General features: G+C 44.6%; 3 protein-coding genes across 3 annotated transcripts; all 3 read right to left on the reverse strand.

Annotated features, from left to right (window-relative positions):
• Window positions 1–10,721: 10,721 nt before the first annotated feature.
• LOC136452970 (early nodulin-like protein 1) lies at window positions 10,722–11,466 on the reverse strand. The gene is made up of 2 exons (XM_066453551.1): window positions 11,277–11,466; window positions 10,722–11,161 (listed from the first exon to the last, which is right to left on the reverse strand). The coding sequence occupies exons 1-2, from the start codon at window positions 11,464–11,466 to the stop codon at window positions 10,722–10,724; spliced, it is 630 nt and encodes a 209-aa protein (XP_066309648.1).
• An 8,497-nt stretch (window positions 11,467–19,963) lies between these two features.
• On the reverse strand, window positions 19,964–21,774 carry LOC136452971 (uncharacterized). Its single transcript, XM_066453552.1, has one exon. It carries the CDS (start codon window positions 21,772–21,774, stop codon window positions 20,452–20,454), a length of 1,323 nt encoding a protein of 440 aa, XP_066309649.1. The 3' UTR covers window positions 19,964–20,451.
• A 1,250-nt stretch (window positions 21,775–23,024) lies between these two features.
• LOC136452972 (protein S40-1-like) lies at window positions 23,025–24,183 on the reverse strand. Its single transcript, XM_066453553.1, has one exon. It carries the CDS (start codon window positions 23,945–23,947, stop codon window positions 23,459–23,461), a length of 489 nt encoding a protein of 162 aa, XP_066309650.1. The 5' UTR covers window positions 23,948–24,183; the 3' UTR covers window positions 23,025–23,458.
• Window positions 24,184–72,089: the final 47,906 nt, after the last annotated feature.

The raw sequence follows: 72,089 nt of genomic DNA on the forward strand, positions 1-72,089 counted from the left end.
AAGAAATGCTCACAAAACGATGCCAATCTTGATCTTGTTTGCATACCTCTTGAAATATCACCAATGATAGTGTCCAATGGATGATATCTTGCAACATTGGTTGGTTGAAGCACTTGCACTTGATTGCTAGCATTTGATTGATCACTTAGTTGAGATGATGAACTAGCTATTTGTTGATCTTGCACATTGCCATCACTAGTGCTTGCTTGGATTTGATCATGAGAACCACTAGCTTGCACATTTAAGTTAGAGAGCACTTGATTCTTATCATCTTCAACATCAATCATCTCTCTAGACCTTAACTTACCAATGTCCATGTTCTTCATTGTATTGACCAATTGAGTGCCTCTTACATCATCTAGATTCTCATCTTTCTCTTGGAAACCATTTGTTTCATCAAACTCCACATCATGAACCTCCTCAAGAGTGCCACTAGCCAAATTCCAAACTCTATAAGCCTTGCTAGTAGTGGAGTAACCAAGCAAGAAGCCTTCATCACATTTCTTTTTCAAACTTGCTTAATCTAGTGCCTTTCTTCAATATATAGCATTTACAACCAAAGACCCAGAAGTATGCTATGCTGGGCTTTCTTACATTCAATAGCTCATAAGGTGTCTTCTCCATCATGGGGTGACAATAGAGTCGGTTGCTATAGTAGCAAGCCGTGTTGATTGCTTTGGACCAAAATGAATGACTCACATTGTACTCACTCAACATTGATCTTGCCATATCAATCAAGGTTTTATTCTTTCTTTCAACTAGCCTATTTGATTGAGGAGTATACTTGGCCGAGAATTGATGTCTAATTCCAAATTCATCACATAACTCATCAACTCTAGTATTCTTGAATTCACTACCATTGTCACTTCTAACTTTCTTGATTATTGTTTCAAACTCATTGTGAATGCCTTTGACAAATGATTTGAATGTAGCAAACACATCACTCTTATCAACAAGAAAAAACACCTAAGTGTATCTAGTGAAATCATCTACAATCATAAATCTATATTTGTTTCCACCAATGCTAGTATATGTGGTTGGTCCAAACAAGTCCATGTGCATCAACTCAAATGCCTTAGATGTGCTCATCATGCTCTTTTTAGGATGTGTATTACCAACTTGTTTTCTGGCTTGACATGCACTACATAACTTATCCTTCTCAAATGTGACATCTTTCAAGCCTCTAACTAAGTCATGCTTAATCAATTTGTTCAATTGTTTCATTCCAACATGACCAAGCCTTCTATGCCATAACCAACCCATGCTAGACTTAGTGATCAAACATGTTGACAATTGAGCTTCTCTAGCATTGAAATCAACTAAGTATAGATTCTCATATCTAAATCCTTTGAATATCAAGTTAGAGCCATCTATACTTATGATCCCTACATCATCCACACCAAATATGCATTTGAAATCAAGATCACACAATTGGGCTACCGATAATAGATTAAAGTTTAAGGTCTCTACTAGTAGCACATTGGAAATGCTCAAGTCATTGGATATTGCAATCTTACCAAGCCCTTTGACCTTGCCTTTGCCATTGTCACCAAATGTGATACTATCAATCTCATTGCTCTTGCTTTCATTGATTGAATTGAATATTCTTGGATCACCGGTCATGTATTGTGTGCACCCACTATCAAGCATCCAATGCCTTCCTCCGGCTTTATAATTTACCTACAAAAGAAGATCAATTCTTTTTAGGTACCCAAACTTGCTTGGGTCCTTGTAGGTTAGTCACCAAGGTCTTTGGTACCCAAATGACCTTCTTCTTTGGGCCCATAATTGGTGTACCAATGAACTTAGCCTTCAGACCATTGGCACCCTTATAAAGCATATAATAAGAATCAAATTTGATTGAGGATACATTAGGTAGCTTGTTCTTGTTAGTCTTGCAATTTTGCTCTATATGCTCAACTTGCTTGCATCTATTATAAAACCGATTATTGCCCTTCACAAAGCTAGCTTTGGGAGTGACAAAGGCTGCCTTGCCTTTCTTGGGGGTATAGCCTAATCCCTCTTTGTTGAGAGAAAACCTTTGGCTACCCAAGCACTTTAGCAAGCGGGCATCTCCACCATAGGCATTGCCTAAGACACGAGTGAGCTCATTCACCTCCTTCTTGAGGGTTTTATTTTCCACCATTAGTGATGTATCATTCATAGGTGGAGTGGTAATGGTTGTGCTACAAGAGGTGTTAGTGGGAGCAACAATAATGGGTTCATGAAAAGATTCATCAATAAGATCACATGTTAGTCCCACATCACATCTTACTATCATTTGCTCCTTCTTGGCTTCCTCCTTCTTGACTTGCTCAATGAGAGAGGAGTGAGCCTTTTCAAGCTTAGAGTGAGCTTTGCCAAGCTTCTCATGGGCATCCATTAGCCCCTCATGAGTGGCATTGAGCTTATCAAAGGATTGCTCAAGAAATTTTACTTTCTTGTGCAATTCTTTGCACTCCTTTCTCTTTATCTCATTGCAAGCATGCACTTGCTCACACATGTCCAAGAGCTCCTCCTTGGAGTACTCCTCCTCCTCCTCATCATCATCATCATTATCACTCCTACAAGAGTCACTTTCACATTCATCATTATCACTCTCATCATATTTTACCTTGGTAGGCTTTGCCATGAAGCATGTTGATGGAGTGTCGAAGATGGAGGGCTTATCGTTGATGGCGATGTTTGCTAGTACTTTCTTGATAGACTTCTTGCCATCATCACTAGAGTCATCACTATCCGATGAGCCATCACTATCCCAAGTGACTACATAGCCTCCACCCTTCTTCTTCTTTTGGAAGGTCATTCTCTTTTCCTTCTTCTCCTTCTTTTCTTTCTTATCCTCCTTGTGCTTATTCTTCTCATCCTCATCATTATCACTATTGTATGGATAATTTGCTACTACATGATCGAGACTCTTGCAATTGTAGCATCTTCTCACATACTCTTTCTTCTTGGTGCGATCTCTTCTCTTTCTTGCCCCATAGCCCTTCTTCTTCATGAACTTGCTCATCTTGTGCACAAAGAGGGCCATAGCATCATCATCAATATCACTTAGATCTTCATTATCACTTGATTCTTTCTTGGACTTACCCTTATTTTTGTATGATGATGAACTAGCCTTGAATGCTATGCTTTTCTTCTTCTTATCCTCTTCTTCCTTCTTGTCCTCCTTGTCATCTCCCTCCCTTTCTACATGGTATGTCTCTTGTATCATGACATCACCTAGTACTTGGTTGGGGGTAATGTCCTTCAATCCTCCTCTTATGATGAGCAATCTTAACATCTCAAATCTTGGAGGTAAGCACATCAAGAATCGATGGGAGACATCATCATCCTTGATCTTCTCTCTCAATACCTTCAAGTCGTTGACAATGACTTGCAATTGATGGAACATCTCTGGAATGCTCTCATCTTCCTTCATCTTGAAGCTTATCAATTTATCCTTGAGGATATATAACTTGGCACTCTTCACCGCCGATGTGCCTTCATATGTTTCCTCCAATCTCTTCCATACCTCATTTGCTCTATCACAATCCTTGATTTGCTCAAACACCTTGGAATCAATGGCATTGTATATGGCGTTGAGAGCCATTGTATTGCATTGCTTGTTGATCTTATCTTGATTGGTTGGATCATCGGGATTAATGATAGCAAAGTCATTCTCGGTCACTTCCCATACTTGATCATTGATTGAACCAAGATACATCCTCATCTTTCTCTTCCAATAACCATAGCATGTGCTATCAAAGAACGGTGGTTTGCCCCCCACATGGTTGAACACAACTTGAGCCATAATTTGACACTGTGGTTGTTAAGCCTTTAATCAAACGATCACCACAGCTCTGATACCACTTGAAAGGTCCTAATATGGATAAAGGGGGTGAATAGCATATTTAAAAATCTACAAATTAACTAGAGCAATTTGATTAGTATGACAAATAGCGTAATGTAAACTTGCTCTAGTTCTACAAGGGTTGCAAGCCACCTATCAAACAATTCTAGTTGCAATAATTACTTAGGCACACAAACTTGCTATGTAATTACTCACTAAGTGCTCTCAATCTTGCTACTCTAAAGAGCTCAACTAGATGAATGTAAATAATAAAGCAAGCTCTCAATTCTAACTACACTAAAGAGCTTGTATCAACTAGTTTGTAAGAAAGTAAATAAGTGAGTAGGGTGATTATACCACAGTGTAGGGAATGAACCAATCATAAGATGAATATATAGCCAATCACCGGGAGAATGCCAAAAAAAAGAGACAATCGATTTTCTCTCAAGGTTCACGTGCTTGCCAACACGCTACGTCCCCGTTATGTCGACCAACACTTGGTGGTTCGGCGGCTAAGAGGTGTTTCACAAACCTCGTCCACACGATAGGACACCGCAAGAACCGACCCACAAGTGAGGTAACTCAATGACACGAGCAATTTACTAGAGTTACCTTTCGGCACTCCACCGGGGAAGGTACAACTCCCCTTACAATCACCGAAGGTGGCCATGAACAATCACCAACTCGTGCCAATCCTTCACCGCTGCTCCAACCGTCTAGGTGGTGGCAACCACCAAGAGTAACAAGCGAAATTCGCAGCGCAACACGAATACCAAGTGCCTCTAGATGCAATCACTCAAGCAATGCACTTGGATTCTCTCTCAATCTCATAATGATGATGGATCAATGATGGAGATGAGTGGAAGTACTTTGGCTAAGCTCACAAGGTTGCTATGTCAATGAAAATGTACAAGAGTTATGGCTTGAGCCGGCCATGGGGCTATAAATAGAGCTCCCATCAAATAGAGCCGTTATGCCCCTTCACTGGGCAAAACGCGCTCTGACCGGACGCTCCGGTCATTTTGACCGGACCCTAGACTCAGCGTCCGGTCCACTGATTCATGCCACGTGTCACTAGCTTCAAACGTTGTTCGTCAGATTTTAATGGCTACGTAGTTGACCGAACGCTCCAGCTAAACTGACCGGACGCTGATGCCCCAGTGTCCGGTCATTTCCAGTAAGCTCCCCGAGGCATATTTCTTCAACCGAACATGTCCGGTCCACCTTGACCGGACACAGACCAGCATCCGGTGCAATACCCTAGGTACTGTGCCGACCGACCAGTTCGACTGGACGCACGCTACCAGTGTCCGGTGCTTTCAGACCCAGCGTCCGGTCAGTTGACCGACGCCAGCGTCTTCGCGACCAACTCGTTTTCACTTCTAACTTCTTCACCCTTGCTCTAATGTGCCAACCACCAAGTGTATTACCTTGTGCACATGTGTTAGCGTATTTTCACAAACATTTTCAAGGGTGTTCATACTTCGCTAGATCCTAAATGCATATGCAATGAATTAGAGCATCTAGTGGCACTTTGATAACCGCATTTCGATACGAGTTTCACTCCTCTTAATAGTACGACTATCTATCCAAAATATGATCACACTCACTAAGTGTCTTGATCACTAAAACAAAATGGCTCCTACATTTTATACCTTTGCCTTGAACCTTTTATTTTTCTCTTTCTTCTTTTCCAAGTTTAAGCATTTGACCATCACCATGCCATCACCATTGTCATGATCTTCACCATTGCTTCATCACTTGGAGTAGTGCTACCTATCTTAAAATTATCTTTGATAAACTAGGTTAGCACTTAGGGTTTCATCAATTAACCAAAACCAAACTAGAGTTTTCAATGGGTCCGTGTAGGCCCCTGGTGGCCGGCGTGGACACCTAGTGCCGCCGCTCGCCGTGCCGCCGTGCACGGGGTGCCCGGGGTGCGCGCGGGGAAATTTGGAAAAATCTAGAGGGTTAAGTGAATTCACTAGAGAAAGGAAGAAATAGTATTAAGACTTAGTCGTGGTTCGGGAAAAGTCCGAGGGCTCTTTTGCTAAAGTGCCAGCGCGCGGGCTCCCCGCCGTGGGCCATCTCGTGCGTGGGTCACGCCCCGCGCTGGGCCGCTGGGTTGCCGGGCCGAATTGGTTGCCGCCGACCCTTTTCCTTTTCTAAGCATTTTCCAATTTAGTTTCTAAGACAAACTTGTAAATTCAAAATAAATTTGTGTAGTTGACCAAAGATTGTGAAACTAATTTTGTTATGTTCCTAAAATCATGCTCTATCTGCCAGTGTATCTTGTTCACATAGTGTCATAGTATTTTCAGGAGCAATTTAATTAATTCAAGATGCTTAATATGGTTAAGACGTAAACTTGTAGGAATTATTTTGATAAATTGGTGATAGTGTTGGCTCTAGAACTTTCATAGAAAAATTATAACATTATTAGGTGCTCACTGTAATTTTGTAGCACCATAATAATTAGTTTGCTAAGGTAGCTAAATGAGTCCTAGCTCAAATATATATATATATATATATATATATATATATATATATATATATATATAATAAAATATCAAAATACCTTGGGATTGTAGAACTAAAACATTTTTTGAAAAACGACGTCTTAGCCTAGGGCGTTAGCGTTAGAGCTAGCTCATTAACTTGTGAGGCGTAATCGTATTTTTAAGAGTATCGATTGCCGTTGATTAATTATGCCCCTACATTGCATCCGCGTATTTAATAGGAACAACGATGGATTCCGGAATCATCTGGAGTAGCAGAAAGGATGGTGCCTTGATGATCGTGTCACCATGATGGAATGCTAATCTTTGGTTAAATCTTACCCAGGCAAGCCCTGGTGCATAACCCCTATTATTCTGCACTTTATTTTATGCTTGTGCATTAAGTTTTAAGGATATGAATGAAACTCACTTGCATACATATATCCTTATCATATGAGTCTTACTAGTATGGTAGGATCATGTAGCTGCTATGCTATAGGACCCCGGTAGAAGTCGAGTGATTACCTGTCACTCATGAAAGATAGGAAGATATTATTGTTGTTATTATCATATTACTATCACATGGAATATCTATGGATGATAATTGGAGACCGGGTAGGATTGTACATTGGATTTGGACTTGGTTAAGCATCTGAGCGAGGCTCTGGTTGCATTTGTCCCTCCTGAGTCGATTGGGGACCGTCCGTTGCGGTGGATAGTAGTCAGGTCACAAACTTATTATCCTTAGCACATACTTGCTTATGAGAGCGGTAAGACTTGTTACTCTCTTGTCATGGGTTATGGCTCTTTTCGGACCAGCTTTTAGGGGTGGGTGCTAGGTGGAGGTCTAAGCACCATACTGAGACTGGGTCTCGGGTGTTAGGGGCTTGGAGTCCAAGTTTGGACGAGGACCTAACCTTGTGATAGGAGTGGAACGGGTTGGTCTTGTTTGTGCCTAGGCATAAGCGGGGCTTGTGTTTCGGGGTACCTAGCTGGGATACATTGATTCACGAATCGCCGTTTCTGTGAGACGGTAACGACTTGGCTATGATCTAGCACCGTAGTAAGAACTGGAATATAAAAGATGATAAAATAGTTCCGATTGCTTACCACATGCTTGAAAGTAGCATAGACGCTTACCTAGAATGATTAGCTAATGAACTAAAAATAACCGCTAAAAACTTGGAACATAAGGATGTACTATTAGTAATGCTCCCTGCAAATGTAATAAACCAGCAAGCCAAATAAGCCTTGTATATCCTTGAAGTCTTTACATTTCTCCTGTTGGGTAAGTTTTGCTGAGTACAATCGAGTACTCAGGGTTTTATTCCCCCTGTTGTAGGTGACAGGTGGATGCTAGAGCTGACTCTTGTGTGTTTAAACCTCTTAGTGGGCTCATAGAGGATTCCTTTCACGCTACGATCGTAGTGTTTATTTATAACCCTCACTAAATGTTTTATAAGAAAAGATGTAAAATCTGCTAGCATATCTTGTATATAAATGGTCACTATGTTAATGCTTCACCATGTCATTAAATTAATCTTTGTTTCTGCTGTAACTCTGATTATATGTTTATATTCTGCTGCAAGATAAAACTTGTGAACCTGAAATGTATAAACTCGTTCACATGTAAACTGTTTTAATCTCGCTGTTGCATTCAACTTGTTTAAGTACTCGGATGTTGTAATAAAGTGATGTAACAAATGACTAAGAATATTGTAAACTTTATCCTCTCATTTATGATCCTGACGAAAAATATGGATTTTCGAGCTCTCCCTTTGGGTGGGTTCGACGGAACGGCAAGATTTAGTGCACCTCCTTGGGTACTTAGTGTCTAATGGATGACAAATACTTTTAGGGGTATTAGATTAGGCGGTTCTGTCATAAGTTCATTGTTAGATTACTCTATGTTTTCCAAACATTTCTGAACATCACTGCATACCAACATATACATGTTTGCATTGTGCTACAACTTCTGAAATAATGAATTAGGCCCATACATTCCTACGGGCAATTGAACATGTTATGTTTATCCACTGTACTTCTACTGAATCCAAAGTATTCCGTCTTTTATTTTCCTGGATTCATGTGTATGTTCAGTTTTTCCCCAACAATATGCAAAAGGCAGCTTACGTGTTCAGTCTTGCATGGTTATGATAGGTAAGACATTCTCTTCATATGTTGTATAATAACACCTTTGCATTGTTCTAGATTTTGGCCAGTTCATGTATATCAATTTTCCTACATGTTGGAATTGATTCCAATGTATCTCTGCATCGGTCAGATTCCCGATTTCAGTCATTAATTGATTTACTCCTGCTGACATTAGATTTCTACTAATTTATATTGGTTTGCTTGGTTTACTGCAGCATACGGTGAACACAGTTAGGCTCTTTTGAGCACTGCCGCTTTCAGTATCTTTATCCATAGATTGTGTTATAAAAAGTATGAAAAAAAACTCGACCTGAAGGGGTTAAGACGCTCCCACAGCATTCCAAATAAGAAGAAGACATTCTCACTAGTCCGAGAAAACCCCCGAACCACCTGGCTTTCCGTCGCCCAAGCGAGAATTGAGCCGATGCCCCTCAGTGCTTTGGATATGGGACGGACAAGGGGATTTTTTTTACCTCAGCGTAAAATTCGCTTCCACGGGGAGTTGAACCCAGGACCTGAGGAGTGCCGCCAGGATACTCTGACCAACTGGATTAGAGGCCCTTTGGCTTATAAAAAGTATGACACTAGCCATCTCTCAATTTTGCTTCCCTGGTGAGGTTGAATGCAGTCCAAACTTTCAGCAGATTAATATTGCTATAATACCTCCAAATATGAGATTTAGTACCTGTGAGATTATTTAAGTTTAAATAGAATTGCTATGTCATAGGTTCACGCTTTTCTATCTCAAAATTGATGTATGTTTACACACTCTAGCCATTTGCTCCATGACCTGGTTCGTGGTTTTAGCCTTACATACGAATTTATCAGCGAGCCAGCATATGAGTTGTCTTTGGCCACTACTTTCCAATTGACATAGCTGCCATTTTATTCTGCAATTATTCCATGAGCTAAACCTGATCATCCACAAAGAGTAATATTTGACCTTTGTTATTACTATAGTTAGTTTCACACTGCCAACACAACTCAATTGATTATCCATATAATATATTGGGGAGTCTCCCTTTACACATATACAAAATTCATAGTTTCAAAATACTGAGAATCTTAACTACGTTGACCTATCTTGCAACGGTGATGTTTGGATATTCCATTTCTACTGGATCAGTAATATTACATGCTAAACTGCCAAAGCAGTTTGATTGATATGCCGAACACAAGAATCTAATCGTTTTCTGAAGTCTTTTTATGTCCTTTTACAAGTGTTTCAAGTTACATATTAGAATTTATTTTTTTCCTCCATGGTCAGTATATCATGTAACGTGTCCGCAACATGAGGGTCGGGTATTTTGCATTAGTAGCAATGGCGATGAATATATATACCATGAAATCAGTGGCCCACTTGATTAACGTAAGCGAGTATAGCAGATGCGCGCGCGGCGAAGCGCGCGTCCCGTGCTAGTACAATAAACCCTACATATATTGCTCCACTGGTGTCGACTACCAAACATTATATCATTTGTTTTCTTTTTGAAATATTGGGTAGGAACATTGTCATATATCATTTAAGAAGTAGTCATGTTTTACATGTTATATTGCATTTTAAGAGGGTGTAACCCAGGGCATTTAGAACTATACTCCCTCGTTCCCTAAAAAATGTTATTTTTTCTATGAATCTAGATAAATATTTGTCTAGATTCATAGTAAAAAACAACATTTCTTTAATTTAGAATGGAGGGAACAGAGGGAGTACATTTTTTAAAAAAAGATCGTAGGGAGTACATTAGAAAATAAACTATGTAGAGCTAATTAACCTTTAGGAACGGAGGGAGTACATCAGGAACTAAACTATGCAGGGCTAACCTCATGCCTGCCTTCTCAAAGCCATCTCTTGCTTGGTTAAAAGCACTATTTGTGAAGGTGTCTTCATAACCCTTTTGAATATCCTCCTATTTCTCTAGGTTCTAGCGTGGGTAAATAATGATCGTCGTTTTTCATTTGTTTCCAAATAAATACTCTTTTGCATTCTATGCTGATATACTCCAGTAGTCATGTGTTATCATGATGTTTAAGATGGCTTAACTAGCCTGGATACAGTGCAATTTGACTGTCCTAAAGGCCATCCTTTCACGAGTAGAGGGGAATATGTTTTATTCTGTCTGCTTCCGGATCTAAGCATAGCTGTAACTAACTTTGACCGCGGTCTCTCGCACAACTAACTGTTCAGAGATGGCAAAAACGACACAGGCGCAACCCCCTCTTTGGTTTCTGATCTGCTACACGGCACAGAGCACCAAAGCCCCTATAACCCCAACCACAGAGCCGATGATCGCTTCGTCGATGACCAGACGCGACGCACCCGCCGTCGGCGGTGGAGCATGCGCGTTCTCGGGCGCCGAGGCCCACACCGGTGAAGGCGCCGGCGGGAACGCCGATTCAGGTGCCGGCGCCGGCGGGAACGCAGAGTCAGGTGCCGGCGGCGTCGTCGGCTGGCGAACCGCCATCACGATTATGTACAGCTTATGGCCCTTTTGGCACCGGTCCTCGTCGCTGCTGATGAAGAAGAACGGGCCGGACCGGTCGAGCCTGAACACCGAACTGCCGCTGCTGCCGACGGCGGCTTGGAGCCGCCGGACCGGGTTGCGCGTGTTGCACGTGTCGAAGTCCTGCTCCGTCACCTGCAGCACCGAGTCGACGCCCTTCTCGTGCGTGAACACTGCGAGCCAGGAGGAAGACGCACGTACGTCACGCATGATTCGAGCTCAACCAATTCATCGGGATGTGCGGCATTCGTGAGGGCAAAATGAGGAGAGGAGAGATGGCGCAGTTACCGATGGTGTCGTTCACTTGGAACCGGTTGCGCCCGGCCCAGTGGTTGTAGCTCTCGGTGGGGTCGAGGACCCAGCCGTCGCGGCCACCGGCGTAGAAGACGTGAGCCTCCGACGAGCAAACCACGGCCGCGAAGCCGACGACGATCACGAGCCAGGCCGGCGCCGATGACCACACCTGAGAAGCCCCCATATCGCCGTCCGTGGACCGGCAAGTCCTGGCGATGCAATTGGGAATGGATCGGAGTTGAAAATATAATCAAGCTACCTCCAGAGGAGGAGGTACGCCGATCGAGAGATGGTATGTACGGCTGCAAAGGGAACTGGTGGTTTATATAGGCGCACGGCGCGCGGCGAGTGATACGATTGCTGACCTCGGCAGGCACAGGTGGAGGCCCCGGAGAGATGCATGCTGATGACTCTTGCACGAACCAGCGAGAGTGCACCGCTTTGAGGCCTCGGGGTCGATCGAGATATCCATCTTCTTCCTTGGGTCTCCGATGATCGATGTCATGCACACGCCTGCGGCGGCCGGCACCTGCAGACCCGACCGTGTCACCCAAGGAAGACAGTCTCGTTTGTATACCATCTCTATATATCTCCACTTCTATATCTCTATTGGGTTCATTTTCTTACCTGTGGAATTATTGCACGTCCTAGGGTGTATATCTCGAAGCAAACCAATAAATGTTAAAGCTTGTTGTAAAAAAAATGTTAATGCTTTGCTTGTTGTTGAAATGTGTCGTTTCTTTGCTGAGAAAACGCCACACGTCACTGCAGGATCATATTTCAAGCGAGTCAACATGCAAAACATCTGACTAGAGAAACTAATAACACTGAAGTGGTGAGCAGCAGCCCAAAATTTCTCGTTCATCTTTCAAGCTAAAGTCAAAATTTACTGTATATATCTGTTAGGGGAAAAAATAAGTTGACCAACTTGAGGACGCTAAAATAGTAGGATGCCTTTGGCTTCTCGTACATCTCCGAACGCAGCCGCCAGGATATTGCTACTATATACGTCATTAATTTATATCTCTATCAAATCTAGTGATATATACTGCTATTAAAGCCAGACAGATTTCTTCATCCATCAGGACGCCCGACCGTTTCTCATTTCCGTTGCCGCCTTTTCTTTTGTTTTTTCAACACCCATCGACCCGTTTCTCCTTCTCGTCACCTGTTCTTTTTTTTATAACTAGTTCATGCCCGTACGTTGCTATGGGACCGCTAAACTTTTATATTAAAAATTCACGGACCGCACGATAAGATAACAATACTATAAAATTAAATACTGATATTAAAGTGATATTTAATCCAAAAGACAAAATTATGAAATTAACACAGTCACGAAGAGTGTGGCGTCATAGGCTCACAAACTCTACTGTATAGACCTTTCCGTGATGCGGCTAAAATAATATTTTATATCAGCAGAAAGAAATCTTCGATATCTATTTCTTTCGTTCGCCAATAAATCCACGAATAGGTTCATGCTCGTGCGTCGCTATGGGATTAGAATTTTTGTTGCAACGGGATTAGAATTTTTTTTCAATGTGTGCTTTGGAGGGCTCAAAGCATAATACATTATAGAAATACCAAAATAACTTTTTTTACAGGTATAAGTACAAAATTGAGAAGCAAATGGTCAAGCTTGTTTGGCTAATCTATGAGCATCTTATTTAAATATTCATCAATAAATCGTGGAAAGACAAGACTAATTAGTCAAAATGCACAAGTGGAAAGTATGTCAGGTTTCAAAAAAAAGTGCCATCAGAACCAGCACAAGGAACACACATAAATGAAAATGCACAAACACATGAGTGATATACATCCATATGACCGGTGATCACAGTGTCGCGCTTGCAACGTGCAATACATCGACATCATATATGACTCCTTTGCCTGGTGATACCTGAATCCTTCTTGCACCAAGCTGAAGTAAAATCATATATCTACTACTGACAGACAAGTACTTATCTGAGATCAAAATGAGGCCACTTGTCTCAGATCAAGATGAGTCACGAGGCAGATGAACAACTCCCAACTATAGTGTCGTTTCATTACTATAACCTTTACTTCTAATGGAATGTACTCTGAGAGATCCGCAACCAACCACACCCACTTCTTACCTTGTAAAACAAATATAGTCATAAGTAAAAATATTAATTATCTCTCACTTCAGCCCCATTTGAGCAAATCTTTTTCTTCACACAACGGAGGAGCAAGCTGTCCAACATCATAGATCATTACCATCTTACCATCATTCAGAAACATCACTGAGAAGGATATGATCCGGCTTGATAGCTAATCTGCACAAACCAGAAATTATATTACCAACAGTATTGAAGACAATGTAGTGTAACTGATATAATTCGGTGATCATCTGATCATCATAAAAAATGACCGTGGTGGTGTGGTTTCAAGCTGTGACAAAATAATATATGGGAGAATTATCTATTTGGCATCGAAATAAATCAGTGCTTTATATTTGGCACTCAAAAATTTGAACTTTCCTATTTGGCATCAAGTTAAAATTTTCTTTCTTAAATGGCACTTCCGTCCATTTTCATTAGTCATCTGTTAGTTGGCTGGTTTGACCATGTCAGTTTTTTTTCCCTATATCCAATGTACCCCTATGTTAGATTCAGAAAACTGAAATTTGGCCGAGCCCCCAGAATCCTAGATCCCGCGACCTTCTTCCCCGGCTCTGTTGTGCCACTATGCGAGGCTGCCCTGGCTCCACGGCTGGAGCGCGAGCAGGCCACCCCGCGGGAGGCCTTCCCCGGCCTCTGCTCGACGAGCCGCGGCCTGGGGGGGTGGCCTGAGCCGCCGCAGCCAACTAGCGAGGCTCCTCGTCGAGCCGCGGCCTGGGGTGGTGGCGGCGGAGATGGTTGTGGCAGTGCGAGCAGCTATTAACGCGGTGGCGGAGCTTGAGCGCGGCAATGGCGAGTGCATGGCGCGGCGAGCAAAGGTATAACCACGAGCGAGAGGGAGAGCAGCAAGGTATAATTGCGCCACACACGCCGCGCTGCCCCGGCGTCCGCTGCACCGTCAACGCGGCTGTCGCCTCAGCGCCATAGTCACCCGCTGCTCGCCTTGTTCCGTAGCTCTATAAAGCTACTACCTCACGCCGCGCTGCACGGGCGTCAGCTGCGCCACGCACGTCGCCCGTCCTCCGTGTGTCTGTCGTGGCCATGCCGTGGTGTTGAGCCCGCTCCTCCAGCTGCTTATACAAGGGGCACCCCTCTCGCCTCTTGACTCTCCTCCGCCACGCCGAGCAGCTCAGCTCCACAGCCACCCACCCGTCGCTCATCTTCTTCCTCCTCTGTCCTTGCATAGAGAGGAGAGCGCCCATCGATCTCCCTCCCTGCGCTGCAATCGGCCGAGGTAACTAGCCTACGTGAATCCCCTACCTCTCCTCTCCCTCCCCATGCCCTTAGATTCGAGAATGGTGGCCGAAATCACATGCTAGCTGAGCTCTAGCAGCCGTCCATGGCGGACGTGTGCCTGAGGAGCACGACGACGCCCTTGCTCTATCCCTTTCTGTGTTCCGTACCCCTCTCCCTCTGTTGTGTTCCTACGGGCCCAAGACCAAAAGGCCGAAGCTCGTTTAGAGCCAGCAAGCACGGAACACCTCTCCAACAACCACGCGCACGAACCCAACAGCAGGCCAATCACATGCATGCAAATATGAATATTTCATTTTGCATCAAACAATCAACCAATCTTCTAAAATCCATATCTCCCACGTTTATATTGGTCTAAATAGTAATGGTTTATTTCCAATTCGTAAAAATTGTAATGTCACCAATTCAAATAACCTTTTATGATTTCTTTATTTGACAACCTGTTTATTTATTCTTTCTCTATTTGGCACCATGGGTTTCTGCTACAAACAAGGGTATTCATGTCATTTTGCCAGTCACTTGACACCGTTACTGTCCTAAATGGACGGTAGTGCCATTTACGAAAGCAAATTTCAACTAGGTGCCAGATAAGAAAGTTCAAATTTTTTAATGCCAAATACGAAACACTGATTTGTTTCAGTTCTGTCAAATAGATAATTCTCCCATAATATATCGGTCTCACCTTGGAGGTTTTTCTGTAGTCTCCTTTTATTTGAACTATACCTAGGTGTAATGTTCTAGAATCATGACAGCACAAAAGTGGCCATATATATTTTAAAAATAGCAGAGACACATTTTGATTGGAGCAGGCTCATTAAGTAAGCTAAATTGCACAAAGCATCTAACTGGAACAACTATTCTGGATGCTTCAAGGAATAATATAGCCGTAAGTAGTTATTTTTTTTAAAAAACAACTCCCTCTAAAACAATGCCCTTTCCTCCCTCTGATCCGGCTCTCCCTCTCTCCATTTCAAAAATTAGGAACGGTAAAAATGGAAGCAGTTAGATAAAGTGGCTAATTTAAGATAAGTAATGAGGTGATAGTACCTTCTCTAAAAACCTTGACTCATGGTTAATTTGACCAGCATCTTCTTCTCAATTCAAAAGACAAAGCCACTGACAGTTCCAAACTTTTTATATAGTTTCTGCTAAAATGACAGTGCAAAACTGCAAATTGTTTTTCCCAACCAACAAGCTAAAGCCATCGATTGAGAACTACTAACAAAACAAAGGTATAATGAAGCAAGCTGGAGGATATGAGATCGGCACGGATAGACAGGCGTACCACATCAACTATAACAATATCAATTTCTTTGGCAAAATTTTCCCTCCTCTTCTCGAACTGGCTATGGTCTGAACAAAAAGAGTAGAAGTCAAATTAGCACTATACACGCAATTAATTAAAGCAGAGTAATACATAGAATTTGCCAAGAAACCTTTTTACTGAACTCCCATTCCCTGCAGGCGGTGCATTATGGGATAAGAGACAATTAATATGAGCAAGGTAGATCAAGCTGACCTTGGAGGTGCGCAGGTGCTGGGATGGGTCTGTCTCTGGACCAGGTAAGGCAGCGAGGAGGCGTCTGGTATGGTGGTTTTGCAGCAGAGGTGCAGGAACCCCGGTGTATATTATGGCATTGGGTTCATCTCTAGAGCAGGCAAGGCAGCGAGGAGTTGATGACGGCGGTGGCACTTGGATCTTAATGTTCTTGAAGTAGCTTGCCTTGCCAAACCCTTCCTAGGTAAGAGCGTGTTTCTTGAGTCATTCATCTACTCAAATAATCATAGTTCATGCTAAACTAATGATTCACTGTAGTTCTACAGTGACAGCATAGATCAAAGAAAAACTAGAATGGATGCCATGTGATTTAGCTAATTGCAAGAATGCGGCAAAGATGCAACCGAAATAATCACAACGCTTCCAAAAAAAAGGTTGCCTATTATTATACATAGTATATTGTCCATGCTAACGCTACAGACCATAATTAAGATGAAAGATGCTACATTCACGTTACCAAAGAAATAATAGCCAAAGCTAGAGCACAAAAATCATTGCCACGCATACTTGTGAAGATCATCTTAACTATCAACTCTCCTACAAAAATTTATAGCAACTCTCTTACAAAAATTACTACAAAAACAATATTCTAGATAGTAGAAATTGAGAGTAATAGAAATTTTATGTGGATAGAAATTAAGAAGCAAGACCAACCAAAGAAGATGGCAAGAATTGTTGTATCCCTTAAATAGGCCGCAACCTGCAAGGACCTAACATGAACTTAAAATATGTCGAACTAATCATTGAGCACCCCCATGTCTAATGTAAAATCAGGCCAACTTCATCTCAGCACTTTTTGCTCATAACCATGCATAAAAACATTTGAACTCAAGCTAACAGAGTATAAAAAAGGGAAAGACAGGCCCTACAATGTATGCAGGACAATTTTTTCAATGCCAACTTACTTCTTGCCATGAAGTTGCCCCATCCTAGCTTCCCAGCAGCCACACTTGTGCAGTGTCACGCCACGACACTTTGAGCTCCCCCTCGCGAACCCTGTGCTTTGGCACCAGAGTATGTGCACAAACTCCTCGGTGCAATTCCTCATCTGGAAAGCACATCCATCGGTCCACCGCGAAACTATCGATCATGGAGAAATTGTAGACGCCACATGATATTTTCATGCAACTAGTAACTGCTTCAAATCTAGGAGAAATGGAGAACATCTGTCCTTTTATTCCATGTGTTTGGTGACTGCGGGACGAATCGCATCTAGGAGAAATTAGCATTTATGAATCAATTGAAGTTAGGGAAATCAAAGGAGAACAAATCAAGTATAGCCCATAGATCGATCCTCATTGCAATGCCACTGGACATCCATGCCTCCATGGCTCCACCTATAGTTTCAAAGAGAATCAGAAATTTATGGATCAATAAGATTAATGGAAAATATTAACGAACATCACAAAGATCAAAAAGAGAATCGAATCAAATTGAGTGGATCAGGGTATGAATGGATCTTGGATTTAGCCATCAGCGACATTGCGTATCTACATGATGGAGCATAAAAACTAAAAATTGTGATGGAACAACGCCACATATTCACTACACCAGGCAGCACAACTGACAATGGCAAGACGAACGTGTTCATAACATAGACGAATATACTGCCTAGTATCTGAAGATCTCATCAATAATCGCTTTCAGTCTCCTTCCATGGAACACATACAAAAGAAACGAAAAAAACCAAACTATTGGATTACGAATCAGAAGGGGCTCAAAGAAGGGAGAGGGAAGAACCTGCAGGTGCCAGAGCACAAAGATCCAGTGAGGGCACTGCCGCGCGGCACGGGGTGGGCCGACGGAAGCGGCTCCGCGTGACCTGGCGAGGGCCGCCGCTGTGCGGCCTGGGACAGGGCTACGAGCTGGCCCCCGCGCGTCCTCGAGCGCCGCCGCATCGGCCGCCGCAAGGCAGGCACGGGCGGCAGAGGCACGACGAGCTGCGAGTGAGGGGCGATGATGATGGGGGCGCGACAGATGCAGACGACGGTGGCCGGCCGCGCGTGGAGCGAGGGCGCGAGCGAGGATGAGGGTGTCTGCGCGATGGCGATGATGGCCGCGCAAGATAGGTGTCGCGAAACTACCGGGCGGACGAATCACGGGAGCGAGGTTTCCTTTTGAGCTCTTTCCTTTTGTGTTTTTATCGCGGGCGCGGGCATAGGAGCGTCGACTCACGGATCGAAGGGGAAAGGCAGACCGACGGAGCGATGTATGGGAGCGAGGAGACGATAGCACGGGGGAGGACAGGGAGGTGAGGCGAAGTTTTCGTAGCATCAAAACCGTGTCTTCTCTTTAGTTGTGAGGGATTAGCTAGAGATTTCAGTGATAGTCCAAGGGTGTTTCATTAAAAAGATGAACTTCTCATGCATGAGACCTTTGGCTGATAGTCCAATTAATTAAACTGTAAATTAAAATTTTGAACAATTTATTCACCCTGTTCGCTTATGCTGAAATTTGGCTTATGTCGATGTTTATGCTGAAATATTGTGAGAGAAAAACACTGTTTCATAGCAGAAAAGTAGTGTTCCAATCTAAATAAATATGCCATGCATGCACCCATCAATGTTCAACGAGGACTGCCATTTGATATGGAGAATAAAGAGGGTCTCTTGTCATAATCATCAATAGACTGGCCATTCTTAACATATCGGCATCTAACTATGTCGATTTGAATTAGAGATTAGAATTACATATTTTTATAGGTACTCAAAGCAAGTCACATAATTAACTTGATATTTTATGAGTAAATATTTCTATATTTTACACGTGGGGGATCTATCAATGTTGTTAACATACAACTTATTTTTCCTATAGTCATATTATTGTCAAGGTTGCAGGACACTATACCAGCATTAGTTTCTATTATGGATGTTGCGGTCATCATAAAACAAATTATAGTTTTAAATTTTTATAGAAATGGTAAGACATAAATGGATGTGTAACATTCCTATCCGAGTTTTCCATATACATTTGATAGTTTATTTCTCCTGTCACAACGTACTGACATATTTTTACTAGTAAATTAAAAGAACAGTAACACTAACATGTCTTATGCAAACCATTATTTATCTCTTCAGTTTGAAACACAAGTGTGGCGAGTCGTATAACTGTGACCAGAAACCGCAAATATAAACGCCTGAAAGGATATTGGATAGGAGTATATGGCTGTCAGATTTGTCTCCCAGTTTGTAAAAATTGGCAGAATAAGCATAATTGGTTTTTGCAATCGGAGGGCGACCAAATTCAGATGCTTATGCATTGTGCTACAACCTACAACACTGGAGGTCACAGCATATCTTAAAGATGCCATGTAAATCTGGAAGCTACTAGCTACCGTAGAACGATGGCTGACTGAACTGCTGACAAGACCAAAAGAAAAGGTCAAGAGATGAAGATGCCCAGTATCCTGGAACTTTGACATCACTACAGAACCAAGAGCCAAAATATAGAATTGTTTCAGCTCAGTTAAATTAAACTCATACAACTAACGAGGAAAAAAAAACTCCCTCATCAATAGAAAATACAGAGATTGTTCCATGCATTAGTAGGCTACTTAATACTACTCAGTAGAGACCATAGCATGCCAAACTTAACAGTAGTACTGAACAAAAGTTTCATCACGTTGGTCTGTCGGAAACCAGAGGAGTCCCTGAAATGAACAAAACTTATCAACCGTGGAAACTAACAAGCTTGGACTGTATCCGGATTTGGTAGGCGTACATATATATTTCAGTGTTATAACGAAATGAAATGGCCGCTGCAGGTTTATTTGGACCATTGGAGAATGGATACAATAGTACACAAGTGTCTGAAAGAGTGAAAATAACATTAAGTACAGAAAGGAAAACAAATTCAACAGATCATAAGGTTAGTTCTAGCTAGCATAAATGCAGGGTCTTACAAAAAAGATGATCCCGAGTGTGATTATTCAAGAAATCTCATCTTGATTAACAGAGAGTCGACACTGCAGATCAGAGAAAGATCTAACTGAACTATCTCAGTATTTTCTCAAATCCATTGCACAAGCACAACAGCAAGTTGAAAGTAGCGTACACATTTCACATAAAGTCAGTTCATCCGAATCTAAAGAACAAATATGTTGTGTGCGTCTTCTGTGTTCACCAGTTCATGACACAAGAACTTGAGCTGCATTTGCATTCCCCTCCAATCCTCCAACAACAAGAAGTTTAATTTTTCATACCCAACCATAGCCTCCTCATGTCAAATGCTTGTCAACCCAATCAAACATCTCATCAGCTTGTAAGCTCGTCATCTCATGGTACCCATAAGCAAGATTCAGCTCTTCCTGGATGTGATTAGCCAACGCAGACACCTCTTCCCAGAAGCCCCTCTTGACCAATGCATCCTTCCATGGCGTTTCCCGGCCATCCTCCTTCATGTATCCTTTCTCATCAACGAAAGCTTCTTCCCTGAACGCTGTCCAGATCCTTTCTGATAGCCCGCGGTCCAGCCCAGGTATCCTCTCGGAAAGCAGCGTAGGCGTCAAAGGGAGCTCAAGGCTCTGGAGCTCCTTCACCTCAACGCCATTCTTCATCAGCATCTTCGAATTCTTATCCACCAACGCTGCCCTCCGCTTATCTTTCGGCATGTGGATGAAAATCGCGGGCGGGTAAACCGCCGGCAGCGCGCCAGCTGAGCCGCCGAACGCGCCCTCGGCGATCATAATCACGACGGCGGCGAGGCTCATCTTGCCCGCCAGCCTGGACACGAAGTACCCGCCGGAGGAAGCGCCGAGGGCGACTACCGGCAGGCCTTCAAGTCCGTTCTTGGCTGCCCAGGACCGAATCACCCGCTTGGTGGCGCTGACCTCCTTCCCCAGCGACCAGCACTCCCTGGCGCTCGCAATGGCCAGCACCGCGAACCGCCTCCGCAGCGCGCGGTCCGTGATGGCGACGTCCTCCGGCAGGCCGACACACCCCGGGCAGCGCGGGGACGGCGGCCAGAAGTTCTCCGGCCGGCAGCGGCAGCCGTGGGCGACGAAGAGGACCGCCCTGGCCGGCGCCGCGGCGGGTAGCTCCCAGATGGTGCGCGCGCTCTCGATGGTCTCCACCGTCGGGGAGGAGAGGGACGAAACCTCGCCGCGGGACTCGTACGAGTGGGCGGCGGTCAGGGAGTAGAGGAACACGGCGGCGGCGGAGGCGGCGAGTAATAGCAGCAGCGGCGACGCGAAGGGGCTGGTCAGACTCAGAGTTAACCGTCCCGGAGCGTGGGATGGTGGTGATGGCTTGATCGGCCGATGTGAAGCAGCACTCGTCCCGCACATCTGCTTCGCCGGCTGCTTTGTTCTCTGCAGCGGGGAGGGGGATTCGGGTACCATCCCATGAGATCTCCAGACCTCGACGAGGGGCAGAGGACAGACCACCAGAGTCCAGAGGGGAACAGGCGAACTTTTTTTTTTTTTTTTTTTTTGAGAAATAGGAACAGCCGAACAATGACCGATCTGGCCGGAGTGATGAGCTGAAAGGCCGGAGTATGGGCCGATCTGGCCTTGGCAAACCAGGCCCGGCAAGCAAGTCATATTCGCATGGGCCTGGACAAATTACGGCCCAATAGACCACCTCAAATGTTACTTACAATATGCAAAACAGTTATGAGCTTACCAGCCTGTTCGCTTGTTGGTTTCAGCCAGCCCAAATCAACCAGCCAACAGTGTTTTCCTCTCACAACAAACTAGCACCAGCCAGCCCAAATCAGCCCAGAAACCAACCAGCGAACAGACCGTACATGTCGTGGAAACAGCACTCGGTTCCGATTTGCATCTATCCCATCCCAAGAAACCTTTTTGAGACAGCAGAAACTTTTATCAATCAGCGATACCGACCGTGCAATTCTTCAAAATATTTCCATTGCCTCATTGCATCTGGACACGAGTAGGGCATGGATGACCTGATTTTCGCTGCTGATGAGACATAAATCAGATGCAAACACAAAGCCTGCTCCGTCAGCAGCCCACGGATTAGCGGCTAATCAGCACACTGTCTCACCCACTAACCAGCTGCTGCCCAGGAGGGTTCACCCTATTGTACCCATTGCTGTCCACATCCTGCCTCCGAAGTGCCTGCCCTGTCTGGACGGACCCTCACTTTGTATGGCCAGCAATGTCGCGTCATCTCTGAAAGCGATGGGCACGGAGTCTCTACACGCGTGCACACCACCAATGGCGTGTGTTTACTTTAAACGGAGCTCGTACCAGAAGAACAGATTGGGCATAAAACTGGTACTGGACAAGGTTTCCTTCTCTCATTCTCTGTGTGCGGTTTTACTCCATGTCTATATTACCAGCTGATCTGACGAGTCACTTTTTGTTAGTTTCTTCGCGAGCCAGAAACCACCTGCCGTTTTGTCGCTGCATGCATCTCCAGCTTCGCCCGCTTCGTTTCTTCTGCCAAGCCCTGCGACAGAGTTCACATCACAGCGCAAATATGGAACTAGCAGTCTCCACTGCTATCTGTTATAAGAAATAATTTCTTTTTCAATTTTTAGAGGTGTGCAAGCTCTATCAAATGGTCTGTACTCTGTAGTCTGTAGCCATAGAGATGGCGTCAAAAAACATCCACCTCTCTTAATCAGAAGGCTATCTCCTGAAATCTTTTTTTAACCCATTTTGTTACTGCTAGAGGAGTTGATGGTATGATAAATAACGAAGTCAAGCATATCGCAAGCCACACCATGTTGATTTGTGCGGTAACCAAGATGACATATAAACATAGTTCGACAAGAACTTTTTTTCATTGCAATGCATTAGATTGGAGTATTAGATTGCTATCTGGATGTATATACCATCTAGCAAGTGGCGCAGAAATTACACCCATCATGCTGATTTAATTTATCTACCACGCCACGTTACCATGGCACATTGGCACTGGTTGTGCCTGGTTCAAAGTTCAAACCCCAATGCAGAAAAAAAAACACGACTATCCGGCTGCCATTCCTGACTTTAGATTGCTACTAAATCTGTTCCAAATTATAGTTTATTTGATTTTTTATCTTAAATTTGATCACTCGTCTTATTTAAAAATTTATGTAAAATATTATTTTTTTTTGTTGCGGCTTGCTTTATTAACAAAAGTTTTTCAAAAGTGACTTATATTTGACTATGTTGCATAAGTTTTTTAAATAAGACAAGTGGTCAAATTTGAAGTAAAAAAAAAGTCAAACAAACTATAATTTAGAACGAGGGTGCAATCTACTATAGCCGTCCGTCAGTACTTGTCGGAGCTGCTGAGGAATCCGGTCATGTGGAGCACGGCGTTGCGGACGGCGCGGAGGTCGCGGCCCTTGAGCGTGCGCCCGTGGCCCATGCACACCGACGAGGCCATCATTCTCCGCTGATCCTCCGCGCGCCGCCTCGCCGCCACCACGTGCGGCGGCACGATCCCCACTTCTTCAGAGCTGTCGTCGTCATCGCCGTAGTAGCTGCGCGTCCACCAGTCCTCCCGGCTCGTCGGGCGCGCCGCCCCCGTGGCCGGCGGCGGCATCGAGGGGATGCGCACGGGCGGGGACTGCAGCGGTGTGTGGACGACCGCGGCGCGTGGTTGCTGCTGACCTGTGAGGTGCTGGTGGCTGTGGCCGTGGGAGTCGGCCGGGCGGTGGCGGTGGCAGTCGTGGTGGTGGGCGAGGGCAACGTCCGGCCACAGCACGTCGGCTTCCTGGAACTCTTCCATCGCTAGACGATGCACAGCCTGCGGCATTGGTTCGCGTCCGTTGCTGGATTTATACTCTGTAAGCGCTTAGGGGCTAGCGGAGGAAGCTGGGAAGGTGCGGTGCCAGCCGCGCATGGCGTCATATGCGGATGCGGTGGGGAGTGGACTGTAAGCATCGGGCGGCGGGCGGCGGGCGGCGGGCGGCGCTGGCTCGCTCGATCACGTACGGTGTTCGTGACGGTGCAGGCAGCACACGCTCGGAGTGGATGGATGCATGGATCGAACCATCTGGCCTGTTCTGGTGTGTTGCGCGCCCTGACGTCGCCGCGGTTGTCCATATATATGCACTAGCAGGACCGTCTCTTTTGTCAGGGCTCGGTCGGTGTAGAAATGAGTAGCAACCCGTTCGGCTGCTCCAACAGCCACAGGAACCGAAATCAGCCGAGCAAGCAGCCCATCAGCCAGCAGCAGCCGAAGCAGTTAATCCAATTCAAATTTCTGACAGCAACCAATTCAATTCAAATTCCGGCGGGAATAAACAAATGGCGCCACAAATTGTGTGCAGATATCAAACTGATAAAAGAAAACTGACATCTGCAATCTTCTTCTAGCCAACTGCCCATTACAATGGTTAATTAGTCATCACCAAATATTTCCAAATGTCTACAGTCCTCTACATCTACAGTAGCCATTACAACAGTCTACATTACAACAGTCTACCGTCTACAACCTCTCAAATACCACAACATTACAACACATTGAGTACTCTACTAATGGCACAACTACAACATATTGTAAATTGGCATAAATGGAGACTTTACAAAATCTGTAGCCAGACATCACGAAGGTAGCCAGACATGCATTCCAAAGATAGCAGCAGTGAACAACAACAGCAATCAAATGCATGCAAAGTCTCCAGGACGTAGAAGAGGCTCACCTCTCTGGGCATCAAGGATTTTGGGATGACCCTGCAGTCAAGAAAAGAGGGGAAACAGAAAGGCACATCAGTTTATTTGTAGCATAAGCAGTCGAGCAGGTGAAAACATCAGACCATGGCCTTTCCCATTGTAGGAAACTGGGAAGCCAGGGCTAGCTCAGGCTAGGCACGCCACAGCAAGGGCCTCAGGCTCTCTAGAGAGAAGCATACTAGGAATTCATGGTAGATATATTTTCCAGCCTGATCTGTAACTATGCTGAGCTACATAGGCAAACTGACTGTCTCCACTGAAAAAATAAAGCTTTTGTTTTAATTCTACAAAGAATACGCTACTGCTACGGTCGTTACTTGTTTTAACAAGAGCTGAATCTACGAGCTTCAGATGTGTGCTAACAGACACTTAGTTTGCCCACATTATTAACAACAAAGAAATGGTATTGCGGTTACCTGCAACCCTGCAACCAGAAGAAAAGCCCACACAAAAGAGCGAATTGCTCAGCAAGATCTGAAATTCAACAAACAAAGAGGTGTCAGTTAGTACTGTAATCACATGCGTGCGTCTCAGGCCACTTGGAGACAACATAGCATAACAAAGAGGTACAACATACACGTGCACTACATAGCCCATAGTCCCATAGCGATCCAATCTCGCACTTGTGACATATCTTCACTTTCAACTGATGCCGCCATGCTGACAGGTTGTAATATACACCCCTATGAAGATTCCTCACCGTAGCCCTCCGCCCGTTTTCGCCCTCCACAAAATTGTGTAGAGCAAAACATGCAATTACCACCTTCACTTGCTTAGGTCTCACATAATTTGGGACTTCGGACAGAATGTGCCAGCGAGCTTTCAGCCTCCCAAACGGCTGTTCCACAACATTGCGAAGCCTTGAATGCTAGTAGTTGAATTTCTCCATATATCCATCTGCCTCTCTAGCTCTGAAGTCATCCATATGGTATCTTGCATTCTGATATGGCCCCAAATATCCTGCGCGCACGGCGTATCCAGAGTCCACCAGGTAGTATCGTCCTACAATTCATCAAGTCATTTCACCCATTACTCACAAATGTACTCTTAGAAACTGACAACGTAGTCAACGATAATGCAATATTACCTGCTGGGGGATACGGGTAATCTGGTCGCCCCATATAATACGTCAGAACCAACATGTCATGAGAAGACCCCGTTGATCCCGCACCAATATATGTGAAAAGCCCGTCCATGTCCACTATCCCTAACACATTCATGGTAACTTCTCCTTTTCTATTCATGAAGTCCAACCGTGACTTGCGACTAACTTGCACTTTGATGTGTGTTCCATCCAAAGCCCCTATGCACCCATCAAAGTAGGGTCTGAATTCGTCGAACCTAAGATGGATTTTTCTATACTCCGGATCCTTTACTGCAACAACAGTCTGGGCAAAGGAGTACATGGCGTCTGCATCCTCACCCATCTTCTGACTAACTGTGACCATACCCCTCCCAAATCTTTGGGTTATCTGTCTAGTTGCCTGCTTTATCGCACACACCCACAGGAACATAGCTAGTGACTCATACGACTCCATGTCTTGTGAACTACCCAGCCCATGATACTGCACTAACTCATTGTGCAACTTCATGAATGAGTGAGGATACATCCGAAAGTTGTCGAAGCACATACGTTCGTTATGCAAATTTGCTTCCACCCATTGTCGCCCGATCATGTCTTCAAATGGGCACTAAGGATTAGGCACAGGACTTTGCCTGGAACAAGCCATAGCAGCAAGCGCAGCTCCAAGACCCGCCAACTTGACTATGTTTGCCTTGAGTTTCTTCTTGGGGTCATCACTAGAAGTTGTGCTCTCACTGGACTGTTCGTCGGAATATTCAGTGCTGCTCATTCTACAAAACAGCAACTGAATCATTGATGCCAAATCCAAGCCTCCGAAGAGGTGGGACGAATCATTGAAAATGATGAAAAAAGATTACTGGAAGAAAAGCAGCAAGTGAATCATGAAAGAGAGCAATTGGAGACATACAAAATGGAGCTGTAAAGGATCAAATTAGCAGTAGAAGCTGAAAAGGAAAGAATATCAGAAGAGGAGAATAATCTAAAACTCACAGAGCAAGAGAGGCAGGAGCATAGCTTGCTGACAGCAAAACTTAAGAAGGAGATTGAGGAATACAGAATGCGAAGCAACTCCCTATCTGAGGAGATGGAGGATTTGAGGAAGCAACAGCAGAAATTTGAAGAAGAGTGGGAATAGCTAGACGAAAAAAGAGCCCTCCTAGTAGAGGAGGACAAAAAGCTAAAAATTGAGAGGATGAATTTAGAACGGTGGCGTGACAATGAAGAAAAAAGGTTAAATGATGTGAAGCTCGAAATGGATGAAAAATACAAGGACCAGCTGGAGAGTCTTGAGCGTAAGGAAAAGGCTTTGACTGATGATATAAAGCACAAGCAAATGGAAAATAATGATTTTCTGAAGGGAGAACGCGCTGTAAATTGCAGCTGAAACAACATCAATTGGAGATGGAGATGGAGCAAAAACAAGCAAGTAAAGAGAAGGAACCGGAAGAAAAGGAAAATGAGTTAAATAAGAAAATGGATTTTGTGGAAAATAAGCTCCGACATGCTATTGAGTTGACAAATTAATCGAAAGCAAGACTTGATTACAGATTTACAGTTCAATACCTGACAACCTGCAACTCACTGGATAGTCAATTTTAGGCTTGCCACCCTTATAAGGCTTCTTCACCTGTTGTTAAGTACAATAATGTCAAGCTTCCATGGAGGAATATCAATGTTGATAAATATGGAATAGATCAAGAAAAAAACATATAGATCAAGAAAATAGCATGACCCTTGAGAAGGAACAAATGTATAATCCTCTGTTGTTGCCTTTTTACACAAATATGAGTAAATAAATAACATAAAAGAAGGAAACTGGGCAGAAGTTTATTATGATGCAGTACACAAAGAACAAAGAGTTCATGCCAAACGCTCACGGTACATGAAACGAATTCGAACAAGCAAACACACATCAATTGAAACATTTGAACACTCATGCAAAGAAATTAAACGAAGGATGCCTAAACATCAGCGTTGCTGCAGTTCCATTTGTCTACTTGTTTTCCCAGTTAAAGGTGATCCAAGACAGTCGGCCATCGCGTGTTTTCATGGTTAGGAATGTCCTACGGTTGAGTTTCTTCCTGCATAGGTACGTGGCTCTGAGGAACTCCTCGGTTCCCTCTGGAAAACCATCTTGTTCTAAAATCTGACGCACTTGGTCCATCTCCTTTTCCTCCCAGCTGAGTTATTGACTCCCTAATGCCATCTCTTTCACGGTGTCTGAGATGTCTCTCACGTAGTCCTCCAAGCTGGCACTCTTATTTTTATGTAGGTTGTCCACCACCTGTTCCCTGGTGTGCCTTTTGGACGACTGACCAACACTGGATCTAGCTACGAAGTCCTATGACATAGCTGCTGGAGTGGCTTCGGTCATCCGTGGCGGTGTCCTCTCATGGTGCCCATCGACACTGAGCATTGTGCCCCTATCTCTGGTTTGGTGCCCGTACAGAGTGGTTAGTTCATCAAGGAAATCTGGTGGAGCCCCGAGATCCACACATTCCTCAGCATTGTCCTAAAGGTGAACAAGTTAGTATTCGAACAGTACATGTCATTGCACGAGTAGACCCAAAGAATAGATGAAAGGAGTTACCTCTTCCTCTTCCTGGAACAAGCTGGGATTAGCTGTGACACCTCTAGTTTGGGGGTCACGTCTGAGTCCTGTATGGGTGATACGGTCGCGCCAGGCGAAGTAGTGTCGCCACATGGCCGATAGCTTGTTGTGCAGCTTCTTATTGGCCAACTGAAGGCCAGTTTCTGAGGCAAATCCGCGGTACACATTTCTCCATCCCAGTTTAGTTAAGCTAGTCTAGTTGAAGTTCATTTTGTTCTTCTCAGCAATGCAAAGGTCCAGGAAAATTTTCGTCTCCTCATAGCCCCAATGGGCTCGGTCGCTGGACGTCTGTCCATGATTCCTCGACATCTGTACCCAGGTGTAGTTACTATGATGTTGTACTTACGCTAGATGTATGTGGGGATACAGTAAAGAAATGGGCATGATGCACATGCAGGCGAGATAAGTAATAAACATGAGTACACTAGTCTCTTAAGTCCTCGTAGTTTTGAAGGAACGAATGTCCTATTTTTTTAGTTTTGTATCTATTACAGTTTGTATTTGTATTTTTTGTATAACATTTTGAAAGCATAATCTGTCTACGACAGGGATGTTGGATATGTGCAGGTTTGTGTTGAGTCCAGTGACCAAATTTTTGGATACAAAGATCTCTCTTGAATAATATTCTGTTGTTTATACAATTCATTTAACAGGAATGGGATTTATAGCTAGGCTGCTGCTTCTTTATATGAGTGAGGAGGATGCATTCTGGTTATTAGTCGCATTGCTGAAGGGAGTTGTCCATGCACCAATGGAAGGCTTGTATCAGGTAATCGTTATTATCTTGGGATTACATTTGGATTTCCAGTTGTTATAATTTGAGGGCTTCATAATGCTTGTTTCATGGCTGTCTTTATTATTTATCCTATCTGACGTATACAAATTTTAAACTACTAAGTAGTAAGTAAAATATTTTCCTGGCTACTCGTATTCCATCAGTGTTCATCTTCAGTTTTGAGTGATTAGTAATGCTGGAGATGCAAAATTGTAAAATTTCTTCTTTTCTTGAGTAAACTTACATACTATAAACTTCTACTGATCTGTTTTTACCTTTGGAACAGGCTGGTTTGCCGCTCGTGCAGCAATATCTGTCTCAGTTAGGGAACTTAGTTATGGAGCTCATGCCAAAATTGGGACAACACTTTGTCGAAGGAATGATAAACTCAAGCATGTATGCAAGCCAATGGTTTATCACAGTTTTCACATGTTCCTTCCCATTTTGATCTAACTCTTAGAGTTTGGGATGTGTTTCTTTATGAGGTTAGAATCTTATCCTACCATATGTGTATTTCGTGTTTAGATTGCATCTTGGTTTATTGGACTTTTCTTTAGGTATTAGTGCTTCATAAATAGTATACTCTCTTATATCTGCACAACTCCTTTCATTAGGAAACCCCACTGGTTTAGATAAAGAGTTTTGACTTAAAGTACTTACGCTAGATGTATGTGGGGATACAGTAAAGAAATGGGCATGATGCACGAAACTTACAGGCAAGATAAGTAAGGAATAAACATGAGTACACTTGCCTTGTCAAGCAACTTCGCACGTTTGGAACGCCGGTAGTAATGCCTGGCTTCAGGTGGCAAGCACGACGAAGAGGACGATTGTGCCAATGTGGACAACGTTGCACAGGAGCCGTTGAAAACTTGAAGAAACCGTTGAGAGGGGATCTGTGGAGGCCAAAGGCGATGATGACAAGCTACAAGGCGAAGCCGTAGGCGCCGACGGAGAACACCCGGATCCGCCCATGAGGTGGTTAGAACCGGACAGGGGGAAGAAGGTGGGCTCGGATCCGGCGGCAGAGTGGGGTGGTACTGCGCAGCTGCCTACGATGGCTGGCGGTGTGGCGACGAGGAGAAGGGGCGACAGCGATGGGGAATGACATTGAGCGAGGGGAGGATGACATCGTTGGATCCAGCGGTGGAGTGGGGCGGGGGTGTGCCGTTGGCGGTCGCGGCGGCTGGCGTCGAGAGGAGAAGATGGGGCTAGAGCGACCCCAAACCCTAGGCATGGCGCATGGGGAAGATATTGAGCGAGAGGGGATGCCGGTGTTGGATCCATCGACGCAGTGTGGCGGGGGTGCGCCACTGACGGCCACCGCGGTTGGCGTCGCGAGGAGGGCGAGAGCGTTGCACAAACCCTAGGCACGGCGTGATGGGGAATGGAATGAGGGAGGGCGCGTGTGGTTGTGGTCCTCCGCTTGTGGGTCAGCCGAACGGCTGCGGGAGCTGGCTACTTTTGGTTCCTGTAGCAGTAGGAGCAGCCCAGCCAACATCGGCCAAATGTGGAGCAGCCGAACGGGTTGTAGAACAAAGGTTCGAGGACTATCACACTATTCATGTGCCAGTTGTGAGTGGACCTTCTGCCTTGCACGTCCGCTACCTCCCTCCCCCCTCCCACCGCCGGTTGCCACTTAGGCCGCCGTCGGCCACTGGCCCTCCCGTCGGCTTCCACTTCGGTGTCGGCGTCCACCATTGTTCGCCTAAATAGCCATTTAGCCTGTTTATACACTGTTTAAACACTACACGGTGGTACACCATTTCTGTTTTATCAGATGTTTGACCGTTTAAACGATCGTTTTCCCGTTTAAACACCCGTTTTACCTAAATAATGGGCTAAATAGTAGGCGACCGACTGTTTACCGTTTAGCGTTTAGGATAACACTAGCGTCCACTCACCCACCCCACCGCCTTCCATGGAGCGTGGCTCTCCCTCTCGTCGTACGTGGGCGAATGAGGTCGACGAAGCCGAGTCGCTTTCTCGTTCCCCGTCGGCTAGCCTCAACCCTGACGCAGAGCCCTTCTCACCGGCCGCCTCGGGGTTTGGCAGGGGTAAGAGATTGTCCTTCACCGACTCAGAGGCTTCCTTTGGCTCAGAGGCGCCGAGCCCTGCCACCGCGGGAAGGGGCAAGGAGCCTGCACCAACCAAGGGCCATTGTAGGAGACCATGCTGTCGCCGCCCTTTTGCGTCGGCAGGGGGGCCTCATGGCCGACGCATGGTGCACCTACCGTAGTGCTGGTGTGGCCTCCCCACCTCCCACCAGGAGGCTCCGTTCTTTCGTCGTCCACCCGGCCAGGTTCTCCGCGGAGCCAAACTCTGACAGATTCCGCCAAGTCCACGGCCATCATCGATGGCGTCGCAGGGCGTCCCCTACTCTGGCTAGGCCGGTGCCGGCGGACCTCGTCAGCCTGTGTTTCAATTGCCTGGGGGATGACCATGTCAAGGCTGACTGCATGTTCCGGTCACGTTGCCGCACCTATCGTCATGAGGGCCATCGTGCGTGCAACTGCCTGCAGGGCCCGCCCACCTTGGCGGGTGCCAAGAGGGGACATTCGCCCGCTGGTGCTGGCGGCCACTGCGGTGCATTCCGGAGGCGGGTTTCCTAGAGCGGTGGCATGCGGCCACGGTGGCCATGATTTCGGCCCGCTCCCAGTCAATTGGCCGGTCGCCATTGGTAAGCCTGGGCGTTCGGGTTACCCGATTTTTTCGGGTTGGGTAATTCGGGTAATTCAAAATTCGGGTAATGAAAATTGCTACCCGATATTACCTCCGAAAAAACACTACCCGCAAATTCGGGTACCCGATAATTCGGGTTCGGGTTCGGGTATTACCCGATATACCCAAATTTACAGAAAACAACAAACTACACTAAATTTCAGTAGCGATCTATGCATAATTTCAGCAGCAATTTGTTTAGAATTTCAATAGCAATTTGTAGTGAATAATATATTACAGTCACTCATTCAAATAGAGAGAATTATATTCTAATAAAGTGATAAGTTAAATGGTTCAGCTAACAACACATGATAAATACAAAGACAAAAACAAATCTTTGGGTAGTTCGGGTAGTTTGGGTACCGGGGGATATTACCCGAATTACCCAAACTAATTTCGGGTAATAAAAATCGCTATCCGAATTTGGTGTCGGGTACCTCGGGTTCGGGTAATTCGGGTCCGGGTTCGGGTAATTCGGGTACGGGTAATGGGTATCGGGTATTTTGCCCAGGCTTAGCCATTGGTGTCCCAATGCTATGCGCCTCCCAGCCCGGACGCTGTTGAGCAGCCGGCACCAGAGGTGGTCGAGCGCCCGGTGCATTGCGAGGGGACTAACGCCGGTGGCCAGGCCGTGATGGAGGGCGCCCACTAAAACATCATGGAACCACCCGCGCAGACACTCCCGGTCGATGCGGTGTGGGCTGGTGTTGGGCTGTCCTCTTGTCCGCACCTACAACTCCAGTGTGATCGTCAGTGGCGCCTAACTGAGCGGCGCCTGACTGAGATCGATCGCCCATCTATCAAGGTGGTTGTCGTGCCCCGCTCCAATGAGATCCAGGCAGCGGAGAATGCGCTCTCTCTGGCTTTGGTGGCCTTGATTGGCGGTACTAGGCCTCTTGTCATGCCGGCCATGGTACGAGACCACCTACGTGCTCGGTTCCACATCAATGATGCGACAATGTCAGTGATGCGCCATGCCCCTAAGGACTTCATTGTCTGCTTCGGTCATAGAGAGGACCTTGAGCAGGTACTCAACGCCTTGCCGGAGGGGTCGGCGCCTTTCTCTCTCACTTGGCGGCGCTGGATGTAGCTTTCTAGGGCTACAGCTGCTTCATTCATGTTTAGGTTGCTCATCAGAATCAAGGGTGTCCCTGCCCACGCCCTCAGCGAGGCCATCGCGCAGTAGCTCCTTGGGTCATCATGCGCCCAGGTCCAACTCGCTTCATCCGACGCTGACGAAGTTGAGGACTATGATGCCAGAGAGCTCTTTGTCGCCGCATGGTGCCTGCATCCACTATTGGTCCCTGAGTAGAAGCTCCTTGTCATCCCAGAGCCGCTGGAGCCGTATGACCCAAGCATCCTGTTCCTCAGGGAGCACGACATCATCCATTCGCATTTGCCGATCCTGCATTATCTTGCACGGATGCGAGTCGGTGAGTAACAAGACTGGGATGTGTCGTCGAGCTCGTCGGATGATGACTTCCCCGGCGTGCATGACTCCAACGACAGTGGCGATAGCAATTTCAATGGTTACCACCCGGGTATCGACGGGCCTTCTAGGTCACGGTTGTTTGGCCTAGCCACTTTCCGGTCGGCTGGCGTGGACGGTGGACCATTGCTTGGCAGGGGCTCTGGCCTGGCATTCCGGCCGCGGTAGCGACGACTGTCGTGTGCATCGCCGCCCGACGTCGGTGAGGCCACAAGGCATGCATGCAAGGTCGACTTAGTGGAGATGGAAATCTGGTGGTCCCCCAATCTGTACCAGATGGTACATGAGGGCCGCTGCTCGCTTGGTGGTAGGGCCTGGTCCTGGCGTGGCATCCGTCGATACAGCCATGTCTCCCTATGGTGCGAGATCCTAGACGTTGCATCGCCTGGGCGACAAGATTGAGATCGCGCGGCGCCCATACCAAAGCCATCACCTATGTCTGACGCTGGGAAATAGGCGGTTGATAGACTTCTAGGACCTCTAGGTGCAGATCAGTGGAGAAATTCTTAACTTAGATAAGCAGACTTGGTAATATACCTCGTCGAGTGTAGTTGTGGCCGTGGCGCCACCAACAAGGTGTAGGGAAAGCCATGCAGGCATCCGCTAGGTCGTCGACAGTAGCAACAGCATAGGCGCAGACCAGTGGCGACGGTGAAGACGGTGTGGCGCCCTTCTAGATTAGACTAGGGCTAGGAACCTCGGTGGGGCGCTGGCGGCTATGGTAAACCTCGTACCTTGTGTCCTGGCCTCCACCTTCGTCTTTATAGTGCTGCATGATGGGGGCCCATTAGCCAAGAGAACGGCTGGGCACCCCCGATCAGGGCGCGGATCAAAGGCCCAATTGACCATTGGGCCAACTGGTGGAGATCAATCTAACATTCTTCCCCTTGATCTCACCTTATGACTTAAATTTAACTTACTTTATCTTTTCCCATTCCATCGTAGATCAGTGCATAGAGCGTGTCTTATCGTCACGGTCAGTTACCATTAGATAAAACAGCTACAATGCACCTCTCTATTTTAAAATAGATTCTCAACTAGGCCTTTAGTATCCAGAAATCATATGCTTTCCCGTAAACCCATGTTGACTGTGTGTTCTCTGAATGTACTGGGTGGTTAGCCTTTGATAAGCAGATCTGCAAGTACTTGCTTGGTACTTATATGCTCAATGCTTTCAAAATGATTCTGGATTTTCTCCTTTACAACATATAACTTAATGTCAATGTGTTTGGCAGCACACTTGACCTGTTGTCTTAGGAGTTAACTACTTTAAATTGTTATTGCTGTTGACTACCATTGTTAAATCCAGGTACATATTCCCTTAACGATGTTTGCCTGTTCCTGAGGCCTCATGACAAACTATACTATGGTATGCATCATTGATGACACCACAACTATTTCATTGGAGCTTTTTCGCAATAATACTCCAACTGCGAGTGTTAGCAACTACTGTGGATTTCACTACACATCTCGCCAAAACTTAACATTTGTACCCACAACTATTTGAGAGTACTTATTCTTTCTTACTCAACATGAGGCCTATGATACTTTACAAAATTACAAGACATTCTTAACTCTATTCTAGTGATCTATATCTGGACTAGATTTCTACCAAAATATCCTGGATACGTAAGCTACGTCAGGGTAAGTTGTTACTTGTACATTCATTGAGCTTCCAATAGCTGAAGCATATGGAACCATGTTCATTTGATCGATCTCATATCAGTTCCTAAAACACTAAAAGTTCCCAAATCTATTATCCTTGACTATAGGAGCAGGTGTAGGTTTACTCGCATGCATACTTTATTTATTTAGAATCTTTTCTAAGTATGTCGTTGTGATAGTCCTAATACCCCTTTTCATCTATTTTGGTGAATTTCAATTCCTAAAATCAATGAGGTTTCACCAAGATCATTCACATTAAAACTTGAGGACAAAGATTTCTTCTTCTCCATTGGCAGATTAACATTACTACTAGTGAGTAGGATGTCACCTATACACAGGATGTGGAAAAAGAATTTTCTATTCTTGAATTTCGCATAAACGCTATTGTCCTCCTCATTTTCTTTAAACCCAAACTTTCTTATCGGTTCATCAACTTCAAATACTACTATCTAGAGACTTATTTTAACCCATAAATGGGTTTCTATAGGCAGCATCCCATATATTCTTTTTCTTCCATGACAAAACCTTTGGGTTGTGCCATGTAAATGTTTTCATACAAATCCTCGTTGAGGAATGCCATCTTTACATCTATCTGATGTAACTCTAAATCGTAATGTGCTAATAACACCATTATGATTCTAAAAGAATCCTTGCATGAGACTGGAGAGAAAACTCTCATCGTAATCTATTCATTCTCTTTGCGTAAAACATTTTGCTACAAGTCATGCTTGATATCTTTTCACATTCCCTTTGGAGTCACATTTTGTCTTGTAGACCCTTTCACAGCCTACTGTTTTGGCTCCATTAGAAATTTCTTCTAAGTCCCAAACATCATTGGTATTCATCAAATTCATTTCAACTTTCATAGCTTCTTGCCATTCAAATGAGTAAATGATTCTCATGGCTTCTTCAAATGAGGTGGGATCACCCTCTATTTGAATTTCTTCACTAACATAGACTTCATAGTCATCAAAAACTGGTTTACTAATTCTTTGAGACCTTCTGGGGCCTCAGCTACTGGCACTTTCATGTGGGGCTATTGTTGCTCTTCATTGTCAAGAGGCAATTGATTCTATAGGCTCCTGTATCACAAGATCCTTGTTTATATTATTTATCTTCTGTGAAGAGCCTACAACAGGTGTTGTATAAGTCATACAATATCAATAGGTATCAAGAAATTCGTTGTTTTGAATCGCTGAAGTGGGCACGCAGTCCCGCTTCTCTTCAAGTCATAGGTCTCTACATACCGTGCTCCCCTAGATCGTCTCATCTTTTATAAAGATAGTGTATCTTCCAATTTCTTATTTGGGTTCAATCTGTTAAAACCTTATATGACGCTTTAAGCACTGCTTTAATATCTTTGATGGTGACTATGCTATATTCCTCTCGGAACTTTAAAAAATCCAAGAATTTAGTTGTTTCTTTGCTTAGGGGTATCATTGTTATGACCGATGGTCACATTCACCAAAATCTTTATCTCACTTAGTTTCTTATAAAATCTGTATCTCACTCTTAGTGAAGAGTACACATTCATCAACATCTTTATCTCACTCTTAATGAAGAGTAATTTCTTAGTTGATCTTAATTCTTACTCTTAATTCATCTCACAATTCCCCTCCCCTCGAAATATGGCATGAACTATACTGTCATAATTTTGAGAACTATTCATAAAACTGTGAACGAGGAGACACTTATGGCTTACTTTATTCACATGATTATGCCATGTAAATAAAGTTATTTCTCGATCCGTATAGGAGTACACTTTCCTCATTCCACTTCAAGAACTCGACGAGGTCTTTTATTAACTGTACTTTTGTAAGTCACGCTTGCATCTTTTTCTTGTCCTTTGATTAGTATTAACCATGACGATGCATTTCTATTGTGCCATGGTCAATACTCGGATAGCATAAGAGCTACCCAAACTTCTCTCGCTATGCGTGATACAAAAAACATGAGTCGTCACAAAACTTCTCCCGCTATACATGATTGACTAGCATAAATACTATGCCAAACTTCTTCCCCATGCAGGATAAATCTATATATAAATTACCATAACGAAAAATTTAGTCATGATGACTAAAACATTCATTTATACTTTATTTTCCAACTAAATCTTCCTGTTGGTTCCAATTTAATTAGAAAATTAGTAAACTAATAAAAAAATTGTCCTCAACTGGCTTGACTCAAGTCTTTTTATTCATATACCCCAGCATTGTAGCCCGTTGGGATACAGCCGAGTCATCTCGTCGGTTAAAAAATAAAACTTATAAGATGCTTCTGTATCAATTCTATATCACCGTTGGGCAGAAAATAGAATTAATGCATAAAACTCATAAATTAACTTGAAAGACATATAACTACTCTTTAAAATTAAATTCTTCCGTTGGTTCAAATTTAATTAGAAGATAATCAACATCATTGCAGCGAAACACGATAATAAAATACATTCTATTAGTTCAGGAGCATTTTTTGGTCTTTATCTACTCTCTGAAAAATTGATCATGTTGGTGTAAAATTTATCAGAGATTTAAATTTTAACCTTAAACTCATTATAATATTGTTATCATCAACGTTGGTAAAAAAAAATAATAATACCATAATTTAACATAAACAAATCGGACTACTCCTCGAATTTAAATTTTCCCGTTGGTTTTAATTTAATTAGAGGATAAATATAATCATAATTTACTAAAAGTAACTGCTCTTCAAATTAAATTCTCACGTTGGTTCGAATTTAATTAGAAGATAATCGGCATTAAACTTTACAGCGGAAACATGAAAAAATAATTTATCTACTTTTTAGAAGCATTTTACTGTGTACTTATCTACTCTCTAAACAATTTATCCCGTTGGTTCAAAATTGAATAGAGATGAAAAAACTAATCAAAATTCGCTTCTGAAAATAATAAACAAATTCACAATCATTACTGTGCATTCGGCCTGGCCCGGAGAAACAGTACGCGGCCCATTTCTCTGCGCATCCACGCGCGCGGCTTAGTGGCATCCCAGCGGCCTAATTCGCCCACGCGCGCCCGCTCTCCGCGCCCAGGCCGCAACCTAGGCTTGGGCTGGGATTTTGCCACCCCATCTGGACTGCTTTCAACCTGAATCTCTCTGAGTCGTCCATCTTCATCAGATAGTCAGCCTTCATTTTTGCGAGATCAAAACCCAGTCGCCTCGGCAGTGCGCCCTAACCCTAACTCATTTCTACCTTTCTTCTTCTCTTTCACCGCCACAGCTAGAAATGAAAGGAGCAGTGGTGTAGCGGCGTCGCCATTGGTCCCCTCACCGGCATGTGTGCTCACCCTAGGCTAATTGCGCTGTCGTCGAGTGGTCTGGGCGATGGTGCCTTAGTCCCCCCATACGCACTAACCCTAGTTTTATCCCTCTCTTTGCCGCAAACCATAGCTGCCACACCTGAGATATGAAGGGAGGACGCAATGCAGGAGGTGGCGGCGCCACCATGGCGCCCTTCGCCGATGCACACATGCAGCCAAAGCCACACGCGGCGCCATCGAGCGACACCGCGGTGGTGCCCTTTGCACCCTGCACACATGTACGCGACGCCATAGAGCCCCGGCGAGGCGGCAGCTCTCTTCTAGCGCGCGTGGTCTTCCCGCACGATGGCAGTACCGCCAGCGGTGTGGAGAACCTAGGTAGGTCTCTCCCCTCACCGACCTCTCTTCTAGTGTTAGGTTTAGGGTTAGGGTTTAGGTTCTGATCCAATTTGAATCACTTGATTCTTGATTTCTATTATGTTTTCTACCCCAAGCTGCTAGATCTATATACTAGGACCATGGCTCTGATACCATTGATAGACTTATAGGACCTCTAGGTACAGATTAGTGGGGAAATTCTTAACTTATATAAGTAGACTTGGTAATGTACTTCGTCGAGTGTAGTCACGGCCGTGGCGCCACCAACAAGGTGGCCATGACGTGTCGGCGTAGGGGAAGCCATGCAGGCACCCGCTAGGTCATCGATGGTAGCAGTAGCATAGGCGTGGACCAGTGGCAACGGTAAAGGTGGTGTGGACTTCTCGTCGCTTACAGCGCGCCCTTCTAGATTGAACTAGGGCTAGGAACCTCGGTGGGGCGCTGGCGGCTACGGTGATCTTCGTATCTTATGCCTCGGTCCCCACCTTTCTTTTTATAGCGCTATGTGATGGGGGCCCATTAGCCAGGAGAATGGCTAGGCGCCCCTGATCAAAGCATGGATCAAGGGCCTAATTGACCATTGGGCTAACTGGTGGAGATCAATCTAACAGTGGTGTCAGGCACGCCACCATGACGCGGCGTGTAGGCCTACGATGTTGACTTTGTTGCCTAGTGAAAGTGCAATCAAGTCTTAATTGTGGGTTTTGGTGATAATGACTATGCAATTAGAGAACTAATAAGATTTATCGAGATAACAAGCAGGGAATTTATATTCGAGGATGCTACATGAAATGGAGGAGCCCCCAATTACAAATGTAGATGGCTTCAAACTCAAAGGAGGTTTAAAGTCTTTTATATATTGAATTTGAGTATAGAAAAAGTTGTACTATAAAGGGGGCGCAATGCTTAAGCTAACATGTGCTACCAAGTGCTCAAACAACCATATGCATCCTCAGATTCACAGTCAAGACAGTTTACACTTCACTATTACCCTTGCTATCTTGCGTGGTGCGGCACTGCCGCACTTAAAGAGAGGCACTGCCACACTTGTGTTGTGACACAAGGGAGTTAATGCACATGCTAACTTCTCTGGATGGCTCAAGACGAATTAAAAAGTCTCACCCGACCCCAAGGTCATGGGCTCTGGCTCGCCTGACCCTAAGGTCACGGGATCCAGCTCACCCGACCCCTTGGTTGCGGGCTCCATCTCGCCCGACCTTGAAGCCATGGGCTCCGTCTCACCTGATCCCTTGGGTGCAGTGACCGTTGGGGGCGGGCTCCATCTCGCCCGACCTTGAAGCCATGGGCTCCGTCTCACCTGATCCCTTGGGTGCAGTGACCGTTGGGGGCTAGGGGTATATAGACCTCTCCCTTTCCTCCCCAATGACTATCTGCTCTCTTCTTCCTCACTTTAGCATGCCCAAAATAGAGTAGGAGCTCTCTCTCTCTCACTCCATTGTTGACCTCAAGCCCCAAGCAAATCCATTGATTCCCCCATCAATCCTTGAGGGAAAAGGGTCCAAAACTCGATTAGAGAGCAGCTCTATTGATTCCCAAACTCTAAAGAGCACTTGGTTCATATTTTAGCTAGCGGTTGTGTTTGTTGCTCTTGGAGCTTGGCTCCTATTCGGCTAGAGCGTCATCCATGGAGCTTGTCAACTTATGTGGCAGCCTCAAGAGGTTTGTAATCACCTCTTGCAGCGAGTAAAATCATCCCTCATGTTAAGAGTTCACTCTCTTGACTTGAGAACTAGGTAGGGTTGCAAAGCTCTAAGCGTTTCTGGTATACCTCAACAACGTGGACTTAGGCAATGCTTGGTGGCGAGCTGAACCACGGGATAAATCCTTATATCATCTTGTACTTGTGTTGCTACACTTGTGTTCTTGTTGTTGTTGAGGTGATTTCTAGAGTTTGAGGCTGATCTACTTGTGTGTGGTGTTCCCACCACTTTCAGCTATCGATCTATGATCTACTACCCTACAGAAAGCTAAGAAAACTACCCAATCTAAATTTCGTTGGATATATTTTGAACTGTGAACTAATCTCTCCTACAGGTGTGGCAGTGCCGCTGTTTTCTAGAAAAGCAAAGGTAACACAAACTTACAGAGTTTTATTTTCCATTGGTTCTTATGCTGATTCTGTTGATTGTGATGTGGTACCTATGCAAGCCTATTCACTCTTATTGGGTCATCCTTTGGAACATGACAATGATGCTACACACCATGGTAGAAGTAATAAATACACTTTTACGCATAAAGAAAAGAAAATTACTTTGGTACCTTTGACCCCTGCTCAAATTGTACAAGCTGATAGAGAACGCGCTGCTAGTTTGAATGATGTTCAATCTGAAAATCAGCAAGTTGCTAATTCTATTCTCCCACCTAAAAAGGATAAGTCTACATCTATTTCTAAGGCCATGGGGATTAAGTTGAAGGGTGGTGTTATGCTTGCAACAAAATATGACTTTGCTAAAATTTCTAATGATGATATTTGCTATGCTTTGGTATGCAAACGAGCTATGTTTTTGCTTGATGATATTGTTAGCTCGGTGTCTCCTGCTGTCACTAACCTTTTGCAGGAGTATGAGGAAATTTTTCCAGCTGAGATACCCTCGGGGCTGCCACCTATAAGAGGGATAGAGCATCAAATCGATTTAATTCTGGGAGCAACCTTGCCCAACCGTGCTGCCTATTGAACCAATCCTAAGGAGACTAAGGAAATTCAACAGTAAGTCCAAGACCTTTTGGACCGCGCGTATGTACATGAAAGCCTTAGTCCTTGTGTCGTTCCTGTACTTTTGGTTCCTAAAAAAGATGGAACTTGGCGTATGTGTGTTGATTGTGGAGCCATCAATAATATTACTATTCGGTATCGTCATCCTATTCCTAGGCTAGATGACATGCTTGATGAGTTGTGTGGCTCTATAATTTTCACCAAGATTCTTTTAATAAGTGGCTACCACCAAATTAGAATGAAACTTAGAGATAAATAGAAAACCACGTTTAAAACTAAATTTGGGTTGTATGAGTGGTTAGTAATGCCTTTTGGTTTGACAAATGCACCTAGCACTTTCATGCGCTTAATTAATGAGGTTTTAAGAGCTTTTATTGGTCATTTTGTGGTAGTTTACTTTGATGATATATTGATTTACAACAAGTCTTTTGTTGAACATATGGATCACTTACGTGTTGTTTTTAATGCTTTACGTGATGCATGTTTATTTGGTAACCTTGAGAAGTGCATCTTTTGCACAGATCGAGTTTCTTTTCTTGGCAATATTGTAACTCCACAGAGAATTGAGTTGGACGAGATGAAAATTGAAGCCATAAAGAGCTGGCTGGTTCCCCAAACCGTCACATAGGTGAGGAGTTTTCTTGGTCTTGCAGGATTCTACCATCGCTTTGTCAAAGATTTTAGCACCATTGCTGCCCCGTTGCATGAGTTGACAAAGAAAGGGGTGGTGTTTTATTGGGGAAAGGCACATGGGGAGTCCTTTGACACTTTGAAGGACAAGCTTACACACGCACCATTGCTGCAACTTCCAAACTTTGGTAAGACTTTTGAGTTAGAATGTGATGCTAGTGGAATTAGCATTGGGGGTGTTTTGATGCAAGATGGTAAACCCATTGCTAACTTTAGCGAAAAATTGCATGGCCCTGTTCTGAATTATTCCACGTATGATAAGAAATTGTATGCACTTGTCCGTTCTTTAGAGACGTGGCATCATTATTTTTGGTCTAAAGAATTTGTTATTCAGTCTGATCATAAATCGCTTACGTATCTTCGCTCTCAACATAATCTGGATCATAGGCATGCTAAATGGGTTGAATTTGTTGAATCTTTTTATTATATTATCAAACACAAGAAAGGGAAGGATAATATGATTGCTGATGCTTTATCTAGACGATATACCTTGCCGTCCCAACTAGATTGTAGGATTTTTGGGCTTGAATCAATAAAAGAACAATATGCGCTTGATCCTGATTTTAAGGACATGTTGCTGAATTGTAGAGAGGGACGTATATGGAACAAATTTATGATCAATGATGGGTTTTTGTTTAGAGCTAACCACCTATGCATTTTAGTTGTCTCTGTTCATCTTTTGTTGTTGCAGGAGACACATGGAGGTAGATTGATGGGACATTTTGGTGCCAAGAAGACGAAGAAGGTGCTGTCCATACATTTCTTTTGGTCAAGGATGAGACAAGATGTAGAACAATATATGGCTCGGTGCACCACATGTCAAAAAGCTAAGTCATGATTGAACCCACATGGTTTGTATATGCCTCTTCCTATTTCTTCTACTCCTTGGGCTGATATATCTATGGATTTTGTGTTGGGTTTGCCAAGGACTAATAGGGGGAGGGATAATATTTTTGTGGTGGTTGATCGTTTTTCTAAGATGGCATATTTTATTCCTTGTCATAAGAGCGACGATGTTGTTCATATTACTGACCTTTTCTTTTAAGAAATCATTCGCTTGCATGGTATGCCTTCTACTATTGTTTCAGATCGTGATGCAAAATTCTTGAGTCATTTTTTGTGCACTTTGTATAATAAATTGGGGACCAAGCTATTGTTTTCTACAATATGTCATCCCCAAACTGATGGGCAAACTAAGGTAGTGAATCGAACATTGTCCACTATGTTGAGAGCAATTTTGAAGCGCAATTTGAAGATGTGGGAAGAGTGTTTGCCGTATGTGGAGTTTGCATATAACAGGGCAGAATATTCCACCATCAAGGTAAGTCCTTTTTAGGTAGTGTATAGTTTTAACCCCCAAGCTCCTATTGATCTTTTGCCTTTACCTACCACTGATAGAACTCATAGTGATGCTAGAGAGCATGCTGATTTCATTCGTAAGTTGCATGAAACAACTAAAGCAAATATTGAAAGAATGAATGAAAAGTATAGAATTGCTGGTAGTAAAGGTAGAAAAGAAATTAAACTTGAACTAGGTGATTTGGTTTGGTTACATTTGACAAAAGATAGATTTCCTGAGCTACGTAAGTCTAAATTAATGCCAAGAGAAGCTAGTCCTTATAAGATAATTGAGAAAATAAATGATAATGCCTATAAACTTGAGTTGTCACCCGAGTTCAGGGTTAGTCCCACCTTTAACATTGTAGATTTGAAACTTTTTTTGGGAGAAGAAGATGAGCTTGAGTTGAGGATGACTCAGTTTCAAGAGGGGGAGGATGATGAGGACATCACTCCTTCAGATGTACCCACTGATCCTCCAACTGTTATGCAAGGTCCAATGACCTGAGCTCGAATGCGTCAACTCAATTTAGAGGTGAGCTCGTTCTTAAGCGATCCTTTTCATACTTCTGAGAATAGACTACTACCTAATGATGTTATCTTGCTTAGGAACATTGGAGAGGGTCATGAGGGACTTAGAGGAAGAGGTGGAGGCAATGATGACCAGCAAGGACGTCCAACAGAAACCGAACGCCCGGTCCAACATGATTTCGAGTCTGCCTCGGCCTCTAGGACCAGTCTGTATTAAACTGGTCACCTAGGACGCATCTGGACTCCATTTTTAATGATCCACATATGGTTAGAAAAAATAATTTGATAAGGAAGCCAACGAAACTAGTCTCACATCAAAAGCTCTTTGAAATCCACGGGAATTATCGAAATAAGTCGGCATCCAGAATCTATCTTGGTGCTACGTCACCGTATTTGGTCCAATGGGCCATGTATCATCTTTGAGCCCGTTAGGGAGGGCGCATCTAGGGTAGGCAATGACTCTAAGACCATTATAATCATACACTACCACCGTCATTAGGTTATGAGTTTTGCTTATATTAATCTGTCAAGAACAGTTTCGTCGTTCATCGGTTTGTGAGACCCCAACAACATGAGATTAATCATCCATTTGTAATTTAGTTGTTTTCTTTCTTGTTCTTGCTTGTGTTCTTTGTTGTGTAGGTAGGGATTAGCCTTCTTGGTGAGGTCAACTAGATTTGTGTCTCGGTTGATAACTAGAGGAGTTGTGGTGTGAAGATTGCAGGGTTCGATCTGAAGCCGGATCAGTGTGTTATTCTCAGCCACAACAATAGTTACCTCTACCTGACAGAAGATCGGGATCCCCATCCCCATTAATATCGACATCTCACTTACCCCTAGATTTGAATTGGATCCGATGAAGCTCAAGGCGATACTAGCCGCAGAATGGGATACGCTAAAGACTACGTCCGTGGAGCTGGTGGGCCTGCGCTCTCCTAACTTGGGCCCCGTTCGCTTGGTTGTCCCTAATGGGCCATGCCATTTCATGGGGGAGTCCTTTGATGCCAGCCCAGGTGTCCGTGGCTCGGGGTGCTGAAAGGTCCTTGTTGGTTTTGGTAATTGAGTGACAACCTAGGTGGACTAATTGTGTTTATGTGAGATACACAGGTGATTAGTCCATAGGTACATGTGTGTGAGCAACATATGCCATGAAGGTGAAAATGGCTTGGAGATGTTGCAAAGCTCACACATGTGATGATGAAGGAGCTTAAATGCACATGAGACATGACATTGAGTCATGTGATCAAGGTGGAGAAGATCAAGACAAGACTTAGCTTGATGGACCGGTTGCAAGCGTGAAGGGCAAGTCAAAGGCTTTGGAGTGATGGACCGCGTGGCGGTGAAGCTTGAGCAAGACTTGGCGCCGATGGACGATGGCAATGGTGAAGAGCAAGTAGAGTCAAGATCGATGAACCAATATGATCATGTGATGATATGAAGTGGATCATATCATTGTTGATCGTGTTGGTGCATGTGTTGCATCGACATTGAAGGAGATGGAATGGAATGCGCAAGGCAAAGGTATAACCTAGGGCATTTCATTTCACCGGTCATAGGTGTGTAGAGAAGTTTATGACCGGATTTAGGATAGATGGCCGTACTATCAAGAGGGGCAAACTTGTTTGCATATCGGTCATCTAGTGCCACTCGAGTGATCTAACTTTGCATTGTCGCTAGGATCGAGTGGCGTGGCAAGTTGAGTGGCTAACATCCTTTGGGAAATGATTGTGAAAATGCTAACACACATACACGTGGTGGTGTACACTTGGTGGTGTTGGCACATTTACAAAGGAGGTGGTGTTTGCAGGGGTGAGATGGGTTTGGGTCCCTCTCTCCCTCCCGCCGAGCTTGCGAGGCGGGATTCGGCGCTTTCGGGAAAATGGAATGTCTATTTTCTATTGTGCCGGATGCAAATTCTTGTGGTTAGCACACTTGAGCAAGGGTGAAGAGAATGGAGAAGATGCTGGCGTCGGTCAACTGACCAGACGCTAGATCTGAATGCACCGGACGCTGGCAGGCTGCGTCCGGTCGTGCTGACGTACGGTGACGCAGCAGCTGGACAGTGACCGGACGCTGGCTGCGTCCGATCGCGTTCGACCAGACGCGTCCGGTCATGCTCGGAAGCTTACTGGAAACGACCGGACGCTGAGGGTCCAGCGTCCGATCAGATGAGTGCTGCTGTGTCCGGTCAGGTCAAGTGACCGTTGGAACCGGGACACGTGGTCGTCTGTGGGCGACCGGACGCTGAGGTCCAGCGTCCGGTCAACACGACCGGAGCGTCCGGTCGGCCCGACCGTTGCCCAGTGAAGGGGTAACGGCTAGTTTAGCCCTTGGGGCTATAAATAGAAGTGGCCCTCGGCCATGGCTGGTGTGGAGCACCTCAAGGGACTTAGTGTCCATGCTTGTGAGTGCTTGGGAGCCCTCCATCACACACATACTTGATAGCGATCATTCGATTGTGTGAGTGAGCGATTCTAGTGCGATTGCATCGTGAGGTTGCATCGAGTGGCACTAGGTGATCGAGTTGCAAGCCGGTGGTGCTTGTTACTCTTGGAGGTTGCCACCTCCTAGACGGCTTGGTGGTGGTCTCCGTCGAAGCCCGCAAGAAGCTTGTGCGGCGCTCCGGAGAAGTGCTTGTGAGGGGCATTGTGCTCGCCCCGCGGGAGCCGCGAAGAGCAACTCTAGTAAAGCATGTCATTGAGCTACCCTCACTCAAGGGGTAGGTTCTTGCAGCGCCCGACGTGCGGGCTTAACGGGTGATGCTAATTAGCCGCCGAACCACCAAGTGAGCGGTCGACACAACGGGGACTAGCGTGTTGGCAAACACGTGAACCTCGGGAGAAAAATCATCGTGTCAACCTTATTCTTCCCGTTGGTTTGCATCCCCGTTACACAAGCTTGCAATTACTTTTATACATATTAAGCTTGTGTAGTTGCTCTTGTAATTAGATAGCTTGTGTAGCTTGCTAATTACCTTCTTGCTTGTGTAGCATAGAAGTAGCTCCCTTGCATGGCTAATTTGGTTTTAGTAACCTTGTTAGTCACATTGCTTAGTTTGTGTAGCTAAGTATTTGAGCTCTCTAATTAGGCATTGGTTGCCTTGTTATTGAGCATTGCTAGTGAGCATCGTTAGCTTTGTGCTTTCGCTTACTAGCATGTGTAGGAGCTTCCTTGTTGCTTAAAGTACTAGTGGCATAGGTTTGTGTAACCTTGCTCCTAGAATTGTTTAGGAGAACTCTAACTAGCCCGGCACCTTTGTTGCATAATTGTTATCTTTGCAAGGTGCTAGTGAATATATATAGTGGGGTATAGTCTTGGCTAGACCGATAGTTTTAATTCCGCATTTGTATCGGTTAGCCGACGCGATTAATTTTAGAAAAGACTATTCACCCCCCCTCTAGTCGCCATCTCGACCCTTCAGGTGCGCGGTGCTGGGCCTTAATGACCACAACGGCCTAGCCCTACAAGCTAAGACTTCCAATGTGAGCTTTGATGTCATGGAGCTAGAGTTCTAGGGTTCGCTCAGTGGCCCTTCTTCAAATGATGACAGCAACGGGGCCAATGCACCAATCGATGATGAGGCTGCTCTGGTTAAAGTCGCCTCTGTCTAGGAAGACCTTGTGGCTAGGATCTATCTACCACTTCAGACGTCGATCATCCATGGTGCACCGAGGCTATGATGCTCTAGGACACCAGCATCGATCCACTCACTCAGGCATAGTGGTCGTATTGCCGCCAGGCCAAGGGTGGTGAACTCTACCAAGCAGGCGTAGTCCGTGCTCTTGAAGAAGCTTGGAGTGGACGTGGGCGACGCTACAATTGACTCAAAGATCCAGCAGAAGTTCAAAGAAACATTCAGGGGTCAGCTATCAACAAGGAAGTAGCAGACTCTACAAATCCTCTTCTCCGGTGACTTCGACCCGGCAGCCATAGGGCTTGAGATGGCTGAGTTTGACACTATTGAGGCTTAGACTCTAGTGCCTAGTCTACCCCTGTCACTTGACTGTGTTCTTTAATGATGTCGCTATCTAGCTGCTTTGTCTAGAACATGCGGGGGCTTAATGGCCACGCTTGCCGCAATGTCGTTCGAGAGTTTCTGGTCTAGGGGAGGCCCTCTCTCATGTGTATTCAGGAGACCAATCTCTCCATGGTCTGTAATGCATTGGCTAATGAAATTCTAGGAACAACCTTCGCCTACGACTACCTCCCTGCAATCAATGTTTTCTTGTGGTATTCTCCTGGGCTAGAACGCTAAAAGGTGGACGGTGAGCGACGTCTGTTGAAATAAAACTTAGAAATAACAGGACCTTAATCTTAGCCTAAGCATGATTACTAACTCAAACTTATGGGGAATAGATCTTAGTGACTAACCAGAGTCCATAGATGCCATCTGATGCCTCTATGCTTGATGTAGAAGTTGATAAAGATGAAGTAGATCTTAGTCTTGACCAGATTTGGGGCTTGATGCTCCTAGTTGGTGAAGAACGCGATGTAGATCTGCAACAATACTTGGACATGGGTAGATGGCCTTCCTAGACCCTCCAGCGCCTAATTGACCGGTTATGTGAATAGTCATAGGGATTAGAGAGCATAATAACGCCAGGGGTGCTTCTTTATTTATAATCGCACTGTGGGTCAGGGGGGCGAACCCTTAGAATTCTAAGGGTTGCCACTGATCATGACAGTTCTTATTTAGTTGGATATTAATGACGAGTGGTGGACCAAACAAATGCAATGTTTAATTAATCTTGTAATTAAGTTTGGGATTAGCCGAACCAATCACATTCCAACATTCTCCCACTTGATCAAACGACTAATGCAATTATGCAACTAATATTCACCTTACACTTATGTTCACACTCAGTACTATAGCAAGAGCAGACCAATGCGTCATCAGCAGCATTAATCACCACAGGGACCCCATTACCCATAGTTCACTACAATACCTTTTTAGAACGCTTATTATTTATTTTTGCGCGCTCATAAATATGTTAGCATTAAGTTAGAGACTCTGCACTAAAACCCAAATTAATTTGCGCGCTCATAAATGGGATAAGTGTTAAGCCTCAAATAATCAAATATGTTAGCATTAACTTAGTTCTTATTTTTCTCAAGCTTCATAATTTGATCCTGGGTTCTTTCTTTCACAACATTTAATCAATGTGCTTGGAATTTGCATTTGATGTGTCGTTACTCGAAATAATACTGCAACTCTACTATAGGCATGTAGCAGTATGTTAATACTCAATTTTTTTTGGGGATAATATCTCTTAGGCCACATGGCCTATCGTATTCATGCCACTAATTGAGCTCATCTTAAAAACTAATTATATTCAGAGCTTTCAATAAAGTTGTCCTTTTCTGCAAGAGTAGGTATAATCTAATTGTGCACTTTCTTATACATACTCAAGAGAATTGGCAATCGACTAATTCTTAATTCTTATAAGTGACATGATGATTTTTTTGTGCCTAGTCAATAACTTAAAATTCTTTAGCATCTTCCAGTGGACCTATTCTAGATTAATAAACTAATATTTTTGTCAAGTATCCCGATGTCAAGTCTAGACTAGTATTGACTTGAGCATTCTTAAAGTTAATGACAGCCAAAGCATATGTAATGTCTTCCTCTTCAACTGTTACTAACTTATTCTTAGAAATTTTTAGGATAATTAATCTTACTGCATTGTGCAATTGCACTGTGCAAATAGATAGGCGTGGCATTACTTATTCAAACTCTATCACTTACGCATTAATTTGATATGTCTTTTGTGATAGTCCTAGAACTCAATTAGTCCTGTATTAGTGTATTTCAATAGCCAAAAACTCAGAGGCTTCACCAAAATATATCATATTAAAAATTTTGGTGAGTAGAAAACTCTTATGTGACATTCCTATTGCTACGTAACTCAACTTCACCCATGTAGAGTATTAGGACAATAAACTTTTCTAGTCTTTTTTTATAAACATAATTGTCCACTTAATGAAATTCTAAATCATAGTGGGCTATGTTCTTAGTTTAAATCTTTTAAAACTCCCTTTGAAGTCACGCTTACAATTGTAGACCCTTTTATAGCCTACTGGTTTGACTTCATCAGGAAACTTATTAACACCCACACTTTATATATACTTATAGACCTAAACTCATAAGATTGCTTAGTTTAGAATAACAAAATTCCACTTATGATGTAATCATCTTATAGATTTATCATGGATCACAAGCAGATTAATAACAATAGAGGTTTACTTATGTGCCTACTTATCAACTAATGGTTGCTACATACATCTGTTATGGCTTACTAATTGGCTCTTAAAAATCCACAATAGAAACTGTAATAATTTAAATGGCGCTATACTAATGACTTATGGCACAAACCGAGATATTTATGTCTTCTTGAGTCATTGATACAGAAAATTGTACCTCTTCAATATTTAATCTTCCTCCTTTGTGAACTCCCACTAACTCCCACTGATTTTTGCATTCTCTAGGAACACATCATATCTTAACAACTTAGTGAAATAGTTATAACAGTAGAAACGCAATCCCTTGGACTTTGCTCCCACTGATTTATGTGTTCTCTAGGAACATAATCAGGGTGCCATGTGGACAGCTCATTTACTTAGAATCTTATTTCTTATCCTTAGCTAGACTATACTTATGTCTTGTTGAGGTTTTGTCTAGTAAAACTTTTATGGTCAAATATTCATCAATCAGCGTTGGCCAGAATGACAAACATAAGGCATATAAGTCTCTAAAAACAAGCTCTATGACCTGGTCTAATCAGCGTTGACCAGAATAAACTAGAACATGAAACTTGGTGAACATGCAAACACTAATCAACCTTGGCCAGAAATAGTGAAAGCAAATCACACTTCAATTAGAGAATAATATTGGGCTGAGGGACAAAATTAGTATAATTTTTCTTTTATTTCTCAAGTCCCATGCTTTATAATCTTATTTGAATAGAGCATCTCTTTTCTGATGAGACAGTCCATTCTCCCCTTCGAAATGTGGCTTAAACAATAGTGACACAATTTTGACAAGGTCTCATCATCTTGACTAATGATTAACTTAAAGATAAAACTGACATAAAGAAAACTCGTATTACAGGAAATAAATCTCTTTGCCAATTAATAAGATAAATCATGATGTAATAAATTTGATGTATTCATAAACTCCAAACTCTAGAACATTTGTTCAAAATATAAAGTATCTCATACTAAAATGACATAAGCATCATTAAGAACTAAGTTTAAAACTAATCTAATGCGAAGCTCTAAGGCTCTACTTTATCTTTATTCCATCAATGGCTCCTTAGACTTTGCTCCCCTAGTTTGGCAAGACCTAAGGAGAAGTTAAGATATGCATTATTACACCTTAGTTAATCCACCATATGTTGGGGAAATATCTTAAGTAAAACTTATGAGACAACTTAAGTTACTTATCTTTCGAAGCCATTCTTATACTTATCATCAATTTAGTAACTTGCAAAATTTGCAGACTATTGGAAACTTATCATTTTGAGCATGTTTGTTATGGTTTTCTGACATAGAATTCATAAGGCAATTTACCATAAACTCATTGGACACATCTAATCCACGTGCCTTCAACTCATAAACCATATCAAACAAGCTTTTAACGTGGTTACCCAGACCACTTATCCTATCATAACGGGAATTAAGTAAGTTATCAAAGAGGAAAACCTTTCTAAAGTGTGCTTTAATGAAGTTGTGAAGCTCCTTAGCACTTAATCCCTCGGTGTTGTTTGTTTTCATTAGAAAAAAAATCTCCTCAACATGTTAACTGAGAGCGAGCATCTTATTATCATTTTAGCATCGTTGTCGGATTTCTCCCATTTTTCTAATTTTGGGATGTACTCATTCATCCTCTCAGCATAGTACTCATAAATAGAAGAAGGAGCATGTGGTTTTTCCTCATTAAGCGCATAATCAAGGTTCAGCTCCTTGAGAATGTCATGCACCTGATTATTCTAAGTAGGAAAATTAATGCAACTTAGGGGTTCTATTTTACTTATATAGTCTGCATAATTTACTAAAATTTTTGAAGCAAAATAATGTCTCAATTAGTAAACTGTATATAAGATGTACTTAAAGCATGCAATTAAATCAACGTTGGTCAGAATTAACAACATGCTTAAGGACTTTAATTTGCATCACTATTGGGCAGAAACAAAACAAAATCCATCTTAATAACTCATAATTAAAGTCAATGTTGGTTAGAAATTAATTATGAGTAATCTCCTATTAAACTTCTCGTTGATTCCATTTAACTAGAGACCATCTTATTATACAGTGATGGATATATATGTATATATAAATACTTATAATTGAATGCAAACTTAAGCAAAACTTAATCTTACGACATAAAATGCTCGTGAAAACATAAATTAATACTGGAACTGAAGCTAAAACTGAGACTTAGAACTTATTCAAAAAGTGCATAAAAATTAACCAAGTAAATGCCACTAATTTTTTTTCTTAAACTTAAATATTCTCAGCAACATATTCCCAAAACATACTTAAATTGAACTTAAAAATTATCATAAAAGGGCATAATTAAATCTTATTTGAGATGGAAATATATAGCAACAAACTTAATTTATAAACTTAAATCAATAAATCAATATCTAAGTTGCTGGGAATAAACTTAAGCTAAAAATTAAACATAATGAGGGCAATAAAAGCTTAATACTTAATTAAACACTTAAATACTACACTTATATTGAATAGCAAAGGAAACTTATTTTAAAAATTAAATTTCAGTTTGGCCTTTGAAGAATAGTAGCCCAAAAGTACTGTGCCAGGGCACCGTCTGCTCTTGACCGAGTCGGCCTAGCTAGTTCTCCCCTTAAAAAATCAATAAAATGGCCCCTTAGGAAATACTTAATAGCTGGGATGATCTTCTTGAACTCGATGCACGGTTAGGATTTATCCAGATAAAAGATCATGGGTATAAATACCTGGCCAAAAACCCTAATATCCATAATTACTCAACACACAGGAAAACTCATAAATCTTAGTGAGCAAACAATAGTTAAGTTGCTTAGAAGTATTGACATCTCATGCTTAAATTCTTAGGAAAAATATTCCACGCGTACTTAAGTTACTCCAAAACTTATAAAACTAAAATCTGAACTTATTAGTAGTGGGGAATAAACATAATTATTTTGGGAAACAAACTTAATGGTGTAGGCCTGCATGCTCATAATGAAACTAAATTCGGCCAGTACATTGAATTAGCCTGACTGACGGAGTGACGACCAGCCATCACGTGCTCAGCCGTCAGCCCGTTTCACGCTCGCCTGTACATCAACAGGCCGGCTAACGGCCCATTCTCCTTTCCCGCATGACAGTGTGATCCGTTGGATATATATATCAGTGGCTCGGAGATCCCAAAGGCAAACAACGACACATACTTAAGCCACTCTAAAAAAAACCCTAGCCGCATTCCACACTTTCTCTCCCCTTGCTTCAGTCGCACAGCAGCATAGAGGGAGAGAGACGACCACACAGCGCGTTGGCATCGGCCGGCCTCCTATGAGGCGCACGCGCGCGGCTCCGCCTAGCGGGCCCTACCGGGTGCTCAAGCCCATGATGGCGGCGGTGGCTCCTTACGACGCGCGTGGTGGCGGCCCAGGCAGCATAGCCAGTCGCAGCAGTGGCTCAGCACGTGGGTGGCGTGGCCCCGAGGGGCGGAGGCGCCTGCCCTCATCCACGCGGCTGCGGCAGCCCCAAGGGCACACGCGCAACGGCAGTGGGCCCGCGCGGTCCAGCGGCGGCAGTGGCGACCAGGCCTAAGGGGCTAGGTACGAGCCGTCCGCTCGCACGCAGTTGCGGGGCAGCACAATCTACAGCGGCGACCCGATCTAAAAATGGGTACGAGCAACACATGTGCAATCTCAGTCTCAATCTCAATGCCTGATGCTTAATCTTACGGTTTAGGGTTCTTGATTTTGGGGGAAAATAAAATGGGGATCTTTGGGACTTTAATCGAGTTTTGCCCAAATCACCTTCTTCTAAGTACTTAACTCGGTTTGATTGGGTGAAAAACACCTCTGATTTTAAGAAAAAACTTAATCTCAATTAACAGCGAAAACCATAACCCTAAGTTAGATCTAATTACTCACTTATTACTTAAAAACTAATCTAATTCGACACTTAGCGTAACATAAACATGCATCATTTAGATTAAAATAAACATCAGAGGCTAATCATGCATGTAGCAGACAAAACTTTAGCCGAGACTAATCTAATCTAAACGTAACAGAGGCATAAACAAAACTGACCCTGGACTAGGATCATGTTAGGATCTAAGCAGGCTCTGATACCAGTTGTTGAAATAAAACTTAGTTATAATAGGATCTTAATCTTAGCCTAAGCAGAGTCCGTAACATGATCACTACTCAAATTTATGCGGAATAGATCTTAGTGACTAACCAGAGTTCGTAGATGCCATCTATGCCTCTGTGCTTGATGTAGAAGTTGATGTAGATGAAGTAGATCTTAGTCTTCATCAGATTTAGGGCTTGATGCTCTAAGTTGGTGAAGAACGCGATGTAGATATGCGACAGTACCTGGACGTGGGTAGATGGCCTTCCTAGATCCTCCAACGCCTAATTGACTGGTTATGTGAATAATCACATGGATTAGAGAGCATAATGATGCCAGGGGTGCTTCTCTTATTTATAATCGCGCCGTGGGCCACGGGACGAACCCTTAGAATTCTAAGGGTTGTCACCGATCATGACAGTTCTTATTTAGTTGGATATTAATGATGAGTGGGTGGACAAAAAAACTTAACGTTTAATTAATCTCATAATTAAGTTCGGGATTAACGAACCGATCACATTCCAACAACGTCACCAAGGGCCGCTTCACCATCTCTGCCAAGCTGGCCAAGACAGGCTCGTCGCATGATCCTTGGTAGATCACGGTTGTCTACGGCCCACAGCTCGACCATGAGAAGGTTGAATTCCTTGATGAGTTGCTACGCTTTAGGGATGCTTGCTCGGGGCCGTGGTTCCTGTGTGGCGACTTCAACATGATATACCGTGCGCAAGACAAGAACAATGGTCACCTTGATCATCGTTGCATGAGACGTTTCCGCTCGTTCCTCAACGGAACACACCTTGAAGAATTGAACCTAGTTGGGAGAAGGTTCACGTGGTCGAGTGAACGCGAACGGCCGACGCTTGAGCTGTTGGATCGAATGTTCGCGTGGGCGGACAGGTTTGCTGCTTTTCCAAACCACGTCCTCAAGCCACTATCCTCGGACTGCTCGGATCATTGCCCACTGCTACTATAGCTCCATGCATTCACCGGGACGAAGAGGCGCTTCCGGTTCGAGTCATTCTGGGTAAAGCTGCCGGGTTTCAACGACACTGTGGCTGCTGCCTGGGCACCTAGTGTTACTAACGCAGACCCTTTCCGAGTGCTTGATTGCCAATTTAGAAATGTTACGAAGGCATTGCGGAGGTGGAGCAACAGCAAGATTGGCAGTGTGCGCCTACAGTTGGCGATGGCCAGAGAAGTCATCCAGAGTTTTGACGAAATACAGGAGGGAAGAGAGTTGTCGCAATGGGAGTCCCAGCTGCGTAAAACCCTCAAGGTGCGGGTTCTTGGGTTAGCTTCGCTGGCTCGCACGATTGCTAGGCAGCGATCGAGGTTGCTGTTCCTCGCGGATGCGGGACGCCAACACCAAGTTCTATCACCTCCAGGCCTGTCACCGCAACCGAAAGAACAGAATCGATTCCCTACGCGTCCAGGGAACGGAGGTGGTCAGCGACACGGCGATGTCCGACGCCCTATACGACTATTTCAACACAATCATGGTTACCAACTTCGACCGTTCACGGAGGCTTGATCTACTTGGACTGGGGGTGCCAAATGAGGACCTGATGGCACTTGAGCATTTCTTCACCGAGTAAGAAGTCTGGTCGGTCATCGCGGAGTTGCCGAACGACAAGGCGCCAGGTTCGGATGGGCTAACGGGGCTGTTCTACAAGAAGACATGGGAGATAATCAAAACGGACATCGTGAACGCGTTCGGTGCGTTCTGGTCGCAGGACTCGGGAAGCTTTAATCACCTTAACGATGCATACATGATTCTACTTAAGAAAAAGGAGCAGCCGGTAGAGATTCGGGACTACCGTCCCATAAGCCTCATCCATAGCTTCGACAAACTTATCACGAAATGTCTGGCTAAGCGGCTGGCCGGCGTCCTCGATAGCCTGTTCCTGCGCAATCAGAGCGCGTTCATCAAGGGACGACGAATACATGACAACTCCAGGCACGTTCAGCTAGCGTGCAAGGCCATCCATGCCAGGCAGTCGCCGGTCATCTTGCTCAAGATCGACATCGCTAAAGCCTTCGATACAGTTTCTTGGACCTTTCTCCTTGAGGTCCTTCAGCACATGGGTTTTGGTCGCCGCCAGAGAAACTGGGTATCCATAATCCTGTCTACGGCAAGCACAAAAATCCTCCTTAACGGGCAGCCGGGCAGGAGAATTTGCCACGCGCGTGGGCTGCACCAGGGCGATCCCCTATCGCCAATGTTGTTCGTTCTGGCCATGGAGGTCCTCAACCGCTTGCTGCGATGGGTTGAACAGCAACACCTTCTGACGCCGTTGCATAGCAGTGTGGGCAGCAGAGTAAGTCTCTATGCGGACGACCTTGTCCTCTTCGTCGCTCCAAATGAGCGCGACCTCCACATTGTCAAAGCTTCACTGGCAATTTTCGGCTTGGCCTCCGGCCTCTTCTCCAACTTGGACAAGAGTGTGGCGACTCCACTGCTGCATTGCTTTGACCATGACATTGCACGAGTCCGGGACATCCTCTCTTGCCGGATCGAGGAGTTCCCATGTCGCTACCTTGGAATCCCACTATCTGTCCGAAGGCTAAGGAGATCTGATGAGCAACCGCTCATTGACAAGGTGGCAGCCAGAATTCCGAAATGGAAGGGGAGCCTACTAAATGTCGCTGGTCGCTCGGCCTTGGTGAAGGCAACGATGTCCGCCATTCCGGTACATATGTCCATCGCACTTTGTTTGTCTCCTTGGGCAATCGAGTCCATCGACAAGCTTCGCAGAGCGTTCATATGGTGTGGCTCTGATATGGAAAGCGGAGGAAATTGCAAGGTTGCTTGGGTGGTCGTCTGTCGACCGAGGGACCTCGGTGGCCTGGGCGTCTCAGACCTGCGACGCGCGGGCATCGCGCTGCGGGTGCGCTGGGAATGGCAAGCGCGAACGGAGGATTGACCGTCATTACGTTACGTTCGAGCGAACGTGCAGTGGTGGCTGTGTTCCAGGCAGCCACAATCTTCACCCTGGGCAACGGGGAATCCACCTTCTTCTGGACCGACCAATGGCTCAACGGCTCAAGCATCAAGGCCATTGCACCTGCGGTCTTCGCTGCGGTGAGCTGCAGGAAGAAGTAGGCGACGGTCGCTGCGATGCACGAGGATGCCTGGATACGACACATTATGAGGGTTTTGGTTGAATTTGGCCACCTATGTGACCGTTTGGAGGGAGTGCAGCTGTCTACGTAGCCAGACACTTTCTGTTGGGGGCTCACTGCTGACCGAAACTACTCGGTGGAGTCGGCGTACGGTGCCATGTTCCTTGGATCATTTCTATCGTCACCCGCTGGTGCAAAGCTGATCTGGAAGACCTCGGCGCCTCCAAGGGTGAAGTTTTTCTTTTGGTTGGTCATGCACAGGCGGTGCTGGACAGCAGTTAGGAGGTTTCGACATGGACTGCAGGATTCAAACACCTGTATCATTTGCGACCAAGAAGCGGAAACAATGGACCACATTCTTCTCGGTTGCTCCTTCAGTCGCGAGGTTTGGGATTCCTGGATTAGAAGACTACATCTCCAAAACGACATCATAGTACGAGAAGAAGTGGCAATGGATTGGTGGCTGCACAACAGAAAGATGACCCCCAAACCTATTCGACGAGGTTTTGACTCCTTTGTTCTTCCTCGTTGGTTGGTTGCTCTGGAAGGAAAGGAACGCGAGAACTTTCAATGGAGCCGCAACATCAGCAGCGCAATTGGGACCCTGATCTAGGAGGAGATTGACGCTTGGTGCTTGGCAGGGTATAAGCACCTGAACTCGCTCATGGCGCTTCTCTGATGTATCTCTTACTCAAGTCGCATCTTTTGTTTTCGCGTAATTACAATCACGTGTGAGCTTAGTTTGTTTCGGTCACCTCGATAACCTGGGATTACTGTTGTTACTAGTGCTTTAACAAAACTCTTTCCTGCTTAATGAAAAACGTGCCTAGGCACGATCACAAAAAAAAATCACGCTGTTCATACCGATCGGATTGGACACGTCTCATCATCAGTAACATCTTCGTTAGCAGCGCGAAGCGCCGAAGCCACCGACCCACAAGAAAATTTAAGGAGCGCCCCTGGCAATGATGGCGCAATCATGGATCGCTGCCGTGCCACGGGGGGCAGATTTAACTCTTGACGGAGACGGAAGGGACTGTGCTTGGAGTGCAATTGTTGCCGGGCGGCTCGCCGCTGCAACTGTGCGTAGCGTAGCGCTGCGAATCATGCTAGCGACGACAAAACCCAAGAGTCACGCTAATACTGGCATGCCCGCATGGGCGAAAGGCGTCACACGCCACAGCTCGGTCGCCCGGTATGCGTTTCAGGGTCGGAGAACGGTCTTGCGAGAAGGTCGGCACGGATTCTATGTGCACGGCACAAACGACAGGACGAACGTCTGGCTGACCCGACTGAACTGCATGAGTTAGGCCCCGTTTAGATTCAAAAAATTTTGGATTTTAGCTACTGTAGCACTTTCGTTTGTATTTGGTAATTAGTGTCTAATTATAGACTAATTAGGTTCAAAAGTTTCGTCTCGGGATTTCTCACCCAACTGTGCAATTAGTTTTTTTCGTCTATATTTAGTACTCCATGCATGTGCCGTAAGATTCAATGTGACGGGTACTGCGCAAATTTTTTTTTAATCTAAACAGACCCTTGCTCGTGACATACTCCTACCCAGCCAAAGTACAGTACAATGCCCAACAGTTTGTAGTACGTACTCAAGCGACCCGGCTGGCAAAGACGTGTAAAATTTGTCGTTTCCATGAAGAAGAGAGGAAATCAGAGAAATTGCCAATCCTAACTCCGGTTGACCAGATTACTGACTTTGAGCTAGCGACCTAGCGTCCGCGGAGCGAACCCGGTCGGCTAAGGCCCTGATCCACCTACCTAAAGTTTACTAAAATTTTAAAGCTAAATCTTAATCAGCTACAAATTCTCCTAACTAAACAGTGTTTGGATACTCAGGTTAATAGACTCAATTAAACTTTAACTAAGTTTAAACTCAATTAAACTTTAGCTGGTTTTTAGTTGGATCGTTTGGATTTCTGGCAGCTAAATTTAGCAGCTAAAATTTAGTTGGGAGATCAAACATGTCCTAAGCAGGGGTGCATGGAGTTGTCGTTTCGAGGGAAAAAAGATGAGATGCTAGCTTGAAGCAGTTGCGGACTCTGCAAATGTGCACGGATTAAGCCACCCTTGATTCTCTTTTGCGCATGCACCTGCACTGATGATTCCGAGGAAGGCAAGAACAATAGCCTTTCGTTTGGTCACATGACGTGTGCTCTTTCATTGATTATTAATCTTCCTACACCACAGATAGGACTTTTTCTTTTTCTTTTTCTTTTCTTTTTTTTTCTGAAAAGCAATCTTCTTATATCAGAATCATCAGATGAAGTTACATCAACGAAGCAAAAAAAAAGAGATCATCTAATCTACTCCGAGAACCATCATCAGGTCCAAAATCCGAAATGTCGTAGACTTCGGCAGCTCCAGCGATCCTCGAACGCCACTGAGTTTCTTGATAGCTGATCTTTCCAAAACATTTCTTCACAGCTCGCCTCCGGCCAGGGTCCTGGTTTTTTAATTGCACCACAGGACCAAGGTCGCAAGAACCACAAATGACAAATCTCTACGAACGACGCGGGGCAACGTTAGCCGGTATGTTGATGGGAGACGACGCGGCCGGCCCCGTCGTCCACCCATCGCGCCTAGCGGCGGCAGGCTTCACGCTCCGGCCTGCCCTGCCGCCGCCGGAAGAGCCAGAAAATGGCCACATCAAACCCCCGCCGCTCCCCCGCAGCTCGTCCGCCGTGTCCGGCCACAGCACGTCCGCCTCTTGCCACTCCTCGTCGTCCGCGTCAGGGCTCGCTCCAGGGCCAGCGCCGGAGAGGAAGAACCCCTCGAAACGGCGCCCGAACACCGGCGCGAACGCGACGCTGGACTCCGAGCCGGCGGCCTCGTACAGCTCCTCCATGTCCATGGGCGCGAACTCGTCCTCCGTATCGGGCCACAGAATGTCCGCTTCTTGGAACTCGTCCATGGCGTCCATTTCCTGAGCTGTGCTGTGGGCTGTGGACACGGCGGACGAGGCAGGGCTGCCCGCCTGCCTGCCTGAGTACTTTTTATATTCGTCCAGCTCCAGCCCGCGGGCGTGCACCGCGTCGCCCCGGGATGCGCCATTTGCTTGTGCCCCGAAGTGACGTAGGGGGCACTCTTTCCTCCGGTCCGGATTTTGGAATCTTGGCGAGATAGCAACTCATGTGATGTGAGGATACTTTACGGCCTCTTCGTCACTGAGATTGCCTAAATGACAGCCAAGCGGCGCCGGCATGCTTGCCCGCTTGACGTCAAGGAGGATGTATCGGCGAAGTCATCGTCGTTCCATATCAGGAACCTGTTAGTGGTCCTGAATCTTTTCAGATGACACATTGTCTTGCTTACCTCCATGTGGGACGTCCAATCTGATAGCACACTCGAGGAAGCTTTTGTTTTGTGCGCGCAATTTCGGGTAGTAAACCTGCACATGCCAATAGACTAACAGATTTTGAGGGGGACGCAAGTGTTATATAATCACTCCATACTTGATCATATTTAGTATGGACACGGTGTCACTTGCTCAAGAACTAGGCATGGTGAGTAGTGACCAAAATATCCATGTTCCTTTCAAATGAACCACCATTACATTGTGAGAGGACTTTGAAAGTAACTCAACTCCTGTCTCAACAACACTTTTGCAAATAGATAACATCAGTGCAATAGATAGATATCCCATTTTCTTTGGATTGATATCAATCTTACACAAACATGTTCATAGATAAGATCAAGTGATACTTTGTGTTATCGTCGAAAGTCACTTTCTTCTATGTAGTCTAGGTCAACAACTCCAACTAATTATAATAGACAACCAAGAAAAGCATCTACTAGCAAAAAACGAAAGTAGACCATAGGAAGTTCAAGTAACTCCGAGCTAGGTGCTAGAAGATGCTGTGTGATTTAGGAAAAAAAATTGAGACTATTTTTTATATTTTTCGGGGAGCTAAACCGAATTCTCTAAGATTAAATGAGGTTTAGGATTTTTAATTGTATAACTTTTCAAACAAGAATATTGTATTTTTTTGAAAAAATATTTGAATAAATTTCTTGATTTCTCGGGGTTGATGTGCCACATATGACAACTAATGCGGCGTTATGTAGGCTAAAAACACCCAAAAAAAGTAGCCAGGGATGTGATTTATCTTGTATATTAGACCCTTCAAGATGTAGGATGTACAATATTGTACTTTAAAAGGAAAATCAAACAACATTGATAGTTAAGAGATGTAAAATGGAAGAAAATAAGACCACACACATTGGTTGTTAAAGGAGGTAAAATTGACTTGAGCTGTACAAGTCATTGAAATAACCATGGTGGCGTGGGCTATTCGTGGGCCTTTCATACGGAACTCAGGTATTCTTACACGGGCTATGAGAACTGGCTTGTCGTCTCGCTGGTCGCCACACATCTTCGGCCCGCACCTCGTCCATGGTCAGGTCACGAGGCCACACCCACACACAGCCCTCGTGGGAGCCCACGAGGCCACGAGCCTTTCAGCTCTGCCAACCGGGTAACGGCCTGAAAGAACAGTCGCCGCGGCGGCCAGGGCTACCACCGGGTGTGGGTCACGGAGTCACGCACTCACGCGGGGACAGCGATGGACGCTCTACAACGCACCCGTACTGCTGTCCGAGCGAGCCAGCGCTCGGTGGAACTTGGGAACGGGCACGGACGCTAGGACTTCCGCGTCTGCAGCTGTTTCTCGTGTCGTTTCACGCGTCTACGCGGGAGACGCCCGCGTCGGTCTGAACGCCACCAGCATCGGAAAAGAGGGAAAAAGGGTCGACGGATGCTCAGCTGGTGCCAAGAGAAGAAGGAGACACCGCCACCAGCATCGGAAAAGAGGGAAATGGGGCGACGGATGCCCCACCGGTGCACAGAGGAGGAGATATTGAGGTAAGGTATTAGAAAGTGAGAAGAAAGATACAACACTGATATACTTTTAAAACATCCAGATGCAACGCTTAGAACATACATCTAACGGCAGATGAAATATTTAAAACACGCATATGAAAACACTTGCAAAACACAAGAAAAACACTTAAAAACCATTGTAAAACATACGCAACATCCAAATAAAATAATTGCAACATATGTGTGAAAAAAACAGATAAAACATTAGGATCAGAAGCTTGCAATATACATGTATAACCGTTACAACATGTGCACCATCCCGATCTAGTTTTACAACATCCACATAAAACACCTGCAACGTAACTCTGTGTGGGGGTATTAACCCCTGTACCCTTACGGCTAGGATTGGGTCGGCCCGGACCAGGGGGTCCGGCCCACTAGAAGACGACGCGCGGCCCAGCCGATCTGCTCGGAGCCCCGTGCAAGGAATCAAGGTAGATTTGGAGATCAAGCAAGATCCTGATCGGTTAGAATATGAATCCTTATCCGGCCACCTATGTCAATTGTAACTGGTTAGAATTAGTTTCCAGATCTGTAACCCTGCCCCCCAGACTATATAAGGCGGGCAAGGGACCCCTCTCAAAAATCATCTCATTGAGATATAGCAATACAATCAGACGCAGGACGTAGGTATTATGTCTTCACGGCGGCCGAACCTGGATAAAACCTCGTGTCTGTCTTGAGTCACTATCTCGTTCGTAGCTTGCGCACCTGTCTACCGATAATCTACTACCTTAGGCATACCCCTAGGTAAACTGCCGACCATATTTCATCGATAGTGGCGCGCCAGGTAGGGGGTGTGCGTACTGCTCCTCAGACGAACAAGATGGTCATCATCTCCAGTTCCATGGCTACGCCGAACGGCCTCACGTTTATCATTGGCCAGATCACCTGGACCACTGGCTCCGACAATTCATCGACATGACCACGGAGGAGGCACGGATCCAATCTACGTCGACCACTACTTCACCGGCATCAGCTACGGCTCCGACCACGCTGGACCTAGCTCCGGCCATACCAGCATCGTCTTTAGCCACGTCGACAACCCGTCGTTCGCTTCCTCGCTACAAAGGGAGACAGATCGACAACACCGACCTACTCGACTCCATCGATCGGGTCGGCACCAAGCTTGCTGAAACCCTACCTCTGGTAGATTCGATTCAAAATCAACCTACCGAGCAGGTAACCACTACCCACAATAGATCTACCCGACCAGCTCGGGCCAGTCGTCCTACACGACTCGGTACGGATCTCATGGTCACATCTAATCCTGAAGGGCGCTCCGTTCGTCGCCGACCAGACCCCACAACAGGTCTCCGGCTCTCCGAGTGCAAAGCCTCGATGGAGAACTACCAGGCTCAGCCCTACGGCCTGCGAAACACTGCTTCCAACTACGCGCATAATATACAACGCTACTCGGATCTGTGTTTTATACATCGACCTCGGCCAAAACCACGCAACTTCATCAACATGGTTCGCATCGAGGAGTATCAAGAAGGATCGGTCCACACAGTTCAAGAGGGCGGTTCAAGCTCCCCGTCCAGCATCGCATCTATTGGCTCCGTCCACACTGAGCTCCAGCGTCGTGACAATGAAGAAGTTGAATACGATCTGGATATCCTAGACCACTCCCTGGGTTTCCCATGATTCCCATCTTTCCCACCAAGGCGAGAAGACTTGATCAATGTCGTCAGTAATGATGAACCACCGGTAGTTGGTGAAACAGAACAAGAAAGGCTAGCACGCGAAGCACACAATATTGACCGGTTTAATCACAGACAAGCCGAAGCCGAGGCAGAAGAGGAGGCACGACGCATAAGGTTCCAACCACGCGATCTCAACAATGCCTTTGATAGGGTAGGGGAAAAGCAGGTCTTCAGGACTCCAAGTGCCAACGTAGCTGTTGCTATGGTGATAATGCAACAACTACCCAATACCCCAGAAATCTAGGCAATTCGTGATGATGTACAAGCCTACCTGACGGCTGCTATAGCTCAGACCGCAGAGATTGCAAACCAAGTCCGGGCTCCGTCCGTCTCAGTCGAATTAAGCCGCAGTCGTCAGTACTCAAGTCACCCATAGTGACCCAACCAACGTGGCTCGCGCAACAACGACCCACCAGACAACCATCAAGGTGGAAATGGTGGTCATGATGGTGGTCGGGATGACAACCGCCGCAACAACCAGGACAATAATTGACGAGACAACCGCTACAATTGCCGTGATAACCACGGTCGCAGGGTCAACCAGGGTGGCAATCGGGATCGCTGTGACGGCAATAACGATCTCTGCCATTCCCTCGGAGAACATGATCTGCGCGATCGCATTAACCAAAGAGCCAACGATCATGCGTCCCATGAAAGCTATCATCGTATAGAATATGATACTACCCACAGCCCTCCGGGTTTGAAGTAGTTTACTCCTCACCTTCGCCAAGTCGTATGGCCCAAAAACTTCAAGCTCAAAAAACTCCAGAAGTACGACGGCAAGGAGAACCCTGAGTTATGGGTTATGCTCTATGAAACCACGTGTAGATCAACCATGGCTGATGAGCACGTCATGTCTAATTACTTCCCAGTCGCCGTCGGCCATGCAGGCCACCAATGGCTGGTTAGCTTGCCGGCGAACTACTTTGATTCTTGGCAAGAGCTAAAGCAAGCATTCATCGACAATTTCATTGCTACTTGCGAACAACCTGGCAACAAATATGATCTGCAGCGGATTCGAGATCACAAAGATGAGCCACTACATGAGTACATCCGACGCTTCTCAGAGATACGCATCAAGGTCCCGTCAATCTCCAACAACAAGGCAATCAAAGCTTTCATCACCGGTCTCCGCTTCCACGATGTCCTAAGGGACAAGCTCCTCCGAAAAAGACCTGAATCGGTCACAGCGCTCCTAGCCACTGCTAAAAAAATATGCGGATGCCGATGATGCTAAAAAGATAATCATCGAAGAAGCAGCAAGGGTTCCACACTCCGACCACCCCCCACACCGCGATGACTACCGTGGCAACCGTGGTCGGAACGACAATTTTGATCGCCGCAACCAGCGCAACAATTCCCGTGACCACCACGACCAGCGTAATCAGTGGCGTAATCGCCATGACGATTACAGGGGCAAGCGTGCTCGGGAAGACGACGATGAAGTCAACACCGTTAAAAAAGGTGGCGAGCGTCGCAACTACGAAGAAGACTACGCCAAAGCAGTGAAAGGACCCTGCCAGCTCCATCCCAAGTCAAACCATACCATAGAGAATTGCCGTGTTCTCAAATCCATCTACACGCGCCAACAGGCTCTGGATAAATCCGATAAGCCTAACGACGTAGGGGAGCAGCATAGTAAGGACAACGATGATGAAGACATAGATCCCCATCACAAGTACATCAAGCCAACCGACCGCGTCCACACCATCATTGGGGGCAGAGTGTCCATCGGGACCAAACGAGAACGCAAGCTGCTCGCCCACGCTTGCTTGAACGTGGCCAATACCGACAACCTCATCGTCGATCCACGGCTCTCTCCTTGGTCTCACCGCGAGATCTCCTTCAGCAGAAAGGACCAATGGGCTGCAATACCTAAGCCAGGGCATTTTCCTCTGGTTCTCGATCCTTGTATCAATAAGGTTCAGTTCGATAGAGTGCTGATTGACAGCGGCAGTTCCATCGATATACTGTTCAAGAACAGTTTGCCAGCCCCGAAGATAACCTAGGCTGATCTCAAGCTATACGAGGCATAGTTCTGGGGTGTTCTCCCCGAACAGAGCTCCACACCTCTCGGGTAGATCACGCTGCCTATGCAATTTGGTACCCCAGACCACTTCCGCACTGACTACGTCAACTTCGTGGTCGCCGACTTCGAAGGCACCTACCATGCTATCCTCGGCCGATCAGCGCTCACCAAGTTTATGGCCATACCTCACTACAGGTATTTGGTGCTCAAGATGCCTACCGAGAAGGGGGTTCTAACTCTCAAGGGCAACGTATACGCAGCTTACACCTGCGAGGATGACAACTTCAAAATAGCAGAGGCTCACGACCTCTCTATTCGCATGGCCGAGACCACGCTCGACGCCAAGCAGACCCCAGCCGACCACCTGGAGATCCTAGAGCTCGAGGCCCCACGCAAGAACATCAAGTCCAAAGAGCACAAAGCGATCCAGTTGGTCGACGGTGATCCCAGCAAAATAGCCCTTATTGGGGCCAACCTGGATCCTAAATAGGAAGACACGCTCGTCAGATTCTTGAGGAGCAACGTGAGTGTGTTCGCATGAAAACCCGCTGACATGCCCGGTGTACCTCAGAACTTGATCGAGCACTCCTTAAATGTTGATGGCAAGGCCAAACCCATCAAGCAGAAGCTACGACGATTCACTCGTGACAAAAAAGAGGCTATCAGGGTAGAAGTTACACGGCTTTTAGCAGCCGGATTTATCAAAGAAGTGTATCATCCAGAGTGGTTAGCCAACCCGGTTCTTGTACGCAAAAAGAACAATAAATGGAGAATGTGCGTTGATTACACTGATCTCAATAAACACTGCCCTAAAGACCCCTTCGGCTTACCTCACATAGATGAGGTCGTAGATTCAACTATCAGTTGCGAGCTGCTTTCCTTTCTCGATTGCTACTCTGGTTATCACCAGATCACTCTCAAAAAGGACGACTAGATCAAGACATCTTTCATCACGCCCTTCGGCGCCTACTGCTACATGACCATGTCATTCAGGCTCAAGAACGCTGAGGCTACCTACCAACATGCCATATAGGCCTGCCTCAAAGACGAGATAAAAGATGATCTCGTTGAGGATTATGTTGACGATGTAGTTGTTAAAACCAAGGAAGCATACACCCTTGTTGACAACCTAGAACGTACCTTTGCAGCCCTTAACACATTCCAATGGAAATTAAACCCAAAGAAGTGCATCTTTGGTGTTCCATCTGGTATATTGCTCAGCAACGTCGTTAGTCACGACGGCATATGCCCTAACCCAGAGAAGGTAAAAGCTGTCTTGGACATGAAGCTGCCTAAAAAGGTGAAGGATGTTCAGAAGCTTACCGGATGCATGGCTGCCCTCAGTCGTTTCATATCAAGATTAGACGAAAAAGGACTACTGTTTTTCTAGCTGCTCAAAGCATCCGAGAAGTTTGAGTGGTCGAAGGAAGCAGACGTTGCCTTTACATAGCTGAAACAATTCCTTACATCACCTCCGGTCCTTACTGCTCCTAGAGAAGACGAAACCCTCCTGCTTTACATCGCAGCAACTAATCGAGTGGTCTCCACTGCCATGGTGGTCGAGCGCGATGAGCCCAACCACATCTACAAGGTACAGCGACCAATTTATTTCATCAGTGAGGTGCTCAATGAATCCAAGACCAGGTACCCACAGATTTAGAAACTGATCTATGCCATACTAATCACATCCCAAAAGTTGAAACACTACTTCGACGGATATCGTGTGGTGGTCATGACTGAGTACCCTCTGGGAGACATCATTTGCAACAAGGATGCAAATAGGCGCTTTGTCAAATGGGCAATGGAGCTATGCCCTTTCTCCTTGGAATTTGCAAGCCATACTACAATCAAGTCTCAGGCACTTGTCGATTTCATCGTCGAGTGGACAGACTTAAGCACACCTGCCTCTCAGGGGCCCGCCAAGTATTGGAAGATGTACTTCGACGGCTCTCTCAACATCGATGGCGCAGGAGCAAGAATCCTTTTCGTATCACCATCCAAGGAGCAGCTCTGATATGTCCTCAGGATTTATTTCCCGGCGTCTAATGTAATACCCTAGGTGTTAGCCTTGCATAACTTGACTTGCATAGCATGAGCATGATCATAAAGCATTCATATATAAGCTTTGACACTTGAAACATTTGATTGAAATATATGCAACATTCTTATTATTTTATGTTTCCATATGTATATGCATATGATCATGAGTGTAAACACGTAGATGATTATGTGACCTTGCAAATAGCTTAAACATGTTTAGAATATCATCATGAACAACTTTGGTATTTATGGCTAGGGCTAATTAGGTCATTATGTCATAGTTCAAGTATGTACCATCTTTTGAATGTAGCATGTTTGACCAAGTTTGAACGATGTGCTAGAGACTATGCATGTATGTGATCACTAAAACAAAGTTGTAGTATTTGTCATGGGGAACAACTTTTATCTTTGGGTCATGAACTAATAATGTGCACCGCTGCCCTGTTTCGAGTCACTGACGCGTGGGGTCCCCTGACCAGCGGGTCCCACCGGTCAGCGACTCTGTAGTTGAAAGCTAGGTCATTTGATTCTAGTTTTTGAATTGTTTTGTGATTTTTTTATCTTCAGTTTGGTAGCTTCAAAAATTGTGTAATAAATTGTGTAGTGTTCCTTAGGAAGTGTAGTATTTAGGAAAAATATATTCTTGACATTTACAATAGAAGTTTTAGGAGATTTAAATAGAGATTTGAAATGTGTTTTTGAATACATGCAAATTTGTTTATTTTATATCTAGAGTTCCTGTGCTCCAAAAATTATGAAATTTTTGTGGTAAGCTAGTATTAACATATATGAACTCTAGTAAAAATTTGAGGATCAGTGCATGTGTAGATTTGTAGTTATAGATTTTTCTTTTATAAATAGTAAATCCTTGTTTGAATTTTTATAAATTAGTTTTGAATCCAAAATTCATGAAATTTATTGGGGGTAATCCTAGTACCATAAGGATGCTAAAAAAATAGGAAATCTATTGCTTGACACTTTTCACTAGGGTTTTCTATTTATGCTACTTTAAGCCTTTCTGTCTTGTCATTTTTGTATAGAGTGTTTTATTGAATGAAATGGTATGAAACTTTTACAGTAGTCCTTTGATAGCATTAGTAAGGCACTGTAAATTTTTAAGAATTTTTGATGCACATTTGATATATGTTTATTATTTAACCTAAATATCTAAATAAAATAATAAAGGCATTTAAATAAATAGTTTGGGCTTCACCATTATATTGTCTTGAATGTTTTTGGCATGCTTAAACTGTTGGTAGGATTTATGTTGTCAAATTTTGAGTGATTACATGAAGTAGAAGTATTGTTGCTTTAAAATGCAAATTTAAAAGGATTCCGGACAGATTCTGTAGTTTGACAAGTTGCATGATAGGGATGATGTTTGCTGTAAAAATGGTTAATAACAATGTTGTAGAGAATTTGATAAGCTTTCCAGAAAGTCCAGGATCACTGCATTTGGATTAGTAGAACTCTAGTTATGAGTGAAACAAGTAGCTACTATTTTGTGATATAGTAGATGTATTGTGGAAGTAGTTAATTAAATAATCGAGAAGAGATATGCACCTACTCAATAAACATGACGCACTTGTTAACATATATGCATTCGTAATACTTATGCCATATTCATGCATCTAGGATCGGAGGAAGAAATAACATTGCTGGAATTCGAAGAAGCAGAGGAAGGGGACCAGCAGGAGAATCCTTAAGCCGCAGCTCCCGAAGGCGTGGAGCAGAATCCTGAAGAGCTTCTGGAGTGTCCTGACCACCGCCCCACTTCCTTTCTATGAGGCAAGCCCTAGAACATTCTAAATCTCTCAATATTTTACAAATGTTTACTTAAGTACTTATGATTGATGCATTAAGTTATAAGAGTTGAATGGAACCACTTGGTGCATGTACATTCCTTGTCCAGATATTACACCTTTAACCGGTATAGGTCCAGGATCGAATATATGCTTAGCCATGCTTAGACCAGTAGAAGTCGGGTGATGTCCTGTCACCTGCGAGATATAGATGGATACCGGAGCATGGTTGGCTATATTTGCTATCGTGGAACAGGACCATGGGGTAAAAGAAAATCGAGACCGGGCGAGATGTCGATAGAGAAGCAACAAGATATGGAGGTCTTGGATGTGGATCTATCCCCATCTGTGTCGATTAAGGACCGTACCATTGTTGGTGCTTCTGACAAGATTGAACGCATACCTCTCACTTAGCTGGCCAGATAACTCATTCCGACTGCGAAGCCGAGTAATTCAACTTAGGTCAGGACCCGTTCTGTTGTGTGCTCCTTCCGGGGAATGATCAGACTAAGCCCAAGGGCAGGCTAGGCCTGAACGTCCTGGCATCTGGTGTTCTAGATTGTGCGGCGCGGTACGGACCCGTGAAATGTAGACCTGAGTTGTATCAAAGGTGACCTAAGGCTATCATAGCTGATAGACCTAGGTTTATGTTAGGAATAAATTCCCAGCTGGTTGAAATTGATTCGAATCGCTGTCTCTCCCGGATAGTGAGAAACTTGGCTAGTCCCAACATCATAGTAACTATGTTATGAAACATGATGGTTCGGATGAATATGAAATTACAATACCTGCTATGGTTACTATTGTATGCTTTTAAATTGATATACCACATGTTTGGCACAGGATAGTTGCTAATCTAGAAATGGATAGTTATAATTAACTTGATAAAGGAATTGTAATTATACAATGAGTCAATTGCCTTTATGCAAAATGTTGTCGAGTTATGTCCACCTATACAGCCTTGCATAATCCTTGGAGTCATTTTATTTCTGGTTCATGACGGGTAAGTCTAGCTGAGTACCTTCTCGTACTTAGGGTTTTATTTCCCATTGTTGCAGATAGCACTATGTATCATGGTTATTGCAAGAGTTGCTTCTATCCCATCATGGATGAGGAGTAAGCCTTGGGCAGGCTTCTTTATTAATCCCTATCTTTGCTTTTATGGACCATGATCCTACTTGGCACTGTATCAAATTATGTTGGAAACTTTATTTTCGAACTTAATTGCTTCCGCTTTATCTATCAAACTCGGTTTGTAATAACTTTTATTCGTACTCTGATGGAGAAATGTATCTGTGAACTTTATGTAATATGTGGCATGTATGTTGAATCATGTATGATCTTGGTTGTTGTAAATCATTTATCGAGACCCGTCATGGTACTCAATGGACTACCGGGTTTATATGGGTTCAAGTATGACAGTGCGACCGCTTGTGGGCTGCCATTGTACTTGTACTCTTATAAATTGGTCGGTTCTGCGATAGCTTGCATCAGAGTAAGATTCAACGTTAATTGTTACATGTGTATTTAAAACAAAAGTTTTTGTTTTCTAAAAACCCTTCTCTAGCAACTAATAGTTATATAATAGGTATTTGAAATCTAAAGTGTGCCAATGATCACTTTCTTTATGCCTAAATTAAGGACTATTAGGTGGCTATTTAAGTACTAACATGGGGGTTTTTACTTCGTCGTCCATACGACGTGCTATTGTATGGATGCCATTCACTTGAGTGGTAATGTATGGATCAAATGCCTCTACACCAAGGTAAGATGATGAGTGTATGACCGCAAGATGTGAGCGTGCGGTCAGGGAGAGTAGCTTTGGTACGACTATGTATGCATGCTTGCATGTGTATATGGTACGTATTTAATTGTGGGTTTAAATTATTGTCGGGTAGATTGATACGGAAGTATATGTATGGGTATACATATATGGAAGTATTTACAATTACATTATGCATATTTCATTATGGGTTTAGGGCTG

The sequence above is a fragment of the Miscanthus floridulus genome, chromosome 5, assembly GCF_019320115.1.
Source record: "Miscanthus floridulus cultivar M001 chromosome 5, ASM1932011v1, whole genome shotgun sequence".
NCBI classification, from domain to species: Eukaryota; Viridiplantae; Streptophyta; class Magnoliopsida; order Poales; family Poaceae; genus Miscanthus; species Miscanthus floridulus.

Excerpts from the sequence above, each read along its gene's own strand:
- LOC136452970 (XM_066453551.1), bottom strand. The coding sequence starts at position 11,466 with ATGGGGGCTTCTCAGGTGTGGTCATCGGCGCCGGCCTGGCTCGTGATC. Across the intron at positions 11,162-11,276 it reads CCAAGTGAACGACACCATCG|TGTTCACGCACGAGAAGGGC; the intron begins GTAACTGCGCCA and ends CCTGGCTCGCAG.
- LOC136452971 (XM_066453552.1), bottom strand. The coding sequence starts at position 21,774 with ATGACTTGCTTGCCGGGCCTGGTTTGCCAAGGCCAGATCGGCCCATAC.
- LOC136452972 (XM_066453553.1), bottom strand. The coding sequence starts at position 23,947 with ATGCCGCAGGCTGTGCATCGTCTAGCGATGGAAGAGTTCCAGGAAGCC.